The 72,089-nt window shown below is 37.4% G+C and overlaps 1 long non-coding RNA gene across 1 annotated transcript; it reads right to left on the bottom strand.

Annotated features, from left to right (window-relative positions):
• Positions 1-13,085: 13,085 nt before the first annotated feature.
• LOC139309519 (uncharacterized) lies at positions 13,086-56,243 on the bottom strand. The gene is made up of 3 exons (XR_011599868.1): positions 56,111-56,243; positions 18,248-18,439; positions 13,086-13,144 (listed from the first exon to the last, which is right to left on the bottom strand). It is a non-coding gene; the product is annotated as an uncharacterized lncRNA (long non-coding RNA).
• Positions 56,244-72,089: the final 15,846 nt, after the last annotated feature.

Below are 72,089 nucleotides of genomic sequence, written 5' to 3' on the forward strand. Positions count from 1 at the left end.
CTTGTTACATTGTAAATAAAGTTGTTACATGTATCGAGCTGGTCACGTCTTCTGTTCCTGCGCCTGATCTAACAGTAACAAAGAAATATCGGCTTAGTAAGACTCTTGGTTGTTTATGAAAAGATAAAAACAAAATCCAGACAACAATATAACTCAATGTTCTTTTTCTTTCCTTTTTAAAAAATTTTGTTCCCAGATTCAGTTATCAGGAGATATTTCACACATATGAAAGGTCACTTCTTCACTCTATCTGGGGACAAATTCAGACCTTTCTGGATAAAGAGACAAGGTAAAATTGAATAATTTTAATCTGAGACAATTTGGTTCAACAGTTTCACATACAAAGCTAGAAACTGGGAGACAGTGTGTTCTACTCTGTGCTTTAGCCATGAAACTAGCTGAGTGACTTGGACTTGTCACTCTATTTTAGCCCGTGAGCAATGGTGAACCACTTCCGAAAATCTTGCCAAGAAAACAGAATGGACTTTTCAAAGTAGTGTCAAAGGCACAAAAAAATAAAGTCAAGAACATTGACATAAAAGAATCAGAATGTCTATTTAAAGATTTTATTTTTATTTTTGTGTGTGCCCAGAATAACTAGAAATACAGCTGCTATTGTTAGAGAAACAATCACTGTAATTCTCACAATTCATTCCCACATATATCTAATCTGAAGACCTACTGAATTCAGAGGGAGCTATTAGTCCCATCCTCTCCTCTGTCTATTTTGATCATTCCAGGACTTAATCAGATATTTTCTACTACACCAGGTTGGGACAACAGAAGTGGCAAGTGGAATCATCTCCCTTTTGTGGTTCAGTCATTTCAGAAATGATAAAAAGTTAGAAGGGAAAGAAATGCACAGTGACATAAGAAAAGGAGTCAGTGGATTAATCAGAACAGGGCTGCTAATTAAACATCGAAAAAAGAAAACAATGATCAACTCCATCCTGAATCAAACAAAATGTTAAAAAGTTATAATATTTATGTAGCTACTTACAAGGCACATCTAAATTATATTAAAGTAACCAAAATATCTTTACAATCCCCAAGGCATGTCCCAAATTTTGAGCACCCTTAATATTTGGAAATTGACAGGTGAAAAATTTGACACGCCCTAATTTATAGCCATGTGTATAGGCTTGATTAAGGGAGGTGGTAAAAATCTACAATATAGTGGCAGTGGCATTACAATGCATGCCCATAGAAAATGGGTAGGTCTTTGATTGTAATGCAGAGCCTATCATCTTGCAGGTTTTGGCCCCTTCCAGTAAATGTCCTTGTGTGGTGGAATCTCCAGCTAGACTGGAGAGAGGTGTTAAGAGGGGGGCAAGGTTAGAATCTCTGTACTGCAAAAAGAAACACAAGCTTGACCACTCCCAAAAGTCTTATCTTACCATTTTCAAGTGAATTCAGTCAGTCTGGTAAGATTCTTGTAACAGAGGTGATTAGCAATAAAGCTTCTGTTTGAGTCTCTTTGCGACTGGTCCTGTTTGCTTTCACCTGACACTTTGTATGTTAAACCACACCATTACCAGTCCAAAGCAACATAGAAAGGCAATAATGTGAAAGGTCAAGTAGTTTTAATAGTAGGCTTTAGAATGTGAATACATTTTAAGGACACATGGAAACAGGCTAGCTCAGAATGTTTTATAATGAAAGATGGTCCAGAAATGAATAATCAGTTCCTTGTTAATTTTATAACTGGTCAAGATTCTACCTTCCTATTTCAAGACATGGAGAAGATTTTATCTATAGTTAGAAAAGAAATATGAAGATAAGAGGATAGATAAATGATTTAGATAAAAAGTTAAACGAGGGAGAGGATAAAAAAGAAATAGAAACCCAGATGACACCAGAGTAAATGAAAAAGGGGGATGGGAGGGGGGAAAAGAAAGAAGATAATAAGAATAAATGTACAATTACGATGATAATACTGATAGATATAATAAAACTGAAAAGAAATTGAAAGAAAGTATATACTATTAGCATATAGGAGTTGCTCGGATACCAAACAAGGAGAATATTCCACAGCAAAGAAGATAGAAAGGAGAGAGGAGGAGAGGGTAGGAAGACGAGAGGGAGGGAGGGAGAGGAATGGAAGAAAGGGAAAAGGAGAGGAAGGAAGGGTAGGGGACAGGAGTAGGAGAGAAGGTGAGTAGGGGAAAAGAAGAGAAGAGTGGGGGAAAGGAAGGGGAAGTAGGATGAGGTAGGAGAGGAGGAAGGAGAAAGTAGGAGAGGAGAGGAGGGAGGGAAGGGAATGAGGAGAAGAGGAAGAAGGTTTGTTGCAAAATGAGGGAAGAAAGGGTAGAAGAGCAACTCTGAATGTAATTAAAATGCTTTATTTTAATGCTTTCTTTAAGGAAAACATGTATATATAGGATTAATTATGTATAAGAAAATGTACACTTTATGTTATGTGTATAAGAAATAAAACTGAAAAACTTTTCAAAAAAAAAAAAAAAAGATTCTACCTTCCTGGCTAATCCAGGGAGAAAATTCACCCAGTTTTCCACAGAGACAATGAATAGCTCATCTTAGCAGACTCTGAAATTTCCTAGTGGTGGCTGGTTACAGAAAATTATTGATCACACAGCTTTTATGCCTTTTCTAACATTAAAAATAAAATAAAATGAAACCAAAAAAACTATTTCTGTACCAGAAAAGGCATTTCAAAGACCTATATAGCTCATTTTGTGTTTTTAGAGCCACAGTGTCTCGCTGGGGAGAAAATGTGGTAAAGCGGCAACCTCAAAACAGTAGAACAGGGTTGTGCTTTGTGTTCTGGCTGATACTAGAGCACCTTGGCCTCCATGCTGGAAGTCCTTAAGGCAACAAATCTTGGTTTAGTCTGCAACCTGGTGAGAGAGGGTATCTGTTACTTGCAGGCCCCTTGACTCCACAGGCAAAGGAGGAAAAACTTTGGCCTGGAGTGAAAAGCCAAAGAGCCTCTAAGATGGTTCTCCTCACATGCAATAGGATTTCTGCCATTACTCTGGAGCTGGCCAGGCAGAATTCTTGAAGGCAGTTTAAATGAAATTACATACAGCATGAGCTGCCTCACTGTTGGAAGCTGGGCCTCTTCTTTGACGATTGGCTGCAGCTGTGAAAAGTCTTACTTATCACAACTCAGCTTCACCAACATTTTACAAAAATAAAGGAGGCCTATCAGGATACGAAAGTGGCTATAGTTGAAGGAGTTACATGCTGGCTCACAGGTTATCAGCCTTTTAATGTAGCATTCATAATTTGGACTGGCAAAGTAATGGTTACCATCTCTCAGTATGAAATATATAATTTGAGGCTTTCCAGGTGTGAGGAGAACTGGGAAGGCAGGTCCCACACTTTTCACTGGAGCAGAATAATTTCTGGACCAAAAATTTGTGGAGGAGGGACTACTCAAAAGGAAGTCCTGTGGTGCAGTGGTTAAAGTGCAGTATTGCAGGCAAGCTCTGCCCACAGCCTGGAGTTCAATACTGACAGGGCTTGAGGTTGACTGAGCCTTTTATCCTTCCAAGGCCAGTAAAATGAAAACCCAGATTGTTTGGGGCAGTATGCAAATAATGCTGCATATTGTAAACCTCCCTGAGAGTGCTGTAAAGCACTATGGGGCAATATATAAATCTAAATACAATTGCTATTGTCCCAAAGATGCTTTTTCAAGAGGCAAGTGGACTTTCCGGTTTTTCTTTGAAGATGTTTCATTTTCAGCTTCTTGGATGAGAAGTGAAACATCTTCAAAGAAAAACAAGAAAGTCCAGTTGGCTCTTGAAAAAGCACCTTTGGGACAACCATGACTTGGATGACTGAGAATCTCCACAGATATTTAGCTATTGCTATTGCTATCTAAGGAGCAGAATGTCTACCAATCTAATGGTCCATTTGTTCTTCTCCTATAGATAGGATATCCCAAGTCTGCAACATTTAGAATATGGAATATATGTTCAGATTTCCTACCCAAAATTGAAACAGTTCATAAACATGTTCATCTTTTAAGGACCATCACTTTTCCTCTCCCAATGATCAATATGTATTAACCTTAAACATGTGCTAGGTGAGATTACATGTAACTGGGGTACCCTAGCTATGGCTGATTTAATTTATTCTTTAGAAGAAATAGAAATAGAATAACAGAGTTGGAAGGGACCTTGGAGGTCTTCTAGGCCAACCCCCTGCCCAGGCAGGAAACCCTATACCACTTCAGACAAATGGTTATCCAACATCTTCTTAAATATTTCCAGTGTTGAAGCATTCACAACTTCTGCAGGCAAGTTGTTCCACTTATTAATTATTCTAACTGTCAGGAAATTTCTCCTTAGTTTTAAGTTGCTTCTCTCCTTGATTAGTTTCCACCCATTGCTTCTTGTTCTACCCTCAGGTGCTTTGAAGAATAGTTTGACTCCCTCTTCTTTGTGGCAACCCCTGAGATATTGGAACACTGCTATCATGTTTCCTCTAGTCCTTCTTTTCCTTAAACTAGACATACCCAGTTCCTGCAACTGTTCTTCATATGTTTTAGCCTCCAGTCCCCTAATCATCTTTGTTGCTCTTCTCTGCACTCTTTCTAGAGTCTCCATATCTTTTTTACATCGTGGCAACCAAAACTGAATGCAATATTCCAAATGTGGCCTTACCAAGGCATTATAAAGTGGTATTAACTTCACGTGATCTTGATTCTATCCCTCTGTTTATGCAGCCCAGAACTGTGTTGGCTTTTTTGGCAGCTGCTACACACTGCTGGCTCATATTTAAATGGTTGTCCACTAGGACTCCAAGATCCCTCTCACAGTTACTACTATTGAGCAAGGTACCACATATACGGTACCTGTGCATTTTGTTTTTCTTTCCTAAATGTAGAACCTTGCTTTTTTCACTGTTGAATTTCATTTTGTTAATTCATTTTGATAATTCATTTTGTTCTGAATTATTGCTCCTTTTTGGAGGTCTTCACAGTATTTTGCTGTTAGTTTTATTAGTACTAAAACTGAAATTCCAAATCAGAGAAATATTCCATGTGAGTGATGGTTTAATTTTTCATTATCATCTTTGTCTCTATTTCTCAAATCTGTACTCTGCTATAACTAGTCGGTTAACGTTTACAGAGAATGCAAATAGGGAATGAAATCTGATTCAATTGCTCCGTTATACCGTGATGGGGGTTTAGGGATAGAAATGCCACAGACCCCTTCATATGTCTCTCCTGAAACTTCACTCACTAGAGTGGTTTTCTTTATGTGGGAATACGCAAGAGCCATCACTTTCTAGATGCTTCTTTTTGCACACAGAAAAGCAATCCTTCCTCCCTACGGACAGAAACAGCCCTAATTCAGATGATACAGTAAATAAATCAAAGACAGAGCCATCCAGGTTTGTTAGCTTTATCCACTGAAAAAAGAAATTAGCAGGCACTATCAGAGAACAATTACGATTGCAAAATCACGGTCACTGTGCCAAAAGATAACTACAGTTCAAGGCATTTGTTACTGAATTAGCAGCTTCAGCTATATTTCTACATTTCCTCCATAACCTCCAAACAAAGTAACCTCAGGTGATATTCAAAAACATGACCAAGCAAAAAGACAAAAAAAGGGTTGATGTGGAGTTGGTTTGCCTTGAACTTTCCTTCTCTCTGCATCAAGGGGTTTCCTGCAAGCCAGTGTCAAAGGAAACAGTTGCTTCTTCATTAATGAAGATGTACAGTAGTTCATCTCATCAGAAGCCAACCAATAACATTTAATTGAAAAATGTTATCCCCTCTCTGGAATGGGATGACTCAGTGCTGATAGCTTGGTGCAGCCAGCAGGGGGTGGCCTTCTTGCCACCATCTTGTTGCAGGACATCCAGTGGTGGGATTCAGCCTGTTCGCACCACTTTGGGAGAACCAGTTGTTAACTTTCTGAGCAGTTTGGCAAACTGGTTGTTGGAAGAAATCATTAGGGCAGAGAACCGGTTGTTAAATTACTTGAATCCCACCACTGAGGATATCTCAATACCGGAAATTCACTGCGGGGACATCTCACTGCTGGTGCCAGATGGACAGCCGGACAGGTGGGCAAGTGAGCAAGCTATCAGAGGGTGGCGGCGATGGATTGGCTCTAGCCTGAATGCCCAAGCAGCACTTCAGCTGCAGCAGTGTGCAGGTCTCTGTGCAGGGCTTCCCATTTTGTGGCTTTAAAAAAAATCTGCAGAGGGGATGAGCAGCAACCTGGATGGCCTCATTTACATTAATTAGGGCGTGTCAAATTTTTCAGCTTTCAATTTCCAAACATTAGGGGTGCTCAAAAGTTGTGACATGCCTTGGGGATTGTAAAGATATTTTGGTTACTTTAATATAATTTCGATGTGCTTGGTAAGTAGTTACATAAATATCATAACTTTTTAACATTTTGATTGTTTCATTTCACGAGGGACTGTTGGAAAACATGAAAGACCAGGTCAAGGATACAGAAAATTTCTGTGGTTGCTAAAATTTAACAGTTTGGCTCATACTCAGTTAAATCATTATCACCATAATGATTACCTAATAATGAAAGATCTCTGGATGGATTACGATATTACTTTAAACATTAAAAGTGCAAAGATCACCACCCTGCTGGTAAGGATACTGGAATAATGCTCTAATGAACAAAAAATATCATCATTCAGTTGTGAAATGGGAGGGTAAGAAAACCCATATTCTCTTTATATTATTGGTTGATTTATAATGAAAGGTTTTAATTCAAAATGAGTGGAAAATAGATAATTTGTTTTCTCCATTTCATTTTCTCTTCCTATTGAAATTTCAATTAGATCATATTTATTTTACAAACTAAAGTTCTCTGATCAACTGTTCAAAAATAACCTTAAAGCACTTTCTTTCTTTGAGAGATTATTATGAACTTTGTCACAGTTCCAAATTTATTTATTTATTTATTTATTATATTTCTATACCGCCTTTCTCCCGTAGGACTCAAGGCGGTGTACAGTCAAGAAAAATAAGACACACAAACATCATAAAATTGCTAATTAAAATTATTACTTAGTTTGGTCAATTAAATAAAACCCAGAATTAGATAACATTTCAAAAATCATTCACATGTTTGTATGTTTAGCCCTGCCTGTTGGAACATCAGGGTCTTGAGGGCTTGGCGGAAAGCATGGAGATCAGGGATATTCCGTATCTCCGGGGGCAGTTCATTCCAAAGGGTTGGAGCCCCCACAGAGAAGGCCCTCCCCCTGGGAGTCGCCAGTCGACATAATTTGACTGACGGTACCCTGAGTAGTCCCTCCCTGTGAGAACGAACTGGTCGGTGGGAGGCTATTGGTGGCAAAAGACGGTCTCGTAGGTATGAATGATCTCTCTGAAATAACATATTTCCCGCACACACAGATCCAGTTCTCTGATCTCTTTTTAAACACACAAATATGCTTAGGCAGAAACTACTCATTTTGGACTAGTCTTACAATGCAGCTACATTTGTATATCTAGGTAAGTAAAACTAAAATCAGAAACAGATGCTGAAATGATGAGAAATCCATGTATTATTTTTGTTATATTTTGAACAGAAAGCAATTCTTGTCTCCTATTCTGCTTTAGTAATAATTGCACCTGATCTGAAATCTGATTATTTGAATATTCACAAACATTTGTCTATACCATAGTTTCTTATAAACATGAAATAGCATACAGAAACTGGAAAACTTTACATTATTCTACAGCAGATATTGCTGAATAACATAAACCAGGATCTCCAGTTCCAATTTTCCAAAATAACCAATCCTGACTGAGGATGCTGAATTCAGTTAAGAGGCCCCAATGCAGCAATGGGGAACTTGCTCCTTGTCTCTCTCTACCCTGGTGATTTGCTTTTTTTAATGTCACTGAATGGTTGTGTGGACATCTTGTCATCCCTAAAAATATTTAACCTGAGCTAGAACTTCAGACAGATCAGAAGCTGATAGGGTTTGGGCTTTTCATACAAGCTTAGATATTTGTAGTGTGTGTGTCTGGTGAGCTGTATAACTAGATGCGAAAAAAAAATCTACAAAGTTCACATCACTTTTCAGCAAAATACTTGATTCTTCCTAAACCTTATATTGGTTGGCAAGCTACCCATGGTTTCAAAGGAAAGAGTACATTTGTAAATTTCTGTCTGTCTCCTTCTATTATTGCATTCTTAACAGATCTATCATTGACTGTACAATTACGTAAAATGACACTAAGGGGAGCGTTTGCATTTCTTCCCCTTTAGACATTAAGCAGAACAGACAAGAGGGGGATTCCTCAAGAATGTCAAAAGACGGTTGAGCAAGTTCTTGGCAAAAAGAATTTAGGCAGCTATAATTCCAGCTTGGGGAAAGAGTCTGTCAAGGTCAGAATAATCTATCCTTAGTTGTCAGGGAAAGAGCTAATCACGGTGCTGCCAAATCCCAACTCTAGAGCAAGGGGATGGATGAAGTAAAGTAAGCAGATAAAAGACTTGGTTGTTCTCCCAAGGTGCCTGTTGGAAATAATAGCACAAATTATGCAGAACTCTGTACTTCTGCCTTCTCATTTGCCTATACGTAGTTTAGGACATGTAAGAGATAAATCTGTTGGCATTAAATGTATACTTGTAGACCAACACTTTTTGATTACTTTTAGAGCCTGTACATTAATCACAGTTTTTGGTTTTCAAAGTATTATATAAATGGAACAGATTCTATGCTGTTTTATTTTTGCTATAATATAAGAAGTTGGGGAAGGAAGACTTGTGAGGAAGGTTGCAGGTCATTTACTTGATCCCCCTCCCCTTTAAGCAATGTATAAAGTGGGTCGAATAGATTAAAACATTTTACTATTGATGCTCATTGGTTCGAATAAATGCAAAATTTAAACATATTTTTAATCTATATTTTATTATATATTGTTTATATACTTCCCAATTCTGTTGTGTGGTTGTATCAGAGGTGGGTTTCAGCAGGTTCTGACCAGTTCTGGAGAACTGGTAGTGGAAATTTTGAGTAGTTCGGAGAACCAGTAGTAAAAATTCTGACTGGCCCCGCCCCCATCTATTCTCTGCCTCCCAAGTCCCAACTGATCGGGAGGAAATGGGGATTTTGCAGTATCCTTCCCCTGGAGTGGGGTGGGAATGGAGATTTTACAATATCTTTCCCCTGCCACACCTACCAAGCCAAGCCCACCAAGCCATGCCACACCCACAGAACTGGTAGTAAAAAATTTTGAAACCCACCACTGGTATAAGGTAAGGAACAATCACATCTTTAGGTCCTTGCTTGTTTCTATATATTCTATATTTGTTTTCTATATTCTATATATTCTATATAGATAGTAAGGCTTGGGCACATGGCAAATTTTAACTGAATTGCCCTTGAGTCCTTCACATTTGTTAAGGCATTTAAGGACCTGACTGCATTTGCTACTCATCTCCTGTTTAATTGGAATAGTGACAGATTACATTGCTAAATTTAACAATGCCAGTGTGTAACTAAATCAACATTTTCACAAAAACCAAATTTGTGCAATAGTTAAACACATGAATCATCACTGACTTTCATAAATGGAATGGAATGTCCACACATTGCCAATATGACAATATTCCATTTCAAAATGGAATGGCTAGTTTATTTCCAAGGCAATTAGAATGGTGCAGCCTTGCAATTGTCCTTTAATATTACTAGGCCTCTATGTAGTTTGAGGCCAAGTTTTCAGAAATGGAACCAGTTAAAGACCAGGGCTTGTTTTTGTTTTTTAAAATTGTGCTGCTATTTTTTGCTGAGGAAAATAGGACACGAATTATGCCAAGCAATATATCCAGCCCCCGCTGTCTTGAAGAATCCAGAGTGCTGGATTCAAGCATATTTGATAATTCATATGGCTGGCAATATAATTTGTTTCTGAAAGAGAAAGGTGACATTTTTTAGTACTGTTAAACTCTGCATTTCCTCAGCTTAGCCAGTTTTCAGGCAAAGCAATTATAGCCGCAGAATTCTCAGTATGACAATTTTCTCGGAGCACTGGCTAAGGGTCAGTTTCTAACTGGAAGCTTGAGCATAAACTAAATCAAATGAATTTTTCTTAAGATCCGTTCCTCAGAAAGGGCCACAATGAGGACTTGAAGAGCTGTGGTGGCTCAGTGGTTAGAAGGTAGTACTGCAAGCTACTTCTGCTGACTGCCGGCTGCCTGCAATTTGGCAATTCGAATTTCACCAGGCTCAAGGTTGACTCATCCTTCCATCCTTCCGAGGTTGGTAAAATGAGGACCCATATTATTGGGGCAATATCTTGACTCTGTAAACCACTTAGAGAATGCTGTAAAGCACTGTGAAGTGGTATATAAGTCTAAGTGCTAGTGCTGCATTGAAATTTTGTTCCATGATTTATGGAACAATTAAGCAGATTTCTTTGGGAAGTGGACCTTCCTTCACTGGAATTGTTCAAATAGAGGCTTACTGACCTTTGTCGTGGAGACTGTGGTAGAGGATTTCTGCAATCTCTTTTTATATTTCTATACTTCTAAAAATCCAAAATGGAAAAGAGTAAGATCATTATTCTGCTGACTATATATTACGGAAAAGTGGATTGGAAGAAGGTGAGCATGGATTTAAAATTGGTGGAAGAAATACCAACAACCTTGCTACACTGTTAAAGTATGTTTTCATGCAGCTCTATAGTGAAACCACATTTTGGAGTACATATTATGGTTCTTGTTTCTTAAAAAGAATATCACACAGCTAGAAAACATGCTAAAAAAGGCAACCCTAACAATCTGTGGGCTGAAATAGCCAACCATGGGGAGGAAAATCCAGCAATTGGGACCAGTGGTGGGATTCAAATAATTTAACAACCGGTTCTCTGCCCTAATGATTTCTTCCAACAACCAGTTCCCCAAACTGCTCAGAAAGGTAACAACCGATTTTCCCGAAGTGGTGCAAACTGGCTGAATCCCACCACTGATTGGGACCAGTGGTGGGTTTCAAAAATTTTTACTACCGGTTCTGTGGGTGTGGCTTGGTGGGCGGGGCTTGGTAGGCGGGGCAGGGGAAGGATACTGTAAAATCTCCATTCCCTCTCCACTCCAGGGGAAGGATACTGCAAAATCCCCATTTTCTCCGGATCAGCTGGGACTCGGGAGGCAGAGAATAGGTGGGGATGGGGCCAGTCAGTGGTGGTATTTACCGGTTCTCCAAACTACTCAAAATTTCTGCTACCGGTTCTCCAGAACTGCTCAGAACCTGCTGAAACCCACCTCTGATTGGGACCCTTTATTTTGGAGTAAAGTAAAGTAAAGTAAAGTAAAGTAAAGTAAAGTAAAGTAAAGTAAAGTAAAGTAAAGTAAAGTAAAGTAAAGTAAAGTAAAGTAAAGTAAAATGAAACATAGAAATTTTAAAACTTACGGTATATATGGTATATAGGCAATCCTCAATTTATGACCATAATTGAGCCCAAAATTAGGGCCATAAGTCATGTTGGTCATTAAGTGGATCACCAAATGACTGCACCTGGTCCATCAAACTTCAAACAGTCACTAAGCAACCAGTTGTAATTGAGGACTACCAGTACATGAAATTTCTCTCTCGTACACAGTGTTAGAACTTGATTCATTCTCTGCAACTAAATGCAGGAACATTCAAAACTGACAGAGAGAAATACATTTTTACCCAGTACATAATTAAATTGCAGGATTCCCTGCCATCAGTTGCACAATAGCAGCCAATTTAGAAGGGGACTTGATTGGTTCATGGAAGAGCAGGCTATCTACGGCCACTAATATTGGCAGTGATTTACTACCTCATGAATCATAGGCAGCATGCCTGAAACACGGCTGCTAGAAAGTATTGCATACCAAATATATCCCCTGGACCACTGTGTGACACAGATTGTTGGACAAAATAGGTTGAGGGTCTGATGCAGCAAGCCTCTTCTTATGTCCTTATGTAACGGCGCTAGTATTTGCTTTCCAGCCATCTTCCCTGAGGCAGGCAGAGTAATTTGAGAAAGCACAGTACTTGCTTGCTCTCAGTTTACACGTTTTCACCTAACTTGTGACTGGGTTTAAAATGATCCTATCACATTCTGGCAAAAGCAGTTCACCTAGTTCAGTAAGTGGATAGCAAAACATTCACTTCGATGATGCAGGACAGAAGGTTCCACTGGGGGAATTTGAGCAGGGCTAGAAGCCCAGAAGTCTTTGCAAATAAAAGGCCACTGAAGCTGTCAAAGGCATCTGGTAGAAGTCACAATGATCAAAATGGCATGGGCATGATGACATCATCATGCATACCATATCACTTATCTTTCCTCGTGCACCTTTCAGACTCTTAAAGCTGCTGCTCAGTTGAGCCTTTGCTCATGTCATGGGTTTTACAGCTGATTTTAGTGGGAAATCCCAATCATTGCAAAGAAAGCCAGTTTAGTTTAGGGGTTAAGGCACCAGACTACAAGGCAGGAGACTTTGAGTTCAAATCCCACTTTAGCCATGAAAGCCAGCTGGGTGACTTTTGGCCAATCACTCTCTCTAAGCTCAACCTACCTTACAGGGTTGCTGTTGTGGGGAAAGTAGGAGGAGTAAGGTATGTGGGATATACCACCCAGGCATATCACTAATACAGCAACTCTGGGTGGCATACCATATGTTGTTCAATGATTGTCGCCTTTTTAAAATTTCTATTTAGGTGCGTATGCATTTATACATATTTAATTCTAATTTCCTTTTATCCCAAATTTTGGCAACATTTCACTGTGCCTGGCTAAATATAGACATGATGAAAACTTCTGGGAAAGAAGAGAAGAACATGAATTTTCTCAGAGAGCTTTGAATTTGACAAGTCACAAAGTGCCCAGTTCAATAAATTAAGATCAATCCAGAAATACGCTGGCCAGGATCCAAAGTATGTTCATTGTTCCAGACATTCAACAACATTCATTTTCTTAGAACCTTTTCCCCACCATGTTTCTTTGCAACCCCCAAAAACATAACTCACGGAGATCAGAGGCGTATCTAGAGTGTCACTGGATGAAAGACAAACAAGTGTTACCTAGCTAAAGCTTTTCAGACCATTGGGATCCTGACCATTATTTCCAAATAATATAGGTAATACTCAACCTTGCTCAAACAAATCCGATTGTCCTCTCTTCACATCCAAATAGCCTTGGTATAATGGCCTGAAATGACATCAAGCAAACTGAAATTTAATGTTACGTATTCACAAGATCAGGCCAACATCATCAAATGAGTCCTTCACTTCTAATGCACTTTTGTGCTCTCTTCTTAGTTCAGATGCCCTATCATCTCCATCCAAGGAGGAGAAAGTTAAAACAGTTTAGTTTTCCTGACAGTTAGACCAATTAATCAGTGGGACAACTTGCCTCCAGAAGTTATGAATGTTCCAACACTGGAAGTTTTAAAGAAGAGATTGGATAACCATTTGTCTGAAATGATATAGGGTTTCCTGCTTAAGCAGGGGGTTGGACTAGAAGACCTCCAAGGTCCCTTCCAGTGCTTATTCTATTCTATAAAGAACACCTCCACTTTCTTTGTCCCTGCCCTGTGGCCAATGCGGTAGACTGGGCCCAAAGGGCACAACAAGTAGAATAACAGAATAACAGAGTTGGAAGGAATCTTGCAGGTCATCTAGTCCAACCCCTTGGCCAAGCAGGAGACCCTATACCATTTAGCAGCAGCCTGTGAGAAGGGGAAATGGATTCACCCAAGATGGACTTGCCTAATGAAGGAAACACTCTTCTGTCCCTAATTCCGCTTGAGTCATGCAAAGTGAAATGGACTAGTAACGAGAGCGACTTCCTTATCTTCCATGAGAGACTACAGCTGAAAGGATAGATCTTTCCACCTCATGCAGGCCTGTTAACGTCAGATGGATGACCATGGGGAAGACAAGTCCAGGGTTAAAGCACCATGTTTCATAGAAGGGGAGACTGAGCAATTGCCAATGCAATCACACATCTAACCTATTAATTAAAAGAATGTATGTCCTTTGCATGACCACTGACCAACCAGTTAAGAATATTAGCCAGTTGCTCCAGTCAGGTTTGATCCAGGGTTTATTTTATTGCAGAGAATAAACCTACACAGTCATGCTGTTCTTTTTTCAACTAGCAAACAGGTGTCTTGTTTCTTTCTGAGATCACAAAACATGTTATCCCTCAACACTGTCAAACTATTCACTAAGTCTGCATTACTATTACTATTACTATTACTATTCTCATTGTTTCTATCACCCATCTCCTCCCACTTATGACTGTATGACTGTAACTTGTTGCTGTATCCTTACTATGTATATTGATTGCTTCCTAGTATGATTCGATTGCTTATTTGTACCCTATGACTATCATTAAGTGTTGTACCTTATGATTCTTGATGAATGTATCTTTTCTTTTTATGTACACTGAGAGCATATGCACCAAAGACAAATTCCTTGTATCCAAACACACTTGTCCAATAAAGAATTCTATCCTATCCTATCCTATCCTATCCTATCCTATCCTATCCTATCCTATCCTATCCTATCCTATCCTACCCTACCCTACCCTACCCTACCCTACCCTACCCTACCCTACCCTACCCTACCCTACCCTATCCTATCCTATCCTATCCTATCCTATCCTATCCTATCCTATCTGAATTGATCTGTGGGGAATACACACAGAGTGACCAAAACTCAGGAGTATGACATATCAAGGGACTGCTTTCTGACCCATAAATTTTCCTGCTGCAGAGATTCAAAGGTTAAGGTAAAAGTTTCCTCTGTCTAGTAGGGATGGTGCTCAGCTCTGTTTCTTAGCCAAGGGAGTCAGCATGGTCTGAAGATATTTCCCTGATCATATGGCCAGCATGACTATATGCTGAGGCACACAGAATGCTGTTACCTTCCCAGCAAAGTGGTACCTATTTATCTACTCACATTTGTATGTTTTCGAACTGCTAGGTGGGCAGGCATTCTACTTGGATCTTAATTATTGTCAGAGGTGAAACTGATAGTGAGAAAGAAAAGAATCTTTCCAGCAATGGAGTTAAATCTGTAGTTCTCTATCCCTCCATATAAAATGTTTGTTTCACTGTGCTTTTGTTATATAAAAGGAAGGGGAAATAGGTGCTATGAAAGCTTGTGCTCTTGCATAGCCTTCAACAAACAATAATTTTAAAAAAGGGATAGAAGCAAGGTAGGAATAGAATCAATAGAAACTAAGGTAGCAAAAATAGGCAGTTTGTTTGATCCCTAATTTTAGGCGATATATTGTATGTACATTTGCCCAAAATTATTTTTAAACTTAAATTCCTCTGAAGATTCCACCCAGAAATGGAGTCCTCTGTCTCAAAAACCAATTCTTTGGGAATATCATTTATAAGTTTCCTTGAGTGGTGTTTCATTAACATTTGGTAGCAATGTGAAATTAATGCAAGAGCTCATTCTGTTATCTTTCTGACCCGCTGAGATTTCAAGTAAGCAAGTTTGCAAAAGCATCTGGGGACAATTTGTGCAATAGACTGGCACTGTGTGGCTATGCACATTACAGGATGAGGTAAGAAAATAAGAGAGGTGTTGCAAAGAAAGTCATAAGAATAAACTACCCAATGATGACCATGATCAAAACTGGGAGGCCAAAGGCTACCAGCCTCTAACTTTTTAAGTAAATATAATTTTTGAGTTTCTCCCTAATATCTCTAGAAAATGAACACCTTGTATATTCAATGGTATCTACACATCCCAACTGATTTTCATATACATTCATAAATAATCTAGTTGTGCAATACCAACCAATTATATTTAAATAAAAATAATGATAAACTAAAAAAACCCCAATTATTTCCATTTTAGTTTCTTTAAAAAAAACAAATGAAGATATGTATTTTAAACAGCATTTAAAAGTTGACTAATCATAATATCTGATTACTATTTTAGAATGAACTACTGTAATTAATTGCAATTTAATTGTTACACTATTTTTATAGTTCTAAATTCTAAGATTTGCCATAATGTGTCCCACTAGCTATAGTGTGTTTGGCAAGCTATAAAGTGTTCCAGAGACAGGTCACTGTCACTATATAAATTTATAAAGAGAATACTTACATTTATTTCTCTGCTCCAGCAAGATCCCTACCTAACGTAAATAGCTTACCTAGTGTGAGCAACACTCCACAGTGCTGTTCACATTGTTGTGAACAGATTGTAATAATAAATAACATACTACTTTGAAAAGAATAATTGTAAATATAATTCAGCATAGCATTTCTGCAACAGTAGCCCATCTGAGATTCATATCTCCATCAAAGGAAACTGATCACCTGCTGAACCAAGGTGGCACCATTGGCATGGTTGTTTTGTAAACTGAGTCACTGTAACCTTGTTTGATCGCAGCCTTCACTAGCTAGGAAACAAAAGTTCAGGAATACTCAGAGCTATTTGCTTAACCTTGTGCTTAAGGGAGAGCTGTTGAATGTGAGCACTATACATTTCGACATTCTAAGGTCATTTTGCTTCACTCTCATCTCCTTCTTTGTAATCATGTGACATGTTTTTAACTGTATCATGAAATTGCATTGATTGGTTCAGCTTGTCCTGCTTGGGCAAATAGAAGGTATGCACCAAGACAACACAAGACGTCTGCCCCACCTTATTAATTCCATAACATAATCTGTAATTACTAAACCTTTTATAGTAAGATTAGCTTGCACAACCCAGTTCTTTGTATTCTCTCCACAATCACCATAAACCATATGGCCAGGCCATGTGTATTTAAATATCTAAAACTCTCAACAGCAATATTGTGACGTTGGCTTCTCCAGATATCCATTCATTCGGTATGGACCCATGGAGAATGAAATACACAATCTGTACTAGTTCTAGGTGTATAGTTTTCTTTCTTCAGCCAGTCCCAATGCAGCAAAGCACCCCATTAAAGCAAACTGCCTCTAACCTTGTGCTCCTGGATTTTACCCAACTCAGCTCTCCTCTCATTCATTTTGCCAGTTACTCTTTCTCAGCCCAATCCACCTCTCAGGATTGTGAACTCATCCCCCACCGCCACTCCCAAACTCACAGGGGAAAAAAAATCAGAATCTCAGTCCATGCACATGGTATGACTCAGACCTGCCTAAATTGCAACTCCGGCCTAACCAGTGAGACTTTCAGCCATCAAACTGTTGCCAATCCCTTTTTAAAATAATTGCTGGAAATAAGATATTCGTTTGTTTGTTTGTTTGTTTGTTTGTTTGTTTGTTCGTTTGTTCGTTCCCTGCCCTGGTGAACATACTTAATATTATTTTTCTGCCTTTTCTCTCTCACAACAACCATCCTGTGAGGCGGATTGGGCTGAGAGAAAGTAACTGGCAAGATGAGTGACAGGAGAGCTGAGATGGATAAAATCCAGAAGCACCAGATTATAGGCAGTTTGCTTTAATAGAATGCTTTGCTGCAAAGATGTAAAACACAGCAGATAAAACACAGCAAACATTGTGGTGAAATTTGTAATCTGTCTTGAATTTTTGTCAAAGAGACTCCAATCTCTTGGCCTTTCAGCCTTGCGACATTTCAAACACATGTTGCCTTGCAGAAACACAGCTGTGCCCATTAGAAGGAGGGTGCTGCTTTTTGGAGGTTTGGCACAGGAATAAAATTGGCAAGGCAGGAACCAGCCACTTCCAAACCCAACAGAACCATTATGTCAACATGGAACAATGGCTTCCCAATCTCAAGGCCATAAGGAAAACGCTCGACTATCCATTGACTAGAAAAGGCAGGAGGAAAAGGCCTAGAATTTAAAACCTGAACAGAGGCATAGGTAGAATTGTACCTCTGTGTATTGCAGCATGCAGATCTTAGTTTTGGCTTTCCGTATTGAAAGGGGCATGTTATAGAATATTTTATGCATCTGTTTATCAGTGTTATGGATATATTTCATTTGTAACTCATTTTTCTTCTGGGAGCCAAGGTAGTATACATAATGTACTTTTAAGTTACCCATGTTTTACTGGCAGGACAATAACTGTCCTATGAAGTAGGTTGGTTTGGGAAAGGGGAACTGATCCCCAACCTCCCACTGAACTCTGTGGTTGAAATGAAATTACCCAGTCAGCTAGCATCACAATGACATCTCACGGTTTTACAGAACTAGCCTGAATATTCATAGGTACTTTTAAGATATTTTTCTTTTAATTTAATGACATCATATAGGGGGATCCTCAAGGTGTGATTAGAAAAAAGACAAGATGATTGTTGCAATTCTGTGTGTTTTCCATCTTGACTTTACCTGGCAGTATTTTTTGAAGATGTCTCTCTTGCTTCTATTTAGTTCATCTTTTTCTTACTCGCCTGGCTAGGCATCCAGACACAGATGTTTTAAGCAATTGTGCAGAATGTCTTGAAGTTTGACTCTACAAAATAAGCCTGCTGTTGTCACTAAGGAACTTTATGTCGGTTGCTCTCTTCCTCTGCATCAGACCTGGAGAGGAAGGGAAAATTTATATTTTGCTGATAAAGAAATAAAGGGAGACTAGTATAGATCTATATACTCAGTATATATATTGAGGGGTATAAGGAAGCACATTCCTTTCACACTGCAAGGAAAGCAGTAAAAGTAAAATAAGACCATGAAATGTTATTAGAAACACCTCTCATCTTTCAACACAGCTGCTTTTCTTCACAACAGCTGCCAGGTGACATTTAAAATGACAGCACAAATTTACCAACCCCTTTAAGGCTATAGCCGTGAAGGGTCTTTCCGGAGCATTCAGATGTATCTTACATGCTTGACTTCCTAATATGGTAAGCAAGGATTATCATTTCTGCATACAGTTTTCTGCTTTGACTCAAAAAGCAGAATCCTGCTCACATGTATTTGAAACAACAGGCTATGCCTTTCTACGCAAAATGACTCCAGATGTAAAATTTGACATTGCTTGGATGGTTGATCGATGAAGATTTTCAGATAATATCTGATTATAAAGTTTATAATTAAATATTTCTTTATGCTGTCATGAATGTTAAGTTGTATTCATGGAATATCTACTTCTTTCTCCTCTGAATATCCACAATGTCAATTCCATTTTCACAAACTTCTGGTAAGAAAAGTAACTTGAGTACAGTTTGCCATAGTCATTATCTACAGTGTACCATGTCTAATGCCTATATCCAGGGAGATCTCAAGTTATTCGTAAGAAATGTATTGTGCAAGAATCTCTTATAATTTAAACCTGCCTTTCCTCAAAGCTACCTACAGTCCTACATCTATCATCCCAAGAATATAATCCCCCACCTGCCCTCTGTAACATTATAATCCGGATTACCTATCATCCATTTAATATAGGGTTTCCTAATCTTGGCAACTTTAAGACATAGATTTAGCTGACTGGGGAATTCTGAGAGTTGAGGTCTTAGCTTCAAGGTTGGAAAACCCTGATTTAATGTCTAAGATGCCTAGAGAGAAGATAAGCATTCTTCTACCAAGAGTTTTGCCAAACTTTAGTCTTTTGGTGTTTCCAGTTAAGTAATGCTATTCTTAGACTAGCTTGCAATGTTACTTCGTCTTAGTGCAATTTTAAAAATATGAAGAACTAAGGACACATTTTTGGAACTGCATATCTTAAATTTACACTTTTGTTGTATTGTCCCATGTTGGATATAACTTGGCAATATATATGCCTCAAATCTAAGAAAAAGGTATTTGAAATAAAAATGTTACTTCTAGATTTTGTTGTTGTTGTTGTTGTTGTTGAAAAAAAACCCTGTATCTCTATTTGGGCTGATTGAATTGTTTTTTGGACAGAATTAGAGTGCAAAGATTGGTCAACTCCGTTTTTGAGGAAATGGTTTTACAAATCATTTCCATTCCAGTGCAATCTGGAATGTTGTTTAAAAGCATCATTGTGTATAGGAAGAATGTTTTTGGAAGATCCCAAATGAGGAAACATTTTTAGAAAAGATCACCTCTGTGGGTGGTCAATTTGTGGTAGGAGTGTCAAATTTAGAATGCCCTGGTGGTTGTGGCTTTCAGAAGTGGAACATGGTGCCATGTTGCATCTAAAAGAAAGATTTGACTTGTTCCCAAAATTGCTATGATTATCTGGGTAAGAAGAACAGCGACAACCAAGTCTGTTTATTCTTTATGAAAAACACAACCTATCCTTTAATTAAAAACATGGTTTTATATTATGTAATACTTGTCTATGGCTATATCTGATCAGTAGGAAACATTTCAGCTCATTTGTTACTTTAGGTACACCTATATAAACATTTCCTTAAATATGTACTGCTCTGAAAAAAGAAAGTATATCACTTAAGCTATATAGAGGAAGGATGAGGTATGTATGTAATAAATGTTCAGTAAAATAGACCTGAATTTAATTTGTAAATTTGTATCATGGAAACAAAAAGCAACACCTTTTAATTGTTAATTTTAAATTTGTTCTAAAACAATAGGGGTGTTTTAATCTGTATGGGCCAAATTATTTAATGTGCTTTTACATTGTTTTTTAAATTTTGTATTATGTGTGTTTTATCTTTTGGCTGTTCACCGCCCTGAGTCCTTCGGGAGTAGGGCGGTATAAAAATCCCAAATAAAGTAAAGAAAAGTAAAACACACTACACTGAATAAAGACCATAAGGATTTTGTAGTTATAGCAATCCAAAGCACAATGTTATCTTCTATAAAAAATAGTTTCTATTTTCCTGCTTCATTCTCCTGCTTCACTTACCTATGGAGAGTATCAATAATTATGTTTGTCACAGTGTACTCATTAATTTTGTGTACTTTTTTCCTTTTTCAAAAAAACCAAAACAAATGCATCCATGTTATTAGCCTACTTTTATCTCCTTAGCAAACTGCAGCTTGAAACAGTTATTTGTTTCCTGGGAAATATTTGTGCATTTGGGAACCCAGTGAGTCACATATCTCCATTAGGACTGGCAGCAAAAAACAAGCAAATATTTTTCTTTCATGCTGTTAAGTGCTTAATAAATCCTACAAGCACATGTTGTGCTAAAGCAGTGGCATATTAATAAACTTTATGAAAGATGAATACTCATTTACATTGTAAAGCAGCCTTCTCCAGCCTGGTGCTCTCCAGATGTTTTGGAACAACATTGCCACAGTCTCCAACAGGGAATAGCTTGGCCTTGAGGCAGCTGAGAGAGGGATGTGACTTGTAGTCCAAACTACTGAGGAAAGCTGCTTTAAAGCAAGAAAGGAAGACCATATTCCTTCCCTGGGAAACAGAGACTATCTTTTGCTATGGAGACTTCTTTAGGTTCAGAGTCTTGTTAGCACCCACCCCTCTCCTAGAAGAATGAAATATTTTAGGAAATATTAAAAAGGCAGAATATTATATTTCCCTGGATGAGAAATGGAGAAACATGTTTTTTTTTTGAGGCAGGAAGCAGACTCACTCTTAATAGCCCCCACCCTCCCCAATAGCCCATAGCAGATGTCAGCACTTAAGAGATAAAGAGATGGCTAGGTCTATTCATAAGCAAAAACCCTCACCCAAGATACAACAAAGGTAGGATTAGCTCTCAGCCACAATAGGAATTGCCCAAAGCCCCTTCATTGCATCATCCAGACCATCTACACCAAACTTGACTCAGACAAACATGATCCCACATGGCCCCATGGGAGTCTGACAACAGCCAGTAGGATACATGTCCATACATGCCCTTGCCACAGGAACAGGAAACTCAAGTTCAAAGCCCAAGAGAGGGTATAAATAATCCTCACTCTCCAGTCCATGTTGTCAGCTACCCACAATCACACCTACTTGGTGGTTCTGCTTCACCATTAAACTATCCTTCCAAGCACCCTCCATGTTTCCAGTGTCTTTCTCCCCACTTGGAACTGAACCCAGATGGACATTTCTTCCAACAGTCTCCATGTGAATGAAAATTAGATCTTTTTTAAAAAGCAGGTGGGCAATTTTCTATTACATCAGTGTGACTCAAACATCAGGCAGCAACAGTGGTGAAATGTAAAATTTGTTACTACCGGTTCTGTGGGCGTGGCTTGGTGGGGGGGGGGGTAATGTGACTGAGTGGGTTTGGGCAATTATTATTTTTAACTTTTAAAACCTCTTCGTCTGAAGAGGTTGTAAAAAAAAATGCTTTTAAAAGCCTCTGACGATCCCAGCTGAGCCGTGCGATCATCAGAGGCTTTTTTTAATTTTTAAAAGCATTTTTCGGTCCAAGAGGTTGTAGAAAAAATGCTTTTAAAAATTAAAAAAAAAGCCTCTGATGATCGCGCGGCTCAGCTGGGCATGGGGGGGGCAGGGATTTTTTCTACTGGTTCTCCGAACCACCCGCCCCCATCGCTACTGGATCGGGCAATCCGGTCCAAACCGGGAGCATTTCACCCCTGGGCAGCAATTAAGATAAGAAATTAGCTGCCCCATACCGGAAGCTGCCATGCATAAGCTACCCTACATAGAAAACTGCCTTTTGCTAAATTGCCTCCTTTTGCGGGCCTTGATTGTCAGAAACTGTCCAGAATGTTAAACAGAATTCCTCACCCTCCACCTCCCACAGAGATTAAATCTGAGCCCATCTGCATACCAACTGTGTGCAGAGAATGTTATAAGATTTTCTCCTGGCCAAGATAATGGTGGAGTCAGCCATGTGGGTGGAGTCAGCCTAGAACTTGAGTGTTACTTCATTGATAAGCTGCCATGTGGGAGCAGCTGGCCACAGATGCCTGCAGCTCTGACGGGAACCTCTTCTGTCCTCAACTGTGAGAAATCTGTTTTTTTTGGACACAAGAACGCTTTAGGGAGCTGAACCTAGGCGGATGCTCTAAGTTCTCTTCTTTGGCTCCTATGTCAGATATGGGGAAAGCAGATATGCTAGTCAGTTAGATTAATAATGATAAGCAATTGTTGTTGCTGGATTATGGAACATTATGCCCCCCGTGGTGAGATATACACCCACCTTTCTGACCTTATGTAAGGGACTAAAAATTATGCTTCTGCCAGTTGGCTTGCGGCCCCATCATGCTGGACGTGGCTGACAGATTAAGACAAGACCCCATCTTCCCTGTGTGCAACCTACTCCCTCTCTCCCCATCTTTTAATTGTAAATTATTGCTATTGTGATTATTTATTGCTTCAATATTTTATTGGCTTTTAATGTTTGTAAGCCGTCCAGAATTTCATCTTGGTGAGATGGGCGCCAAGCAAGTCTAATAAATAAAATAAACTGTTTATTTTTATTTTTATGGTATTCTAATGTACCATGCATTAAAAAAAGAAGCTTCCTTCAGGTTGAACAAAACAACCCATGATTTCATGAACACATATCTGTAGTTGTTTGTCAACAATACCAATACGTTGTTCTATTCTTTAATTTCTTAGCCTAGCCTACAGCCTGGATATTTCCAGGAGGTTTTTCAGCTAAGATCTCAAAACTCTTGATCCTGCTTAGCTTTTGAGCTCAGAGAGGCTAGCAAAATAATAATGTGAGATACAGGTAGAAAGGCAAGGCAAACATGGAAACAGTACATAAAGCAGCTCAAGCTATGCTTATTTAGACCAAAGTCTCAGGGCTTTAATCTATTATAAATCAATTTTTGTTACTGCAGATACTATTATCTGTTTGATTTTTATTCTGCCACACTCTCACATCCCTTTGCTGTTAGTGTCACAATAAAAATAATGACAACTAAAAATAAAAGAACATGTACTCCAAACTATCATAAAAAAATCAACATAGGAGAAAAAATTATAAGAACAATAAGAGGTATAGGAAATGTTATTAAAGACTCTTTGGAAAAGTTCCATTTTATATAAATTTAATAGTAATTTATAGTAATTTAATACTAAAAATAGTAATAGAAGGCTCTGCAATTGTTTCATAATTAAAATTAGTTTTGATTATGAAATTAAATGATTAGTTTTACTGTTTTTGTTTTTGCAGTTGTTATTGCTTTGTATGTCATTCTAAGCCCTTTTAGAAGGATGAGTGACATATTATCTTCATCATCATTTAATGGATCAATGATCACTAGGAAGCAAAGATCCCTGTTTGGTTTCTGGATGCTTTGAAAAGGGCAAGCACTTCCCCAAATATACAACCAATCAAAATATTTTTAAAGAAATGGTTGTGTTTTCCTATGTCAGAAGGTTTGTTTGTTTGAAAATTACAGAATGTACTTTTATAACTGTCTGAATTTTACACTTTTTTAAAAAAAAAAATCATGTTCTTAACACACACAGGGATTTAGAGAAAGGATGGAGTGATGAATCTGGTTTGCCACCAGACACTTGACTCAAAGCCAAATGGTGATCTCAGTTTCATTGGCTTATTGAAGCTACTGATTTTATACTAGTTTTATTGAAGTTAGAATGGAGATTCTGACATTCAGCATTTGGTTGCCCTGCACTATTTTTGTAGAAGAGTACAGACATTTGAAACTATGTCCCAGATGAACATAGTAAAAGTCTCTGTGTACATGAGGACTGGATGCTTGTAGTTCAGGATTTCAGGGAAGGTGACGTATATTTGGCCCATTGCCTCAGCATCTAATCCTAGCCTTGGCTGCAATGTGATTTTTAAAAAAACACCCAAGTGATTAATTTTATGAGTTGTAGTTGGTTGGCTTAATAATCAACTGGATTTACACAAATTTGCACACAGGTAAAAACAAGATTTCTGAAGCAAGATCTATGCTGTCTTCTTTAAAGGTATTCTCTCTGTGGGGAGAATGACTTTGAGCTCATTCTGTAGTTTCTTGTTTTCATTCTTTGTTCTTTTAAATTCTGTCTTGTACTGTAGGTAGAATTGTTTTTTATATACAGAATTCCCTTCCCTTCCCTTCCCTTCCCTTCCACCTTTCCCAACATTACAAAGTAGGATAATCTGAGCCTGTGCTATGAGTAAAAATTCTCCAAGTCTCCCATGAGGTTTTCAACTCTAAAACTGTAAGGACTATTCTGCAGAATTTATTCAATGCAGGGGTTGGGAATTTTCAATGTTCAATGTTCTAGTTGATTCAAACATTTTTCCTCTGTTTGCAGGGAACAATTGTTTAGTAACATCTGGAAGGAAAGTTATCTGTTCCAATTGAGTATTTTTTTTTTCATAAAGTAATTTTATAAATCTTCCACTGCCCATCTTTTCAAATTGTCCTTAAGGAGGGGTTTTTTCCAACCTTCTATTCATTAAGTAATTTATAAAATCTGCTCCCTGAATTAGTTCTGATGGTGAAAAACCTGCACACACCCTTCTATTGTACTTCATAGTGCTTTTGCTTATATAGTCCCCTCAGTGAACCATGATAAACTCTATTAATGTAAATCAGCCAGAGTCAAGAAACCTCAGAAGGCAGGAGTTTCCGCACTTAAGCTTTAAATAAGAAGAACTGCATAAGATCTACATATAATTTTACATTACTGCAATTGTGAATCCTGAGGCAATTATTGTTTCCACAGAGGAAACACATCAGAGTCATGAATGGATCCACCACAATGGTCACTGCTTGTATTTTGAAGCAGTTTTATTTTATATCTTGGTGGGGAAGTGCAAGATTTACTGAAGGAGTGTTTTATGGCACAGCTTTACATAATATGTGCACACAGGGAATCCAGGGTAGATTATAAATGCTTCTGTTTGTCTTTACACATAAATTACAGAGCTGTTGTAATTATTCCCAGGAAGCTAAATAAGGGCTGAGGAAACATAGGAACAAGGGTGCTATGCAGTTAATTGTAAGCACTGTCATGGACCTGTAGCAAATCTCCAGTGACCTTCATGAAACTCGTCAAAATGTATACTTGTAGACCAACACTTTTTGATTACTTTTAGTGCCTGTACATTAATCACGGTTTTTGGTTTTCAAAGTATTATATAAATGGAACAGATTCTATGCTGTTTTATTTTTGCTATAATATAAGAAGTTGAGGAAGGAAGACTTGTGAGGAAGGTTGCAGGTCATTTACTTGATTCCCCCCCCCCCCTTTAAGTAATGTATAAAGTGGGTCAAATAGATTAAAACATTTTACTATTGATGCTCATTGGTTCGAATAAATGCAAAATTTAAACATATTTTTAATCTATATTTTATTATATATTGTTTATATACTTCCCAATTCTGTTGTATGGTTGTATCAGAGGTGGGTTTCAGCAGGTTCTGATCAGTTCTGGAGAACCGGTAGCGGAAATTTTGAGTAGTTTGGAGAACCGGTAGTAAAAATTCTGATTGGCCCCGCCCCCATCTATTCTCTGCCTCCCATGCCCCAGCTGATCGGGAGGAAATAGGAATTTTACAGTATCCTTCCCCTGCCATGCCCACCAAGCCACACCCACAGAACCAGTAGTAAAATTTTTTGAAACCCACCACTGGATTGTATGGTTATTTTTATTAATATATGAGGTTCTCTGTATGGCCATATCATAACATAAGAGTGCAATTAACATAATTAGACTAACTAAAATGGGGTTGAGTACTTTGTGGCTCAGTGTCTTGTGGGAATCATGTTGTCAACTTGTATGCCAAGCAAGGAGTCTAAATGACTCCTTCCAGTCCTATAATATGGTTTATATATTTGTTTTGATAAAGCATGACATGCAACGATAGTATCTGGATTATCTCTGAGTATTGACCAGTCTTCCAACCAAAAATACTTGCTTTCCAACTCATGGAGGGCTAATGGAGAAAAAAGAAGCAGAGATAGCAAGCACTCTCGTTCTCATGATTCAGCTTCTCTGGAAAGTTTGACAAATTGCCCAAGGAGGGTTGAAGACCCAACCAGCAAAAGCAAAAAAAATAAAATAAAAATAGAATCAAAGCATATGAAGGAACAGGAATTCTTAGTAGACTCTTCATTCCTTGCTATTGATCAGACAAGGAAGGAGATGATCCGGTCCACCCAGGCAATTGGCATGCTGTACTACAGGAATGACTTGCAAGTTAATGTTCAAAAAAGTTCAGTGTGGTTAATTATAAAACAGCACTGCTAGCAATGGGATGTAGCTGAAAACAATTAACTCACAAACTAATAAATTCTAGATAATTTTGCATTCTTTTGACCTATTTTGCAGAGACTCTGTCCTAGGATTGATCAGTCTCTAAGGTTTTCTGGCTAGCAGGAGAGATTTAATGGTTGGGTTGAAACATCACATTAAACCATAACTTGATTCAAACCTGATTTATTAAACAACCCACAATGACTAAGTCCATGCAGAATACTGAACGGAAAGCAATGCAAGAACCTACCCCAATGCAGACCCTATAATCAAGCATACAGTATTGCTTCCAACCAAGTGTCTTATTCATCTTGAACTTCTCAGGAATTAGGATGGATATGGAGAGGTCTACCATATCTGGGGCACAAAAATCTAGATGTTCACTTGGTGGAAGAAAACACCTTCTCTTGTGAGAGCTGATTTTCATATTGATAAGATTACACTTTAAATGTTAAAGAGTAGATTCAGGAAAGATGTTCCTTACTCAAAGTTTCAAAAGTCTTTATAATGATGATAGATAGATGATAGATAGATAGACAGACAGACAGACAGACAGACAGACAGACAGACAGATACCTTATATTAAAAGAGTGTGAGAAAGAGAACATGGATATAACCCTAGATACACGTTTCACATCAAGACTGTTAGAATTCTCTAACAGGATGCAATTTGGGAATTGCTTTATGCAGTCTATAAAAGCAATATATCAGGAACAGACAGCTCAGATAATTATTAATGGCAGTTTGACAGAAACTTTTAAAATTGAAAAAGGCACGAGGCAGGGATGTCCCTTATCGCCATTATTATTTATATTAACTTTGGAGTTGCTGTTAAATAAAATACGTAATGCAGATGGGATAAAGGGAATCAAAGTTAGAGATTATGAATATAAGATACGGGCATTTGCAGATGATTTGGTTATGACCTTAACTCATCCAGTGGAATCAGCAAAGGTTTTGATTGATATAATAAAACAGTATGGTCAAGTATCTGGGTTTAAGATAAACATTGGAAAAACAAAGATGATAGTTAAAAATATGACAGCTAATCAAAAAGAGGAGTTACAAAGGGTAACGGGATGTGAAATAGTTAAAAAAGTCAAGTATTTAGGAGTTTATATTGCATCTTCTAATGGTAAATTGTATAAGTATAATTATGAATTGATATGGCATAAAATACAAGTTGAAATGGATAATTGGAAAAAACTACAATTGTCCTTGTTGGGTAGAATAGCAGTTATAAAAATGAATGTGTTGCCTAGGTTTTTGTTCCTCTTTCAAATGATACCAATACTAAAAAAGGATGCCAACCTGGAAGAGTGGCAGAAAGGTATTAATAAGTTCGTATGGCAAGGTAAGAAACCAAGGATAAAATTGAAAATAATGCAGGACATACGAGAAAGAGGAGGACTGAAAATGCCAAATTTAAAATTGTACTATGAAGCAGCTGTTTTATCAGCAATTAGTGATTGGATTAATTTAACAAATGGAAGGATATTGAATATTGAAGGGTATGATCTGGTCTATGGTTGGCATGCTTATTTAGTGTATGAAAAAAGGGTGGACAGAGCATTTAAGAGTCATATACTGAGAAATGCTTTATTGCGTGTCTGGAAGAAATATCAATATAAGTTAAATGAAAAAATACCTATATGGACAGCACCCAGGCACGCAATAGAGAATACAAGTATAGAATGTAGACAGGATGTAATTACGTATAAAGATATTCTCATTATGGAGGGAGGTATATTAAAATTAAAATCTGTGAATGCGTTGAAAGAGGAGAAAATAATTCAAACATGGTTTCAATATGTACAATTACAAGCCAGATGGAGAAAAGACCAGAAAACTGGTGTTATACAAAGTGATGAAAATTTAATTAAACAAATTAGAGATCAAAGCCCAATGCATATAAAAAGATTGTATAATATACTGATAGAGATGGACTCGGAAACAGAGCTAGTTAAGGACTGTATGATAAAATGGGCGCAGAATTTTGAACAGCCAATAATGATGGAAACGTGGGAGAAAATATGGGTAACAAATGTGAAATTTACCAAAGCGCAAAATTTAAGGGAGAACTTTTATAAAATGTTTTATAGATGGCATCTAGATCCAAAAAAGTTATCTCGTATGTATCCGAATGTACAACCAAAATGTTGGAGATGTAATTGTGAGGATGCTACTTATTTTCACATTTGGTGGACATGTAAAAAGGTTAAAGCGTTTTGGATTAAAATCTGGTGGATTTTACAAAATATTCTTAAAAAGAGGTTGAAATTTACACCACAGCTGTTTCTTTTGGGTATAGTTACGGACTGTACAGTTATAGAGACTAAATTGATTTTGAATTTAATAACTGCAGCAAGACTGTTGGTGGCACAATATTGGAAGAAGCAAGATTTACCTACAATCCAAGAGTGGACAATGAAAGTTATAAATCTAGCGGAAATGGCAAAAATCTCGGCGTACCTGAAGAATCATTCAAATGAAAGATATTTAAGAGATTGGAGAAGGTGGATAGATTATATTCAAAACAAATATCGGAATAAGAAATTGCAGATAGGTTATGAATGATTATATAGATATTTAGTGTGTTTTTAAGTAATAAAGCTAGGCGGGTAATTAGGGAATTGAAGAAACAAGAGATGTGAAATGTCATAATTGTTTAGATTAGGATTGATTATGATTGTTGAAGTTTATATCCTGTAATTTGTTCTGGGAAGGGGAGGGGGGGAGGGGGGAGGTTGAGGTAGGGAAGGGGGGGGGAATATGTAAACTTTTTGTAAAACTTTTCAATAAAAAAAAAAAAAAAAGACTGTTAGAATTCTCATTGGTGTCCTTGTGCTGTTACTGTATTCTTTTTTTAAAAAGAAAATGTACCAAACTAAGCAGAAAGAGATGTTTTGTGTGGATTGATCATTTTTTGTCTGGATTACATCCTGAGAAGCCTAATATCCCTACCTGTCTCTGAAGCCCAGAAATGAAAAGAAGCTAACTTGCTTCTGAAGAACACCTATTAGTATGAAATAGATAACTTGAACATGGCAAGAGCTCATAATAGTGAAGGCAATTAGAAAGACATCTTGTTGACATGAAGTGGATAATGCTGCACTGCATCTTTTCCAGTGTTCATTTTTCATAATAAATATTTTTATTTATGTTATTTATTTATTTTGTCAAACATGTATTAGATAACAGTCATAGGTATAGACATAGTTATTAATACATTAAATGGATACAAATAAAAGGGGACATTAGGACAGGGATGGTAAGCACATTGATGTGCTTATGCACGCCCCTTACAGACCTCTTAGGAATGGGGTGAGGTCACCTTTAAAGCGCTCCATGGCATAGGGCCTAGCTATCTTCAAGACCGCCTGCTGCTACCGACGACCTCCCATTGACCCGTGCGCTCCCACAGAGAGGGCCTCCTTGGGATGCCATCAGCCAAACAGTGCAGGCTGGTGACCCCCAGGAGGAGGGCCTTCTCTGTGGGGGCACCTACCCTCTGGAATCAGTTGCCCCCAGAGATAAGGAGAATCCAAGACCTCAGTGCCTTCCGCCGTGCCCTTAAAACTCATTTTTTCCAGCAAGCTGGGCTGGCTTAAGAAGAAATTTTTTAAATGTTTTAATTGGTAGTGATTTTTAATTTTGGGCCAAATTTATATATATTTTAATTGTTTTTTTAATATTTGTACTGCATGTTTTTAATTCTGGCTGTACACCGCCCTGAGTCCTCAGGGAGAAGGGCGGTATAGAAATTGGAAATAAAATAAAATAAAAATAAAAAACAGTAGATAGTCTAAGGTTAAAGTTATGGGGGTTTGAGGATATGAGTGATGTGGCTCAGATTTACCTGAAAGAGAATTCCTGCTGCCTTCCAATTTCACCATAAGGTAAACCATCTCAGGTAAAAGGAGCTCATTTGCTGAGATAGGTAAATTTAGTTGAACTTTAGACCTTACCATACATGCTATACTGTGATGCATCCCTATCTAATATAGAAGGCAGTAGAATTATTTCTGTGACAGCAAGTGTAGTATTCTGCTCCAAGGGCTCTTTATGTAATGAGTTTTCATTCATATGATTCATCTAGGCTTCCAGACTAGAAATTTATAATATGACACAGCCATTGGTGCAGCAAAATAAAACCTGTCCGCCTTGTAAATTTCTCACCACAGTGAGGGCTGGGTTGGTGATGCTATAAATGACTAAGAGTCCTGTGGGATCTTAGGTAAACAAACAAGAATGAACTGGATTTATGTACTTTGTGAGCTGCAGAGAATATTATCCTACTAAAGTAAGGATGAACATGATTTCAATTCCTGTAGTTGGGCATTTATTTATTTGTTCAATTGATACAATGCTTATCTCACATACATGACTCTGGGTAGCTCACACAATTAAAAACAAAAACCGTTTTGAACAAAGTTAAAATAAAAAAAACAATTAGAACAATCCATTAAAACAATTTAAAATTTAATTTTTGGAACAGTACAGTCCATACAATTGACAGCCTCCATATCACCAATGGATCCCCAGACCCACTGGTAAAACCATGTGTTACGAAATGCTTAAAAGGCCAACAGGTCAGTCCAACCTCAGGGGAATGATGTTCCAAAGGGCAGGTGCTGTGACAGAGAGAAAGGACTCTCCTCCTGGGACACATCAGAAGGCATTTCTTGGTAGACAGGACTCATAATATGCTTTCTTGCCAGACCTGATGATGGGATGGGTAGATGTAATGAGGGAATCATTGTCTCTCAGATAACCTGGCCCCATGCCATGTAGGGCTTTATAGGTTATTACCAGCATCTCAAACTGAACCTGGAAACACTTCCAGTTTGGCGTCCCGGTGATGCAGTTGGGGAAATAGTGGGGCTCTGATGAGCCCCGCAAAAACCCCGACTGGCAAACCGCCGCTGACATGTCTGCAGACTGATCCTGTCCTGAAGGGACAGGGGAAAGAGAGGGACCCCTTGGGTGGCCAAGAGGAACGGGCAAGTTCCTTGGGGCCAGAGGCAACCCTCTGAATCAGCGGCAGGGGACGGCAGTCATGGCGGCTGCCATGAAGCCGGGACAAATCAGGACAAGCAATGTGCAGGAGGAAGGAAGGAAGAAAAGACAATGCGCTTTGGAGCCGGGTGAGTGACACCAACCTAGGTGAGAAGCAATGTTTGAATAAGGATATTTACAAATAAGACCCCCAGCCTTAATTAGTGGCTGAAGATCTGTGGGGCTTGAAGATTTTGCAAAACAAAGAAAGGAGTTAAAGACCCTTTAAGAAAATTACCTTAACACTGATTGATTGGAATGGAAGGATTATTAACTAAATAGAGCTGGATACTTGAACCTTCTTGTTAAAACTGAAATGGTTTTGACTTTTGGAAAAGAGAAAAGCGATAACTAAGGATTAGGCTTTTTTAAAAGCCAGGCAAAGAGCTTAAACGGATTGCTATATAATTGTTTCAAAATGGCAATTGAAGCTGTGACTAAGTGAAAGTGGTGACTGTGGATTTGTTTATTGCTGAAAAGAGCTTCTTTGACTTGCCACATATTGTGGATTACTTTGAAAAGAACTAAGGATTTTTGAACTTTGGAAATTCCTACTCTGTCTTTCAATGACTTTACAAAGAAAGAAGAAACAGAATGGATTTAATAAACTCTTAACTAACTGGTGCAGTAACGAAAGGCTTGGCGCAGGAATGGAAGGGGAGAAGCTGATGGATTTTACTGGAATCAGATTTTACAACAGAATTAAAAAGGACATGCAGAGTTTTAAGCATGGAAATATTGACTTTGAATTGAAATACTAACAGACAGATAAGGAAATGAAGAAGTAAAATAGATAAAATCATAAGGCAATGTTTGAATGCTTACTTGTTTAAACAGTTTAATGCTTAAGTGAGTTTTAAATAAAAATAAGAGGTACTTATGGCATAATAGAGATAGAAAATAAAAAGAACAAAAGATAATTAAAATAGAAGTTGGAAAGTAAGGTGACTAAAAGTGATATTTTCATAAAAGCATAATTGGATGTAACGTATTTGTTTTAATTTGATAACAAAGTGGTGAAGGTTAATTATGATTAACTGTTAATGATCATAGATGATACAATAAGGTACACAGATGGAAGTAACAACTGAGAATGATTTTAATATATGTTGGAAATGATTAGTATTAAGAAATAGATGGGGATTCACCCTGGAAGAGTATAGCTGGTAATAGTAGATTAATAGATAAACATATTGAAAAAGAAAATTTCAAAATAAATTAGCAGATTAATAGTGGGAGCTGTGGAGGAGAATATGCTGAAAACTCAGTCAAAATAAGTAGTGCTGGAAATCAGCCAATAAGAGGTGGAGATTTGGAGGAGAATGCTGGAAATCAGCCACAATAAAGCATGCTGGAAATCAGCCAAAACAATGGAAAATGCTGGAAATCAGCCAAATAATAGTTGGAGTTTTGGAGGAGAATGTGCTGAAAATTCAGCCAAAATAAGTAATGCTGGAAATCAGCCAAATAATAGGTGGAGTAAGGGAGAAGAATGCTGGAAATCAGCCAAAATAAAGCATGCTGGAAATCAGCCAAAATAAGAGAAAATGCTGGAACAATAGTTGGAGTTATGGAAGAGAATATGCTGAAAACTCAGCCAAAATATGCGTTGCTGGAAATCAGCCAAACAATAGGTGGAGTGATGGAGGAAAATGCTGAAATTAGCTGAAATAAACTATGCTGGAAATTAGCAAAATAATAATTGGAGGTATAGAGGAGAATACATTGAAGAATAATTATTAATAAGGGGTAAAGAAGAAAATGTTGGGCGATAATTAAAATGAAATGGAAAATTATGAGATGTCTGTGTAAAAGTTTAAGATTAAAAGATTGGATGAAATGGGTCTAGAAACCGAGAAAAATAGAAAGAAATTTTGATTAATAAATTGAAATAAAAATTGAGTTATACACATTTGGAAATTAAGATTTGTGGTGATAAAATTGTAAGGTAAATATATAGATTAATAGATTAGATGGTTTTTGTGTTTAATGTTGATGTTAAAGGAGCAATGGAGAAAAATTTAGAAAGAGCGGTAATGAATTTTGATTTATAATTGAATTTATAATTGAATATAAAAATGAGCTTTGTTTTAATAGGAAATTAAGATGTATGATGATATAATAGAAAGATTTAATTTAAGAAGCTGGAATTTATGTTAAAAATATCTGTCTTTATTTGTAAAATCAGCCTACCTATTTGTGACTGGACCAAGACTTCATTCCTGGGAAAAATCTTTTTTATGTTTATGTTTGAAAAAATAAAATAATTTTACACACACACACAAAAAAAACCTGAACCTGGAAACAAACTGCTAACCAATCTTGGCAAGATTTCAGAAGTGCTTTGCCATTGCCTAGAGCTGAGGGAGAATGACTGGCCCAAGATCACCCAGCTGGCTTTTTGCCCAAGGTGTAGGAATGGAACTTGTGATCTTCCTGTATCTAGCTTTAACCAATACACCAAACTGGTTCTCCAAACTGGCATCTCACAAAGCAGAGGAGTAATGTTTGCTGATTGAAAAGCCCACATACGTACAAAAGTCTATGCTGCTCATTTTGCAAATCTCTGCTATTCTTTTGGCAAAGGAAAGGAATTGCGAAGCTTCTTCAAATTTTCTATTTAACCTATAGTCCCAGGGTTTTCAGATGGTTCCTCATCCAAGCCCTAAAATCAGGTTTGACCTGTCCTAGTTTCTCAGGTCATTCAATATATACATGCTGCTGTACTACTCATCATAGAAATTGACAAATATTGCATGCTTAATTACAATATTTTTGACCAGTGATTTGACCAGCTCAAACACTCAGTGAAAATGTTTTCAAGTTCTTTCATTTGAAGATGTGCATTTCACAGCACTCTGGAAGCACTTCTTCAACTCCCTCCCTATCCAAATGTTTCAAAATCTTGTGAATCACATTTTGAATAGCATTTTCTTTAAAAGCAAATGTGCTTCCAATCATTACTATCATGGAGATAGTAAAGATCTAAGATTTCCCTAACTGTGTATTCGTGATTGTATCTTTTCCTAGAACTAACTCAAATATTTCAAATTTCTGGGTAATAGTCCTAGAATATAATAAAGTAGCCACCATATTCTAATTTATTATTTATTTATTTAAAGGACTTGTATGCCCACTCATCTTATGAAATATGACCCTGGACTGCTCACAACAATTTTATAAAACCAAAAATCATTTAAAAAAACAATAAAACCCAAAAAGCAATACATGCAAAAACAAAAATCTAACTACTCTCTGTGATGCCTTTCAGCTCCAACCTTATCCTATACCAAAATCCAGCTCTTTACAGCCTTTACAGAAAGGTTAGGAAGAAGAGGCTTATGAGATGAGTATTTATAGGGCAGGGCTGCCAGAGAAATGTCATGCTTCCCCTAAGCCCCATGTAATGATAAAATTTAAAAGAAGGGACCTGTAACATGCTTGTTCTGTGAAATGGGCAGATACATTCAGGAAACATTGATAATATTCCTCACAGTGGCCCTGCAGGGGCTCCCCACCTATCATTAACTGATATTAATGTCCCAAAGGTGCTTTTCCAAAAGGCAACTGGACTATCTTGCTTTTTCCTTCTCATCCAAGAAGCTTCTTCAGTAATGACTGAAGGGTGAGGAATGGAAGGATTTCTATCCTTTTCAGTTATCTGGCCATTAATACTCTACAAATTGATTTTTAGCTCTCTGAGAGTTATAGAAACCCCTTGAGGGGTTATATGTATTCTCAGAGTCATCTGAATCAAAGTGCAAATAGGTGTGGAATCTTCTTCGGACTTGTATTGTAGACTGGAGATAAGTGGTGTTGTATCCCTCCCCCTCTGTTGAGAGAGGGCTATTCAATTTTATCACAGATGGTTTCTTTGACCCCTCTTTCAGACCAGTTTTCTCTGTCCAGAATATGTATTTTGCTGTCTTCAAAAGAGTGGTCTTTGATTCATTCAATGCTTTGTTTATTAAAATCAAGGTAAAGTAATACAACTGATCGTTTACTTTTAGTGCCAACTGCTTTATGGGGCTCAATCTTCAACCAGCCCAGCTTTACTTTAATGAGATTATCAGAATTTCTTTTCCTAGTGAGGGTACTTATAGATTTCCAGCAGTTACAAAACTTTGGTGATGATACTGGTAGTACAAGCAGAGCAAGTGTTTTCCACTGGTTGTGTGCTTAGTCAAGCTTCATTAGCATTTTCAGTAGAGTACTACCTTGATTCTAATCAAAGTCATATTCTGCCAGATTACAAGGCCTCTGAATGGGAGTCTCAGAAAGATTATTTCTGTCCTTAAATATCTCCTATCTTCAAACTACCTGTGACTCCTGTAGAATTGCAAATTCAGAAATATAAACAATGATGAACTGAAAAAGAAAATTCACATGTTGCATTACTTCCCCTTTGATGCTTGGTTATATGGGGAAAATGTGTAAAAAAAACGTACTCATCTAACACTGGTCAACATTATCTCTATTCCAATTTTCAATCTCTTAATGACATTGTTTAGGAAGTCACCACCCATACTTGACAGATGTGTACCAGTTGGTTTAGGTAAAGCCCAACATTTGGAGAAGTACAGAAATAAAGCATTTCTGATGTGGATACTCCCTTCCCCCCAAGAATAATAAAGACTACTATGGAATGTTAATTGACTACGGTTTTGAAAATAGGTGAAATAGAAAATAAATAGAATAGAATGGTTGGACAGCAGCAATTACTATATTGCAATTGTAATTGCAATACATATTTGTGAATTGTGATAATTATCTGTGAAAGCACTTTTTAGCAAGGAATAAAGCCACATGTTGATCTCTCCAACTGGGCTGATTTCTGATGTAGGACTGGAAACTGCTGGTTGTTGCTAAGATACAACTTCTACCATTGTTTTTTATTGGTTTTACTGAATGGAGCCACTCAGAGTTATGATTCAGAAATATCCACAGGACTTTAGCTTTCCCACCTTGATCTTAGAGATAATGCACTGAATACTAGTTAGTCACAAGGGAGTCCAAAAATTAACGCTACATATTCAGACTCTGGAGCCAATGCTTAAATATTACTTGAAAGATCTCTTGGATATGGCAATTGGTCAGGAGAGCCAATTGCACAATTGTCAAAAAAATATTCATATATGATGATAAGATAAAATGAAATTGCATACAAGGTGATATAGCCCATTTCTCAGGAAGAGATAGATGCCTGTTCTAAAAGTATGTATATCCATAATATGAGCAGGAAGAACTAATAGGCTCCTTCTTCCTCATTCTGCAAACTGCAGGAAGCTAACCAACAAGAGAAACAAGTATATACTATAGCCCAGCATGCTTTTGACAGAGTTTTTCATTGGCTTTGTATACGAGACATGCATTTGCTAGACATTGTGGCCAGTCCTATCCTCTCATTGTATCTATTTACCACAAAATAGCCAATGTTAGCACCATCTCTGAGGATCCACCCATTTATTTTCTGGACTGAAGTAATTACCATCCAGGGTAACATATGATGTTTGGGGGGGGCGGGGTGTCCCTAACTGTAACTTTCTTCTCCTAGGAACAGCTCCACTTTTTAATAAGATTCCTTGATGTTTAGTTTTTTGTTCTACTGTAATTTGACAAATGAATCTGGGAACAACGTTCTGCAAGCTCTCCCACATTTCCATAGCTATTCTAGGCCACAGGCACAATTTCCAAGAACATTGACAAATCCCACAGATAAAATACTCTCACGTCTAGAGGCAATTTCTCTCTCTCTCTCTCTCTCTCTCTCTTTCACTGTCCATTCCTGTCTCTATTTGATAAACGGCTTGATGTGAGTTTCCAATTGGAACCATATGACGTTCTGGAGGCATCCCTTGCATAACCAACAGCTGATGTGGTTGGTTATGGCTTGTCTTCTGAAAATTATTTTATTTTTAATACAGAGAGTAAATTAGAAAAGGAATCCAGTGATCTCCAAATCAGTTGAAATCTTGCAAAATGGTCTGTGGCAGGTGGAGTCCAGTTCATTTTCCTACTTTGCTCATGATTTAACTCTGGAGTTCTGTGTGTTTGCTTTGTAGGATGTTCTTTTTTTGCATATATGATGTAGATGACTTATATGTAAAAATGTTTTCCAGCACACACATCCCTAAACCCAAACATTTTACCTCAAGGGCTGTTATTGTATGGAAAAATGAGAGGAAGGAAACCATGGACACAGCATTGAACTCAAGAACAATAAGCGGGTAATAAATCAAGCAAAGAGATCAAATATTTTTCCTAACAGAGATCTACTAATTAAATACCACCCTAGTGGGTGTAAAGAGTAAGGAAGATGATCTTGAGGAAGATATGCAACTTCTGATGCTCGGGAGCCAGAGAATGAGACATACTTTAAGTGCACAACAGACAGATAATATTCAGAAGTAACTCCGGTACACCTCCCTATTTCATTGAACTACAACAAGGAGGAGAATGTACAATACAATCAGACTTACAACATTCTGTTATTATAGTCAGTTTCAGTAAAAGAAGTTTTAGCCTTCTTCACAAGCTACTGTCAACTTCCTCCAAATAAAGCAAAACAAATCTTGATGGCCTTGCTGAAACCAGAGCTCCTGCAGAGACTCAAATCCTTTGCATGTAGTGTTGCTATTATACTTTTGAGTCATGGTTTCAGACAGTTTGGAAGGAAGGTCACAAGTTCTGTGGCAAACAGGTTGCTGAACATCCATTGTTTCCAGGCATGGGGATCAGAATGTTGGTTAGAGCCCACAATGTGGTTGTGTTGATGGTTGTTTGTTATTTATCTTGGCTGCTGGTTATGCATTTATTTTGTGTTCCTTGTTTTTAATTGCCCATTGCCTAGAGCTGTGATGGTGCACGTGCCAGAGGTGGCACACAGCGCCCTCTCTGATGGCACGAAAAGCTTCACCCCAGTTCAGGTCCACTGCACATGTGCACATGCCTTTCAGCGGCCAGTTGATCTTAGGGTCTGTGCTGCACATGCGCAGGGGGTGGGGCATATGTGGTGGGGCGCATGCATGGGGCAGGGCACATGGAGGGGTGCACATGGGTGGGGCGCATCTGGGGGCGTTCATACATTGCATTTTGGGGGTTCGGCCGCACACACATACATTCAAACACGCTTGCGTGCTTTGGGCACTCGGTCCAGAAAAGGTTAGCCATCACTGGCCTAGAGTCACTTTGGTGAAAGGTTGGCCATATAAATAGGATAAAAATAATGCTTCCTACAGAGGTATCAGTGATAAATCTGTGCTGATATAAGATACCATTTTATGCCAAATCAAGCAATTGACCTACTGGTTATAATATGCCAAGTTGCACAACTTTTTTCTAGCCAAGGACCATAATTGGTCTTTAAATACCAGGCAAAGAATTGCACTGCAAAAAGGAGTGAGGGAAACTATGAAGAAAAAATATAATTTAATTGATAGTAAAATTTAAATAACATGACATTCTGTTTTCACTTCATTCCCTTTAAAATAATCCAACTTGCAAATGATGTTTCCATGTCTGGGGAAGCTTCATCCAAAGCTTTGGAGGCCCAGGGCCACAGCCTGTTCAGTTTTTCTAAATACTAATTGGCAGCATTCATACTAGAATCCCTCAACATTGAGCTAAAGATTCCAGAAAGTCATTCTGAAAGGAAATGTTCTGCCAATACCTCTTCCCCATCAGAAATGTTATGACTTATCTCCAGCTTCTGGGTGTCACCATGACTCATTTTGTTGACAAGTAATTCAATGTACCTTATGTTGCTTTATTATGCAACTCTCTTGGAAAGGAATTATCGGGGAAAGTAGCTGGAAGCAACTTAAGGTAATTATGAGATGCCCAGCACAAATCTGAAATGTAATGAGATAGTTGGACTGGAAAAATTTTTATCCTGGGTAAATGTCTAAATTGGATGCCAGTAGCATTTAAGCAAAAGCCATGTGGCACTTCCAGGGCTTTTGTGCAAAACCACACTGTAAAAGCTTAACCTGATAAAGAAACATATTGCTCTTGGGTCAACTAAGACGCTTGGATCAACAGTAGGATAAAAATTTCCAAGTAATAAAATAAGATTTGGCTCCTTCTTCTTCTCTTCTGCCCAGGAAGGGTCTATGAGCCAAAGCAAAGGGAGAGGAAATATGTATTCCCTAAAACAAAGAAAAGGAGACCTTTTTCATACTTTGTCTCAAAAATAATGAGCATCAGTTCTATTACTGTATATCAAAAGCAGTTTTCATAATAATTAAACAGAATTAATTAATGTGAATTCAAGCAAATAACGTTCTTCTCCATGAAAGTCTATACCACAATATTTTTAATGGTCTTTGAGATGTAGCAGGAACCTTTTTCTTTAGAGCAGTGGTGTCAAACTCACGGCGTCACGTTGTCATCACATGACGTATCATGATTTTTTTTCCCTTCACTCAAATGGGTGTGAGGATGGCCAGTGTGTGAGGCATCCAGCCTGCAGGCCACTAGTTTGACACCCCTGCTTTAGAGAATAGCCAGAAATCATCATCCTTATAATAGTATAGGAAAACCAAATAATATATTTGTTTAGATTCATTTTATCCTACCTAAAAGAACATGTTAAGTTCGGGGGTGAAATGCTACTGGTTCAGACCAATTCACCTGAACTGGTAGTAATAAAAGTAAGTAAAAAAATGCTACCGGTTTGGATGAACCGGTATTTCTGACGATCAGCTGTGCCACGCGATTTATATTCCCTAGAAAGCAGGATTTCCACAGCTAATCTAAATCGCGTGGCACAGCTGTTCCCTCCCTTCACTGTTCTACTTACCTTGGAAAAGGTTCTTATGCCTACTTTTTCAGCGCTGTGCGGTAGCGCCTGCAGTGCGCATGAGTGCAAAGTGCACATTTCATGCTCACCATGCATGCTCATGCAGCGAACTGGTAGCAGACTTCAGAGCATTTCACCACTAGTTAAGTTGTTACATTTTTATAACTAATTAAATAAGTAAACATATTGGTGAATAAAGTTATGAAATATTCTGCTTGGATTTATGTCAGATCAAAGAAATTGCTATTCTATATTATAATTCCTGGAAACATTTTTCAAAGTGTAGATTAATTTGGGGGTTGAAAATGAGACCACTTCAGAAGACTGGATGTTTTCCCATTGAATTACATCTACTCAGTTATTTTGGTGGCGATTATTTCCATGTAAAGAGTAAAGCCACCAAAGAAGTAATTACTAATGTTATTACTGCATTCTACGCTTATTTCTCAGAAATACATCTTCAGCAGTGGTGGGTTCCTCCCGGTTCGGTCTGGTTCGGCCAAGCCGGTAGCAGTGACGATATGACATCACCGAACCGGTTCTCCCCCCCCCCGCCCTCCCACCCATCCCACCCACCCATGTTATTCTTACCTTTTATTTGGTCCCACCCCCAATCTATTGCTGCCTCCTGAGTCCCAGCTGATGACTAGAGGGAAAAAAACTGTTTAAACTCTTGCCGCAGGGCTTCAAAGGGCCGTCCTACAGCTGATCAGTGTTAAAAGCAAACAAATGAGTCAGGTCGTAAGTGTGAGGACCTTCCAGAAATGACTCTGACCAGCTAGTCACGCCCACCTAGTCACATGACCTCCAAGCCACACCCACAAAATAAGCCACGCCCACAGAACCGGTAGTAAAAAAATTTAGAACCCACCCCTGATCTTCAGGTATCAATAGAGTTGTTGCCTTGATCAGAAGCTGAATCATTTGCTACTTGGCTTTATTTGACTATTCCCAATCAGTGTTGATTTCCACTGTTGAGCGAGAGGAATTCTAATTTTTATTATTGTCTATTCAATATTTAAAATTCCTCTCGCTCAACAATGGAAATCAACATTGATTGGGAACAGTCAAGGCCTGATTCAGAGATTCAAAAGCCAGGCACAAATATACTTAAAAAACCCCAAATCAAATGTTGGATCAGAATTTGAAATTTGTACACTTTTACTAAGGTTTGCTAGCTTCATTTCTTTAGTATGTTATAGGAGCTCTAATTAGGACAAAAGTCATTTCACATATAATTTTTTTCTCTGGAATATATTTTTTTAGATGCCCATGTTCTTTTTTCAATTATGTACAGATTTAGAAATTACTAGGAAATTTGGAAACTAAAATGGAAATGGATCCTCCACATTTCAGTGAACACACAACCATAAACAAATAGTGCAACATTGGAAGATATCCATTCTCATCAATTATACAACATTCTGAAGATATTACTCCCTTCTATATACGAATAAGTTTTTTTAACATATCATCAAGAATTCCAATAGGGAATTTTGAGTACATATGCTAGTTTGTAAGTTTCATTTCATTTTTTTTCTTCTTTAAATGTATCAGATGACATGAATGTAATATTGAGATACAGCCTTTTAAAAAATAATTCTAAAGTTTATATTTAATAGGAATGTTAAACTGGATGTTTCTTCTTCTTCTTCCTCAGTTATAAACAATATTTTTAAAAAATGATAGCCTTTCTCACTATCATTTAACAAAATGGTAGGATAAAGTCCACATACAAAAATACATTGTGAATTTGTATGAAGGGATAGGTAGCTGCTAAGTTCACTGAGACTAAATGAGAATCAGTGTCACGATCCATGCTTTCCAGACAAAACGTGAATGAAAAGCAGAGTTAGACGAGGAAAGGGCAGGGAGACAAGAAAATATGCATGTTTATTTATACTAACTTTTAAAAAAAGAGATAATTTTGTACCATAAAGACTCTTAGTTTTCTCCAAAACCACTAAATGCCATCACTAGAAGTTCCACTAGGAGCAACAACCACAATGTACTATCTCAAGACAGCATTCTTCTACAGAAACCATTACATTTTCTCTGTCCCAAGGCTGCATTGCACACCAAGCAATCCTATCATTTGATGCTCTCCACTTACAAAGACTCCATTGAGTTAGACTAAAGGTAATTTTTGGAACATTTTGCACTGTAGAGTTCATTTCCAACATTCATGACATTTGTCAATGTTATATGGTTTTTATACTTAGCATCCCACACAGTATGGGCTGCCAGCCCAATGGCCATGCCATGCATATTTTTGTATTGATTCACTATTCATTTGGGGTATATGGAGAGTGGAGCAAGAAGGATTTGCTAAACTGGGTACACCAAAATAATAATTTAAAAAGAGTTTGTTTAGATGTAAAAGTCTGGTTTAAGTCAGTTCAACTTGGCACAGACATTTTGGGATGAGCTGTTTACACAATGAAGCAATGTTTGCTCTCAAGATCAAATGAGCTATCTCCCTTTGCCAACTCCACCTGTATGCATCTGAATCTAAGTAGCTCTTATTTCTTTGTAATGCATTTGCTGAGTACTTGCTCAATACTTAATATGGTTTAATAATACCTCAGCTCACTTGGACCTTCTCTACTGTGTTTGCACAAGCTAAGTATTGTTTTTAAAAAAGTAATTAAACAGTGGGTGTTTCCTGATTCAGCCCCAATGAAGAATGTTCTTTCCTGATTATTCTCCTTGCATAGTCCAATCAATAATAACGTGTGAAGCAGATCTTGATTGAAAAGCTGGACATGAGAATGGATTCCTAAAGTCTGAGCTATAAAACATTAAGACTAGTATTTTAAATTGGGTACATTGACAGCCCAATATGCAAAAAGCAGTGACATTTAATATGGCAAATGTATTTGTTACAGCAAGATTCAGACTGTACATAATCTGTCATATTTTACAGCATAGGTGAATTTGTGTCAATCTTTAGTTTAAATACAAGTTTAATACAAGCCGAGGTGGCGCAGTGGTTAGAGTGCAGTACTGCAGGCTACTTCATCTGACTGCTAGCTGCAGTTCAGCAGATCGAATCTCACCAGCTCAAGGTTGACTCAGCCTTCCATCCTTCCGAGGTTGGTAAAATGAGGACCCAGATTGTTGGGGGCAATAGGCTGATTCCGTAAACTGCTTAGAGAGGGCTGTGAATCACTATGAAGCGGTATATAAGTCTAAGTGCTATTGCTATTGCTATTAAGGACGTAAACAAATTCTTTTGGAATAAACAGTAAAAGCATAATTAGAACTTTAATTTTGGAAAGATACCAATGGACTAAGGTTCCAGATGGATTTGAAATAAGGTTTTGGAATTAATCATAAGAATATTTCTGTAGGACTTAAATTCTCTTAAAAAGCATGAGAGGATGAGACTTTAAAAGCTTGACATTAGAACCAGAAGGAACTAAATATTACAATTAAAGGAGAACATTTAAATTTGACTTACAATTACAGAATTAAGCAAAATGTTTTAATAATGGATTCAGAAATTAATTTTAAGATTGTCTGCCTCTATCAATAAACTGTGTTTAAAAGGTGTTATGGAAGAAGAACAAGTTATATTTGACAAGACTGAAATTGATATGGAATAGGATTTTAAAATGACAGGCTACAAGGATGATATGGAAAAAGATACCATAGTGGATGTACAAAAGAAACTGTTAATGTTTTAATGAGTAAAAGGCAGAGGTGAGTTTCAGCAGGTTCTGACCAATTCTGGAAAACCGGTAGTGGAAATTTTAAGTAGTTCAGAGAACCGGTAAATACCACCTCTGACTGGCCCCGACCCTATCTATTCTCTGCCTCCTGAGTCCCAGCTGATCGGGAGGAAATGGGGATTTTGCAGTAACCTTCCCATGGATTGGGGAGGGAATGGAGATTTTACAGTATCCTTTCCCTGCCATGCCCACCAAGCCATGCCATGCCCACCAAGCCACGCCCACAGAACTGGTAGTAAAAAAATTTGAATCCCACCACTGGTAAAAGGGATATATAAATAACAAACCAAGAGTCCCAAAGGTGCTTTTTCAGGAGGCAACTGGATTTTCTGAAACTCTGAAGAAGCTTCTTGGATGAGAAGCGAAACGCCTTCAAAGAAAAAACAGAAAGTCCAGTTGCCTCTTGAAAAAGGCAACTGGATTGTCTCTTTGGGACAATCATGACCTGGATGACTGAGAATCTCCATAGACATTCAACAAACTGAGAGTATGACCTAGATAGTTTTGCTATATTGTATTTACACTTGCTAAAACTTTGAAGAAACTTGTAAAGGTTGCATTTGGAAATGGGAAAATATTTTACACTGAATATATACTCCATAATATTGATTATTTTTTTATTTTTTATTTTTTTATTTTTTATTTTTATTTTATTTTATTTTTTATATGCCACCCTTCTCCGGAGACTCAGGGTGGTTTACAATGCATTAAGCAATAGCCTTCATACTTTTGTATATTTTATACAAAGTCAGTTTATTGCCCCCACAAACCGAGTCCTCACAAACCGGGATTAGAGCCCTACTTTTTTAATAGATCTATTGTAACAGACTAGGCATGTTGAATTAGCACCTCCATATTTGTCCAGCTCTTTGACTATCTGTGAAAACTTTGAAAAGAAGAAAAGCAAGCAAACAAACTAGCCAAAGATGATGCAAATATTTAGTCAAAAACAAAAAAACAACCCCCTCCCCCCAAAAACGGGAAAACTATTATTCAGTTCTGGACTTCTTATAATTATGCAACCTTATATAATTGGACCTTACTTTCATAAAAACAGGAATTATTTTGCCTCCCAAAATAGTCAAGCAAAATATAAAAGCAATTACTCTCCTATTTTTGTTCCAAGAGTTATTTATTAGGAGGTGGACTGCGTCTAAAATGGAGGTTCCGCATTGCTACCATGACTATTGGCCACTAATACATTTATTTTCCCACAAATTTGTATAACTCTTTCTAAAAAATGATCTGTGGCAGTGCAGTTGACTATTTCATAGCACAATACTATTTGTCCCAGTAAATTTTACATTCATTTTCATTGCATATTGCGAAATAGGGCATTTTTTTTTACTTCTATCCTGCATCTATACCAATCAATAAGTGCAACAATAAAAATAAAAGATATTTAAAATACCTGCTCTTTCTTTCTCCTTTCAACAATACTTTCTAAATTTAAAATCTCTGAATCTTAGGTTAAAATTGTTCCAATCATCACACAAATGTTGGTTTTTCAGATATCGATGGATATCAGTAAAACCAATTATTACACGATAATTCTTATTGTTGTGTCAAGTGTACTGCCTAATCTAATCTCTTAGTAGGTCTTTATTTACATTTCTAAAGTATTATTTGTTTGTTTGTTTGTTTGTTTGTTTGTTTGTTTGCTTATTTATTTATTTATCCCCGCCTTTATTACTTTATAAGCAGCTAATGTACCTAATACTCCTTCCTTCTCCTACGCCCTATGAGGTGGATTGAGCTGAGAGAGAGAGAGTGACTGACCCAAAGTCACCCATCCAACTTTCATCCCCTAAAGCGGAATTAGAACTCACAAGCGTCCTGGCTACTAGCGTGGTGCCTTAAGCACTAGATCAAATTGGCTTATTATATTTATAAGTATTTAATTCAATAATTTCTGTGACATGCCCACATTGTTAATGGGCACTGCAAGAAAAAAAATTCCAGAAAAAATCCGTGGAACACACTGGAACATTAGTTTCAGATGCTGAGAGGATGTTCTCTTACAATTCCACCCCCACTCCTCAACCTCCCAGCTTTCCACGTGCCTCATTCTTTTGCTCTGCTTCACGACTGATGTCTACGTTTTGCTCCATAATCGTTTTTTTCTCCCTATTCTGCAGGCAGATGCATGATAAATGTCTAACATCTCAGCTATTTCCTTCTCTTCTGCCTCCAGTTCTCTTTTTTTTTTCATTTTTTAACACAAAACATAATTTCTTCCAGCAGTGATCCACAATGGCACTGTGTACAACTTTGCATAAAATTTATGTTTAAGGACCTAAGAGAATCCATCTCTGGCAAATAATATTTGTTTTTACTACATCCCCTCTTCTTTTTTTCCCCCCCCTTTTAGCTTCCTATATAAGATACACAGAGAGGCACTATGTTTTTGTGGTGAAGTGACAGAAAAGAATGTCAAAGATGAAGGGAACTGTGGAAATTTTTATTTTATTTTTTTGTAAAATGTCCTTTTAATGAAGGACATATATGTGTAGTATATGTAAGGACCAAGAATGGCCCATGCAAAGATCATATTTTATTGTTTTAAATAAGCAGAGTTTTCCGGCAAGAACAATACGTTTATTATAGACTACATTCTAGGAAGGATAGTAACAAACTAGGGCATTTACAGAAGATGACAACTAAGAAGATAATGAAGAAAAAATAAAATAAATTGAAAAAAAAGATAATTGAAGAAAAAAGGGAATGTGGCATAGTTGGAGACATTAGATATGTTTTAGCTTTGGGAAGACAAGATTGTGAGGAAATAGCTGTCTTGAGGATCTGATGTGATTCCCCAGAGTTGTTTCACAAGACAGGCCAAAAAAATTGAAAGATTTAAATTACAAGGAACTTTTTCCTGGAACACCAGGAAAGAGGGGTTCAATTGATTGCCTCAGGAAGTGGTGGGCTCTCCTTCATTGGTAGTATTTAAATGGGGGCTGAATAGGCATCTGATGGAGATGCTGTAGTAGAGGTTTCCTGCCCTTCCAGGGGATTGGACAAGATGACCTCTAGCTCAAATCTTTCATTCTCTGTTCTTAGGATGTCATGATTTAAGAACTACTAATGCCAAGCAGAAGCATAAATCTTCTGCAGTCTTTCTGCCAGTTCTAATTCAACTTCAACAAAGGATGATCTGCTTTAGCAACCCTTGCAAGATGTGTTCTTGGGTACATTGAGTTATGAGGGGTTGTGTGTGTGTGTGTGTGTGTGTGTGTGTGTGTGTGTGTGTGTGCGTGTGACTAATGTGACTTTCTTTATATAATATCTCCAGCGCTGTTCCATTTCCTTTCTTAAATCCCCATAGTAGTCCTCATAAGGACATCCTTCCACTGGGCTTTGTCAACAGTATTGCTACTACACATTAATTATAACTGCTTAGAGATTATAGAGTTGTGATGGCTCAGTGGTTAGAGTGCAGTACTGCAGGCTACTTCTGCTGACTGCCAGCTGCCTGCAATTTGGCAGTTCAAATCTCACCAGGCTCAAGGTTGACCCAGCTTTCCATCCTTCCAAGGTGGGTAAAATGAGGACCCAGATTGTTGGGGACAGTATGCAGACTCTGTAAACCACTTAGAGAGGGCTGTAAAGCATTGTGAAGCGGTATATAAATCTAAGTGCTATTACTATTGCTACAGGGGAATTCCACCCTTGTAAAATTATCATAGAATTTCTCATTTTTCCTAAAGAGTTTGAAATAAACTCTCCAGTGATTTGTGGCCAGCTTTACCAATGATATTAGATACTGCAATCTTTTCATTCTTCCTCATCTCTTATAGCCCTGAAAGGCCAGTGAATAAAAGGCTTCAAAAACTACATCTGGAGTTTCCCTTCCTCATGAGCAGTTGGTTTCACAGTAGAAGATGGATTAATACCTGCCTTTTGTTTAAACATGTTCCTTTGGATACATATGTTGTACAACTTTAAAGCGTTTGAATCACATCACTTCATTAATGATGCCATCAGCTTATTTCATACCGCAAGTATAAAACAATTATCTAAAGGGGTAACTTCTCTGTGAGGACATTAGTTTTATAGTAGCTAATATATTTATTTAAAACTGCAATAATTTCAACAGCTGTGATAATAAAATGCAGAGTACAAGTCAATATACTTTTTGTGTACAATTTGGAACTTAATCCTTTGTCATTATGATTGACACCCATTTATTTCACAACGTAAAAAGATGTGTGTAAATGAAAGAGTTTTATTGCAAGTTTCCATTAATGTAACACAGAAATGGCAAATAAATACTTGGTCCATACAGTGTTTGGCTCCATTCAAAACCATCATGCCAATTTAATTGTGCAACTATGTTGAAAGCTTTCTTGCAACGGCCTAAACTCCTTTGCATGCATAGAGCTTGCTTCAGCTTCAGGCTCACCATGCCAAAGCTGATCTTTGCTAGCCAAATCTCTGGGGAATGTAATTATCAAAAGTCTGGAGTGAATTCACACACTGAGCTCAGTCAACAGGTGTTTTGTGTGATTGTAGTTTATAGTCTGGCTACCATATATGAGATTCAAAGCTCTGAACAATCACTAGATGGCAGAAAAGAGATAAAGAAAACTAACCTCTAGAATGCTGTGTGAATCCAAGCACTATTGTTGGTAAAATCAAGTTGATGACTTGATATGTTGGGTCAACCCAGATCATTCTAGTTTACTCAGCAAACTATCCTTGAACTATGTAAAGAATGGTTTACAGGTCTGTACAAATCCAGATATGCAGATTCCTCAAAGAAAACGAGTAATCAGATCAAGCTCAATTGTAAGCAGTTACGAGTCAGGGAAAATGCTGTCCTGCTAGGTAGAAATCTCCAAAGCAAATACTTTGCCATATTCCCTTCAAAGGCTATTGATTATTTTTTGAAGTCTGGAAAATATGCAGCTGGTGAACTTGGTGTCATGATAAAGTAATACACAGACTCATATATAAAAACTTGTTCTTTGTGCATATAAGTAAACAAATGTTTTAATCAGCACATGTTGGTTTATTTATTGATTGATTGGTTAATTTGATTTGCTTTGATTTCTAGGGCCACCCATCTCAGCAAATGAGTCTGAGTCTCTCTCTCTCTCTCTCTCTCCTGTCTGTTCCTTTTTTTTCTTTTTTTTTAATTTGATTTATATGCTGCCCTTCTCCAGAAACTCAGGGCGGCTTACAATGCGCTAAGCAATAGCCTTCATTCTTTTGTATATTTATACAAAGTCAGCTTATTGCCCCCACAACTGGGTCCTCAATTTACCTACCTTAGAAAGGATGGAAGGCTGAGTCAACCTTGAGCCTGGCAAGATTTGAACCTGCAGTAATTGCAGGCAGCTGGTCTTAATAACAGGGTGCTTTAGACCACTGTACTACCAAGGCTCTTTCTTGTTCTGCCTCTACCTCTGCCTCTCTAAACTATTGTAAGACATTAATCTCTCCCTGTTTCCAGTTGTCCATGGTATAGGAGTCTGATCTAAATAACAGTGATGGGGAAATTGATTTTCTCCAAGCATCTTTAAATGGAGAAACAAGTATTAAATAAATCGACAAGGGTTTTATGTTTCTACTGTAAATTTTTCTATGTATCTGTGACAAAACCTAAGAAAATATAATAGTCACCTTCATGGGCATTCATGATAGGAGGAAGAAAATGACAACATACTCAAATACACAATGCTATCATGCAAATACAACATGCACTATGTATACAAGTTGTAATATTTGCAATGTTATTTTGGTATTATGATGGTTTGCTGAAGATGCCAATGGGCATGAGATATTATGATTGTCATATGATGTGTCATGAAAGTCCCTGTTCTCTAATAAAACTGCAGAGCCTTTTAGATCTGGAGGAGCACATACTCTGTTGTTTCTGGGTCTAGAGTCACAGTGGCATTGCTTCTCAAGGTAGAGAATTTGCCTTCCAAGAACAGCTGAGGGGGGGGGGCATAACACCAGGCCAGAGTGAACACCCTCATATTTATACTTAGCAGAATTACTAAATATCTTTCAGAACCAGCTCCTTACCTAATGTATGGTCACTAGTCATCCCTATCTTCAAAAAGGGTGACCCCAGCCTAGTTGATAATTACAGACCAATCTCACTATGTTGTGTCACCTGCAAAGTCATGGAACCATTCATAAACCAATCCATTACCCTCTACTTAGAGACTAACAACCTGCTCTCTAACAAGCATTTTGGTTTTAGAAAAAAATTGTCCTGCAATCTGCAACTCTTACACTGCAAAAACATATGGACTTCAAAACTCGACCAGGGTAAATCAATAGACACAATTTATATAGACTTCTGTAAAGCCTTCAGTTCAGTGGTACATGACAAACTACTTCTAAAACTAAAATCTTATATCATTTCTGGATTCCTGCATAAGTGGATAGCTGCATTCCTATCAAACAGTCAACAAGTAGTCAAAATAGGGAACGCCTTATCTAACCCTGCACCTGTTAACAGCAGTGTCCCCCAAGGTAGCGTTTTAGGACCCACACTCTTTATACTTTACATAAATGACCTTTGTGATCATATTGTTGCATTCTCTTTCCTGATGATGTAAAACTATTCAACACCACTGACAATGCTGCTACCCTACAAAAAGACCTTGACTATGTGTCAGAATGGTCAAATAATTGGCACCTTCAAATCTCAACCAACAAATGCTCCATTTTACAGATTGGCAAAAAAAATCAGAACACAAAATACAACCTGGATGGATACGACCTAACAAACAATCCTCATTCTGTCAAAGACCTTGGAGTATTCATCTCAAATGATCTAAGTGCCAGAGCTCACTGTAACAGCATTGCTAAAAAAGCATTAAGAGTTGTTAATATAATCTTGCGTAGCTTCTTCTCCGATAATATTGAACTGCAAACTAGGGCATACAAAACTTTTGCCAGACCAATTCTTGAATACAACTCATCTGTCTGGAACCCATACTGCATATCAGACATTAATACAATCGAATGAGTCCAGAGATATTTCACGGGAAGAATCCTCCATTCCTCTGCTCGCAACAAAATACCTTATGCCACCAGACTTGAAATTTTGGGCTTAGACAACTTAGAACTATGCCGTCTTAGGAATGACCTATGCATAGTACATAAAATCATCTGCTACAATGTCCTACCTGTCAATGAATACTTCGGCTTCAACCAAAACAATACAAGAGCACACAATAGATACAAACTCATGGTAAACTGATCCAAACTTGATTGCAGAAAATACGATTTCAGTAACAGAGTTGTCCACACCTGGAATGCACTACCTGATTCTGTGGTTTCTTCCCCAAACTCCCCAAACTTTAACCTTAGACTGTCTACTGTAGACCACACCCTGTTCCTAAGAGGTCTGTAAGGGGCGTGCATAAGTGTACCAGCGTGCCTACCGTCCCTGTCCTAATGTTTCCTTTTATTTGTATGCATTTCATGTATTTATAATTATGTTTACACTTATATCTGTTATCAAATACAGGCTTGACGAAATAAATAAAATTTAAAAAATAAATAAAAATAAAATATGGCTAAGTACTTCAAGATTAGTTAAATATATCATGGGAGAAGCAGAGTACCTGTTAGATTCACTGGCAATAAAGATTTATTTACCAATTGGCCAGGTCCAATTGGTGCTCAGTGGCTGCTAAACACTATTTAATAAGAGCTTTGGCCTGGTCATATCCAATGTTGAATAAAAAAAACCGGAGAGAAGCCCCAGGATGAGATTTTAGTTGTCACTGTCTTCTTCCATGAGGAATTAAAGTCATCCTCATAGTTAGTGGGATGAGGCCATGGGGAAAAGAGGATAGTTTAAGCCAATAGTTGTATTATAGTAATACATCATACTGGGAGGAGGGAAACATATTAGAAGCCAAGTACCACTATAATGCTCTACAGGGTCTTATAAAAAAGCCAAATTATGCACTTGCAGAAGGTCACGTTTTTCTAGACAAAGAACATATTGAAAGGTACACAAATGAGGCACACCAAAGTACCACATTCAACTGGCATGGTTTTAAAGTGCCTAACTATTTACAGCTGACAGGCCTCCAGTGGTAGCATCATCCACTATGAATTTCATGAAACTGTCTCTCTAATATGCTTCCTAGAAGTCTCACCCCTTCTGTCTGCCTCAGCCAACTGACTTGTTTTTAATCTCCCTTTAATCGCTGAGAAAATATATGTCCAGAACAACTCCACTTTCAGGATAAACATATCCTTCTTTTCTGTTTCTATGAAGGGAGCCATGAGGACTCATCAGAGGAAAAGTGCAAACAATACTTCAATTCATAATTTATGCACACTGTGAAACACAGCTTCAATTCATCTGAAAAATTCCCCAGCGTAAAAAGGAAATTATTAGGAAATACTAATTTAAAGTTTAGATCATGGGTTTCAATAATATAATGAGGAACAAGTTATAACGATTCCAAAGAAATGTTTTGAGTTGAAAGAGTTTTGCCATTCATTTGCCAATCATTGTCATTCATTCATTTATCCTGAACAGTTGTGGGACAGTGTTTTATATCTGTGGGTTGAACTGACAGAACATAAGTGCTACATATCAGCTCTGTTGCATTTAGGAAAAGATATTATTAAACAAACACCCTTCTCTTTTCATAACCTCACTGAACCTAGCAGAAATTTTAAAAAGTTTTTTTTTTCACACTCTGAAGATGCTTAGGAAGTTCATTAGACCTTGAACCAATGTGGGCACATCCTTCCTTTCTATTTCTTAAAATAGGCTAGCCTTCTCAGGCTTTTGTGAAAACCTGGAGGAAAGATGTCAAAGTGTTAGGAACTGTTTTATACAGTCAACTCCCTAAAGAGGTTGGAACTCAAAAAAAATAAGTTTTTTTTAAAAAAATAGTAGAGATGTGCTGTGTTCACACTTGCTTGAGATCTGAAGTATTTCTGAATAATTTTTGAAGTGTGTACAGCTCAATTTATCTTTATAAGGGTTATGATCATTGAAGATATCATCACAGTTTATCTCCAAATCATCAGGTTATATCTCAAAGGTTGTCTAAACATCTATCGCTTTCTGTTGAAATTGCTGTGCCTTTTACCCTCATAATGGTCTACTTAGAAAATTGATAATAATCTACCTCATGCTTAGAAATATCATCCCATTTTGTCAACAAATAAACAAAAAGATTTAGCTGCTTATGCTTTGTTCAGCCACAAAAAAACTGAGGTCCATTTTCACAAATTTGTTGCAGATCCATACAGGAAGTTGGATCAGATCATTTCCAGAATGAGCCAGATTAGGCTGGGCAATGACTGAATCTCTGGATCACACCCTGAATTGTACTTGGCTATTGTGCAATCTTAATCATCCATTAATACATAACAATACACCAGGAGTGAAATCTACTTACCTTCCCAACCAGCTTGGAAGTGCACGCACTGCGCCCGCATCATGTGCGCACACAGACCCTCTGCACATGCGCAGAGAGTAAAAAACAGGTTACTTCCTGATTACTTCCTGGAAGTAACAATGACCAGGTGGGTGGGCGGAGCCTTGCTACCATTGCTACCGGTTCTCCGAACCACCAGCCGCCATTGCTACCGAATGGTCCAAACTAGGAGCATTTCACCCCTGCAATACACACATAAAATTAGAAACATACAAAGGTGCTTTCAACAGGCCAGATGATTGTACTATCTACTCCTTACTGACTGACAAGAATTGTCCAGAACTTCAGAAGATAACATTTTTCCAGTTATATCTGGAAATGCCAGGAAATGAATCTGAAGTCTTTTGCCGACAAAGAACATGTTGTAGCTTCAAGCTCAAAACACTTCAATAAAACTGAAAGAGTTTCTACTACATTAAGACAAAGACACATGATTGATCCTAATGGATATTCATTTATTTTTAGCCCACCTTTATTATTTTTATAAATAACCCAAGGTGGCAAACATACCGAATATTCCTTCTCCCTCTCATTTTTGCCATAACGACAACCCTTAAAGTGGGTTGAGCTGAGAGAGAGAGGAACTGGCTGAGGCCATCCAGTTGGCTTTCATGCCTAAGGCAGGACTAGAACTTACAGTCTCATGGTTTGTAGCCTGGTGCCTTCACCATTAGATCAAACTGGCTCTATAAATAATATCCTTATTCAAGACTATCACCAAACTATGCAGAAGCTTCTGCTTAAATCTTTCCTAGTTACAAATAAACAGATTTCCCAGATAGGTCTGCCATTATATATGTTCACAATATGCCTTTAAAGGCAAACACATTACTAGTACATTTCAAATTAGAAAAACAGGAGATGAAGACTCTGAACCTGGAAGTATATTACCGGTACATTAAAAACATGGTTTGCAGAGCACATGAGTAAATTCTGTAGCCATCAGTTGTGCAAAATCTGTCCATACCTCAAGCTGGGGCAACCTATCTGATGATCAATAGATTCAATGCACCTTTGTTTCATAGTTTCTTTCTAGGAAGAGTTGAATTGAGCACCAGCAATTTTTTAGAGTAGAATCCACCAACCTCAGTTGTTGTAGGAGTAATCTTTGAAGAAAAAGAACTATATGGTTACGCAAATGATCATAAAGAATGTTCTATCATAAAGAATGTAATCTGGAAAACCATAGACATGAGACAAATATTGAAGGAAACCAATGATGAGTTCAGAGCTAGATTTATCACAAAATCAGAAAATAGTGTCTTCCATTAAAGAACAGAGGACAAATTGATCTCAATCACTTAGAATTCTCTGTTCTCATTTAGTGGAAGAGTTGGACAAGAATGAATTCTTGGACAACTGGAAAGGTGAGTCTTTTATCACACTGCTTAAAAGCCTTTTATAGCTCTCAACATATTGTTCCTTCTCTCTATTCACTGGGATCCTTCCTTAGATGTCGTCTTAAACAAATTTTTAAAATGTGATTTAAATATCTCTCTAGACAATGTGTGCAATGTGTGCCTTGCACAACAGAGGAAAAAACATTTCCCAAAAGACAAAACTTTCCCTTCGGTTTTAAGATCATCAAATTTCATAACATTCTGGGAATTCCTAGCCATAGTAAAATAGATTCTTCTAAGAAGGTTTGTGTGTTTTGTTTTTCACCAAAGTATCAGTGGGAACCATATTCCTCAGCAGCAATATGAAGTGTTTAATTTGGAGATAAATTACTATCATACAGAAAACCTGTTTTTACTTAAGGCACGAGGGAATGGAAGCCAGCCAAAAAGAAGTTGTAATATTCTCTGTGTTTGTTTGTGTAGTGGTGGTGGTGATATTTTGGTAATGTAGAAAGAAACAAACTAATTGCTTTATTTGTATAGTTACTGCTAGTTGCTTTAGGAAAATATAACAATTCAGTGTTATTGGAAGTTGCAACTTTAATTCTATGCAAAGTCTAAAGTATCACAAGCAGTGCTGGACTGCTGCCAGTTCAGACCGGTTTGGGTGAACCGGTAGTTCTGATGATCACCTGGGCCCGCTCACCCACCCCTGCCCTATCCTGTCCTGTATTTCCTTCTTTCTGGCTCAGCTGATTCACGTGGCACAGCTGATTTCCGTGCCTCAGCTGTTCTACTTACCAGGACTGCCTTAGAAAGTAAGCAGCTGAGCTTCAAATTGCTGTATTTTGAACGCGGTGCGCAAGCTCAAAATTCACTGAACTGGTTGTTAAAACGGTTTCAGCTCACCACTGATCACAAGACAGTCAATTCAGTGTAGTGGATAAAACATCAGGCTAGAAATTGGGAGACCATGAGTTCTAGTCCCAACTTAGACACAAATTTAACCAGGTGAGCCAGTCACTCTTTCACAGCCCTAGAAAAGAGGCAAAAGAAAATTATTTTTGAAAAACCTTGCCTAGAAAACTGCAAAGGATTTGTTTATGTAGTCACCAAGAGTCAAAGACCAAGTCTTTGGAACAAAAACAAAACAAAAGTACCATTACAAAGATCTAATCCATGTCAGATATTTGCTGGTTGTGAGTAATCCTGTCTGAACACCTCCTGTAAAGACAAGCTCTCCACTTTTAGTCCTGTTGAAGATCCAAATGCAATAGCACTTACTCTTCAGCAATTCATGCCATACTGATCAGAAAGGAGCAAGTACAGAATTTATCTTCTTATCACTTGAGCAGCTTTTTATCTAAGGCTACATCTGCACTGAATTTCGCCCCATCATCAGAATTGGCTGGCGACTGTTACCAAGGGTAAAAATGGATTATGTCATTCTCTACCAATCCTGCCCTCAAAGCAGCAGCTGCACATCTAAATGAGTGTTTTTAGCCTGAAATTGTCTTAAGTGCTGAGCCCTATTTGGATTTGGGCATATTAATCAAATATAGGATACCTTCAGCTGTTCAGTGGCTGTGAAAACAGTAGGGACACCTCTCTCAGATTTCCCTTGATGTATGCTAGGGTTATGTTCCATACATTTGCAAAAAAATGAGAACGAACTAATGAGAAAAAGGGGCCTTTTATGGGAGGATAAATTCTGCAACCCAAATACATCGATCAATATATTTATGCATTTTGAGAGTTTTAGTCTTAAACATGTTTTCTTCCTGGGGTCTTGTGCTCCATAATGAATAATGAAAAAGAAACACCTCTTTTGTACAGCTGCATTTCTAGCATGGTTATCTTGGCAGACAAACTAAGAAAACACAACCTTCTGTGAATGTTGCCCATTCAAAGTTAAGCAAAAGAAACAAATAGCAGCACACATTCCTGCCCACAGGAAGGTCATTGACAGGCAGAGGTGGGCCATATCATTCTAATAATTCATGTTTACTTTGCAATTAACTATTATTCTAAGATCATTTTCATAAGTATCATTACCAAGCCAACTATTTCCATCTTATATTTTTTGTGTTTGTGCGCTTTCAAAATAGTGTTCATGTTGGGCAACAACCGATGTTTTCTAGGCAGGGCTTTAAAGTGTTTTTGTTTTTTTTTTAAAAAAATTTGATTTATATGCCGCCCTTCTCCGGAGACTCAGGGCGGCTTCCAATGCGTTAAGCAATAGCCTTCATACTTTTGTATATTTATACAAAGCCAGCTTATTGCCCCCACAAACTGGGTCCTCATTTAACCTACCTTAGAAAGGATGGAAGGCTGAGTCAACCTTGAGCCTGGTAAGATTCAAACCTGCAGAAATTGCAGGCAGTTGTGTTAATAACAGGGTGCATTAAACCACTGTACTACCAAGGGTTTGCCATTGCTTTCTCTCTAGGGCTGAGAAAGAAAGACTGACTCAAGGTTACCCAGCCAATTTTGTCCCTAAGGCAGGAGTAGAACTCCTGATTCCAGTCTGGTGCCTTAGCCACCACAAAACGGGCTTTTCTATCTGATACTAGTGCATGTGAATGAGTACTGCAGGCTACTTCTGCTGACTGCCAGGTGCCAGCAGTTTGGCAGTTCAAGTCTCATCAGCTCAAGGTTGACTCAGCCTTCCATCCTTTTGAGGTTGGTACAATGAAAACCCAGATTGTTGGGGGCAATATGTTGACTCTATAAATAACTTGAAGAGGGCTGTAAAGCACTATGAAGTGGTATATAAGTCTAAGTGCTATTGCTATGTAATTTTTATTTCCTAAGTGAAGATTTTTGCATTTTTCTGACTTAAATTTAATTCTACTACTTTAAACTATAAGGATTTGAATTTTATTTTCTTCTTTTAGGACAGGAGTGTTAAACCTGCGGCCAGCGGCCTGGATGCATCACGTGCTGGCTCCGCCCCCGCCCGGTTTAGCGAAAGGGAAAAAAGTCCCAATGCATCACGTGATGCTGCCATGACGATGCGAGTTTGACACCCCTGTTTTAGGGTATCGGTTATTATCACCAAATTTTGTGTCATCTGTAATGTTGATCAACATTTTCTTCCCCCTTTTCAGCAAGTGAATGATAAAAAAAATAAAAGAGTACCATAACTCAACCAGCAGCCTTTTGCTTGGTATGTCAGTCCAGTTTTCTTGCAAATTATTAACAAGACTGAGTCACTGAGTATGACTTTTAAGACATGTATGTAATTGTCATGATATTCAATCCACTCTTAATGAGTTTACAAACCAGGATTTCAAGAGTCACCTTTGTCAATGTGAAATGCTTTGGTGAAAGTAGTGTATACTACATCTTTAGCATTCCCACAATCTAATAAGGCAGTTAGAAAAAAACAGATACATGTAAGGCTGGCAAAAGTTGCTGCATTTGCTTTTTGCAATAGCATTGTCCCAAGGTCCGTGCAGCCCCAACCCTGCTGTTCTTTGAAGGCCTGGCTCTTCTACTATATCCTGGATTGTAGGATTTTGTAAAATCACTTGTAGAATATGATTTTTTTTTGTATTGCCTGGACAATTGCTTGCTATTTGTTTATTTTTTAAATTTGTATTTTAATTTTAATTTCTTTAGCATACTGCCTTCAGTTTTTTGACAATCAAAACAGCATTACAAATCAAAGAAATAAATACTCTCCATTCTAATTTCTGGCCATTGCCACATTATTTTTAAGGAAGTTATACTATTTTATTATTTGCTCTAGAATCTTCCTAGGATTCAAGCGGTCTATAATTTAGCCATTTTTTTTCTCTTCCAATTGCGTGGCAGTTTACTAATTTTCCAGGGTTTCTTAAAGGTTTGGCCAGATCATCAGTTACTCTGTTCAGTGCCCAAGGATGCAATCATTCTGTTTTTTGGTATTTCAATCATTTAAGAATAACTAGTATTTTGGGGGTCATATTTCTATTATGTTTCAGTCTTACTTCTTTATTCTGCCGTTCACAATTGCCAGATGGAACACATTCTTTTACGTGTAATTTTAAAAAAAAAATAAATTTAAAAATCTGTTTGCATCTTGTAATCTTCACTTAGCAGATGGCATGCAGATTTTTTCCCCCTTTCTTTTATTTTGAATCTGTCAAAATAACTCCTTTGGGTTATTCTCAGCATCCTTTCCAAACATCAGATTATTCTGAACATTAGCTTTCTTGATAGCCTTTCCACAATTTCAGCTATCTGCTGGTATTCCAAGCGCTGATTAAAATATGTTTTAACATGCAAAACAATGAAACCACATAAAAGTACAACCAAAGACAAACTGCAAAGGGAACAATCCAATTTATAGAAATCTCACTCAAGCAATGAAATCCCTTCATTATTGGTGCCCATGTAGAAAAGGCAGAAAGAGGCCTCCCCTTTTTTTGTTTTTACCATTAATCAATGGTAGCTCAACATCAGGAGGAATTTGGTAGCATCTTTTCAGGCAAACAAATTTCGTTAAAAGCATAAGCTTTTTTTGTGAGCTGTAACTGTAGCCCACAGAAGCTTAAGTCCTTTAATAATATCTGTTCTCTGAAAAGATGCTATCCCAAACATATGTTTCCCCCAAAATAAGACCCAACCTGAAAATAAGTCCTAGCATGATTTTTCAGGATGCTTGGAATATAACCCCTACCTCCAGATTAAGCCCCAGTTAAGATTGTCAGCCATATGGATGCATTTAGTACCGTATTTTCCCCAAAATAAGACCTAACCAGAAAATAAGCCCTAATGTATCTTTTGGAGCAAAAATTAATACAAGACCAAGTCTTTTTTTTCCAGGGAAACACAGTACTAGTCCTCTTCCTCCTTTTCCCATTTTTGAGCTTACTTTGTTATGGGAGGTGGCAAAGATTGTAGGGGTTAGCGCTGTGATTTTTGTGTCCCCTCTTTCAGTCATTCTGAAGTTCCCTGCCTGCCTGCCCATCCCAATTTAAAAATGTACACAGGAGGAATTCTTTCCTGCTTGCCTTATCATAGGATTTCATTGAAAAATAGGGAACCAGGGAGATGGAAGGCCAGTGAGGGAAGCTTGAATAATGAAAGAAAGGACATTTCTTGGCTACCTTGTGACTAAATAAGTGCAAGGACACAACGTTCTGCCCAGGAGTATTTCATCAAAATACCATTCATTTAATTTGAAAGCAAATCCTCTTTCTAACTTTCCAGTTCTAAATGAGAACTGGAAGAGGATCATGCAGGAGAATTTTTCCAAAAAACTCTAACCAAGGCCCAGAAGTCATTATACAGATTGTTTCTTGCTGATATGACCAAACAAGACTATAAGGTATCTAACAAAATCATTGAAACAAATAATGACATTAATTGTGAATCCGTCCTTTGTATTTCACAGACAGAGCTTTGGGCAATGTTCAGTGAGTTTCCTAAATTTTAAATCATGCTAAGCTGAAGCAAAGCTTCAATGTTGTTGTGGACTTTTAGTTTACCACTGGAATTTGGAACTTCTTATCTAATATCTACATGAAAAAGCTTCTTTAATGAGTTCTTTTATATAGTATTGTTGTCATGTTTGTCTCATTTAGCTCAGCTTAATGTCTGTAGAAGAACAAGTTTCAGGATACTATAACAAGCCCATAGTCACAAGTGGCCCATGTTTTACATTCTAGGACCCATCTGAAGAATATGTCTACTTTTTGGTCTGCTTTTACAGAAGATAGAAAAACTGCAGCAGATTTGGAATTAGAATTTGGGGAAAGGAAACTGAGTTGTGTAAAATTCATGAATCAAAAATTACTCAGCACCATGAAACTCATAACTCAAAAATAGATCACCAGAATTTAATGTTTCTAATATTATTCTTGTAATGACTAATTTTCCCTAAATGCACACCATGCTGAGATAAACTGTTCCATAATACAAATCATGATGTGGGTTGGTGACCTCTATCCATCTTGGCTAATAAATTTTACATTTTCCTCTTTATTTTTCCATTCAAACTTTGTCCTACATGGAACTATACATGTAATATTATTATGCCTGATGTACAAATTAATTCAGGACTCTTTTTAAAAATAAGATCAATTGATCCATCCCATGAACAGGGGAAAACAAACTAAAATATAGTTCAGTATTTGCATTTATCATAGGGATCAGTATTTTACATTCAAGTCATCAAAAGCAATCAATTAAAATATAATGTCAATAATTATTTCAATATCTCAGCTCTCCTGCTCTCCTTCCTTTGTATTCTCTTCTTCTTGAGTCTTCATACAATTAGCTCTTGCTAATGAATCACATGCTAAATACCTAGTATTTTTTATTCTTTTTTATTGGTTCATTTATTGGTTTATTACTTATTTGATTTCCTGCCAGGAGAAAAAGGCAGTGTAAATAGTATTTCATTGTAGCTGGAGATATAATTTAATTATACAATGGAAGATTAGACTTTCACATATATCCCTTGGCCATGTTGTAATTCAAAAAGTGTAAGATTGCCATAGCTCACCTGTGAAATAAAATGGAAAAGCAGATACTTTCATCAGATTCAGGAAAAACAGAAGAAGAAAGTCTCTGTCTGCTGATAGTGGAAAGGCATGAACTACAGAGGCCTTTGTGTTAATTGCATATCCAACTGTTCAAAGCCCAATTGAATCTACAATTGACCATATGCTTTTCTCTTGAATCATTAAGTTTTCTTTAACGAATGGTTGGAATAGAGGATGCAACTTCAAGATACAGTTATGGAAAGAATAAAATAAAATTCATTTGATTTATCTGCCACTTCAGTTTTTCTAGGCTCTAAGTAATCAACCCTTTGTTCCCATCATATCATTATCTTTGATCCATCGTAACTCGGCATAATCTAAACCAACTAATTTCAATTTTTTTGTCCATCATATAAATTGGATTTCAAGTCCCATAATCTCTAATAGCATGAGATTGTGACCAGACATTATGGGAACTGAAATTGTTATACTTGGAAATATCTTGTTTTCAGGAGAAACCCAACCATGCTTGAAGATGCAGATAACATTTTTTTTGTATCATTTTCTTATGACTTTTACCTTGACATATATATGGAATAAGGAGGATCTGTGTCTTCAAAAGACAATAGAATCTTTTCAGTAACCCAATTCATCATGACTACTATTTTTAAGTCAGATCAAAACCTCCAATCATGTGTGTGTGTGTGTTGTGTGTGTGTGTTGTCTCTTGTTTGGTTTTCTTCTTCAATTGTCAACTGGGAAGAATGGATTCTGGAAACATATAAAGCTGCTTTATGACAAGTCATATTATTATTCCATCTCTAGTCTAACAGCTTCATGTTAGTGATACAGTTCTTAAATGGCATACTCAGTCTCTGAACTGTAACTCATCAAAAAAAAAAAAAGACTTGTCCATATAGTGATCAAAACATGTTTTGTACTATTATTATAATAAAAACTACATTTCCACTATTGCTTATACAAGCATATCCCAGCTTTGTTTGCAGTAAACAGGGCTGTCTATGAATTCTGGGAGTTGTTTTTCCAACAAATCTGGAGACCATGAAGTTGGGAAATCTTGTCTTAGAACAACTTTTAATGTACTAATTCTTAACTACAACAATCCATCTATATTTCTAACCCACTTCCCAATGAGCAAAACATACAACCCAGGTCACATAAGTTAGTCACTTGTATCACTTGTATCGGCTATAAATATGCACCACTGGAATTTTAAATCTCTCAATTAACATGCACGTAAAGCAATGTCTGGTTTGGTCCTAAATCTTCTTGGCCACCAACATAAATTAAGCAACCAAACAAACATGATATGCCTATAATTTTTCAGCCTCCCAGGTGACAGTCCAGAATTGAGAAATTCTATTTGTCCATTTGGGAGGGGAGAGTGTCACATTTCCATTATCAGTTGAAAGTTCTGCACAGTCTTTACAGCACTGTTTTCCTTTGGGGGAAATAATACTGTAGGCTTATAGTCTTTGCAATGCTTTTTTTTAAATTTATGATTTTATGACTGGAGGAGGCTTCAGGAGGCCCAGGAGAAAGATTGCTAACAAACAGCATTATATGGAATCTAGCATCTGCCTTTTGACTAACTAACTTTTTCCATCCCACTATAAACCTTCCTTCCTACCTGCTCTGATCAACAAATAGTTCTGTTGTTTTATATAATGCTATAGGTTGTACTGACCGTTGGGTATATGATGTATGAAGCCACTATTATGGCTCATTGTGAGTTGGATCCGTTTGATTTGTTCAATGAACCATTAAAAAAAAAACCCAGATTAAGATCATGTGTGAATTTAACTAGCTTGGACACAATAGTTTCAGTTCTTTATCTAATCAAAGCTATAGTGATACAGGAGAAAATATATAGTTAGGTCAGAGTGTTAGTGAGAGGTCATGAACTACTATGTTGCTTTGAGTGGTTTGGTCTCATGGCTACTGAATTCATTGTTGTGTGTTTTTTTTTTCTTTTAACTATGCTTTGCATTGTTTTTACCCACCCTAATAGCAATAGCACTTAGACTGATATACTGTTCCATAGTGCTTTTCAGCATTCTCTGAGCAGTTTATAGAGTCAGCATATTGCCCCCAACAATCTATTTTACTGATCTCAGAAGAATGGAAGTCTGAGTCAACCTTGAGCCCTGTTAGGATCAAACTCCAAGCTGTGGGCAGAGTTAGCCTGCAGTACTGCATTCTAGTCACTGCACCACCAAGGTTCTAAACCAGGGCTGTCAAACTCGCGCCCCACAGGCTGGATATGTCATGCGCTGGCCACACTCACGCCCAGTTTATCAAGGGGGGAAGTCCCGATATGTCATGTGACACCGCCGTGATGACGTTTGACACCCCTGCTTTAAGCCACCTAGAGTTAATATGTGAAATAGGTCACTATACAAATCAAATGTAGGAATAAATAAAGCCTTTATTGTAACTAACCAGAATAACATAAAAGAAAAGTCAAGTATTTCCATTCTCAGAAATCTTTCGAAAAACTGGGGTTGGAAGGAAGGAAGTCCAAAAACTTAGCTTAAATGTGACAGCAATGGCATCTGCAGTTTAAACAAACACACAATGAACTTGTTTACAGTTTAATTAGTATTCCTGCTGTTCCCCATCCATAATCAGCAATGAAATTTTTGGTTTATATTTTGTACAGAGCAAAATCTTGGGTTGGGGGCTTCTTTTATATTGTGTTTTTATTGTTTATTTTATTATGGGCTGTCCAGACATGTATAGTAACTTTAAATTGCCCACAATTAAAATAATAGGAGAGGCACAAATCAATTTGTACCAGGTGCAAATAAGTAGCACTAATTCAATATTGTTGATTTAACCACGATCCTCTTCAAAGCAGTTTTCAGAATGATTAACAATTATTCTCCCTGACAAGCAAATGGAGGCAATTAGTTAAAGAATTTTTCATGGGCAATATTTTCTTATAAAACAGTCTACCTCATCTTGATGCTCTCTACACATGCTACAACCTCTTGCCAAACTATTCTGATGGGAGGTAATAGAGACTATAATCTAACACATCTGGAAAGCACCATTCAGAGAAAAGCTGTGCTATAGACAGAATGGATCTCTTTGAGCCTGCATTGACTTTCTCAAGGAGAGAATCCAAATAATTAAAATAAATTGAAATCACAAAAGGAAAAAAAAATCAATAAATCACAGTTCTAGGATTTCTTGTAGAGTTTGTCTTCTGATCTGAAGATGACATAATTACTTCATGGTCATATATCACTGATCCTTTCCCCCTCTCCTCTTGGGTAACAAACCAATCTCACAAAAATAAACAAAATCAAACTTTATTTTTTTTAAAGAAAGACATAGTATTTTAAAAATGTAACTTGAGATATCCAGAATGGAACTATTCACTAGCAAAAGATATTAATTATGCAGCTGTTAAGATTAGGCACTGCCTAAATTTGATAAATTAATAAAGTTATGAGAAAATGGCAGCTTGATTAAAAAGTAAAGTTCACAAAAGAAAATTTAGAAAATTTAAAGCAAAAAAAAAAATGTAATGCTCCCAACAGACCACAAGATATCTCCAATTGGCTACGAATAGCTTATTGAGAATCTATTGAGAGAAATTCCAGAGACGTTTCTCAGTTTATTTTATTACAGATAATAAAATTTGATATGTAAAACTTAATATCCTGATGCTCAATCCGACAAATGAAAAGAGCAGATGCATTCCTAAGTGGTACAGGGAAGTAAAAGACTGGAGTTTCAAACACAAGTGCAATGAAACAGAGATTGCTTGGCAACATGATGAATCTCATTCCACCTTGTTTGAAAACACCCAGACATTTTCTTTTCCCAGTAAAAGAGAGGAGCTGAGGTATTTCTTTTTGTGTAGACGATGATGATGTTATCCATTCAGTTGTGTCCGACTCTTGTTAGTACTATGAGCCAGTTCTCACCACATCTTCTGATCTTGTACTACTTCTTTGTTTGTGCAGATAATACAGAACATCTGTCCCTCATCACAATAAAGACTGGGAATGTCTCAGATGACATGCTGGAAGACTGAAAGTGGGAACCCATAACTTGCAACGACAGATACTAAACTATTTTGGGACGTGGTGGTTAAAAAAAAACAAAAACAAAAATGATGGCAAAGAGCTCCAAAAATATGCTCAACCAATTTTTTGTTGTTCAGTTGCTAAGTTGTATCCAACTCTTCCCCCATGGACTACAACATACCCGGTCCCCCTATCCTTCACTGTCTTCTGGAGTTTGGCCAAATTCATGTTCATTTTGACAATGACACCTATTTAACCACCTCATCTTCTGCTGTCTCCTTCTTTTGCTTTCAATCTTTCCCAACTTCAGGGTCCTTTCCAATGAGTCCTCTCTTCTCATTAGGTAGCCAAGTTTCCAATGAATCCTGTCTTCTCATTAGGTAGCCAAAATATTGGAGCTTCAATTTCAGTATCTGATGCTCAACCAATTAGCAAATGAAATACATTTAAATAAATGAACACAAGAACTCAAATACACTGATGGTGTCCAAATTGTCTCTAACAGAAAAAAAAAAGGGGGGGGGTATAATGGACAGGTCAACCAACTGTCAAATCAGTAAGGCTGGTAAATGATGGTAAATTATACTTAAAGCCAGAAGGGTGTAGAAATAATCCTAGAGTTCTAAAATTACCTAACCGCAAAGCTGGTTAGAAGTCATAAGTCATACCTACTAGCAAGATGTATCATTAGTTGTTGCACATGAGTGATAATTTTCAGTTTTTGCAGTTGAATATATGCCATTGCACGGTTGCTCTGTTTATCTGGCAACCCCACAGAAGATGGACAGGAACCCACAAGAAATAGGAGAACTAAATAAAATTGTCCTGGTACTTTTTGAGCACCCAAAACTATCCATCTGGGAGGCAATTCAATGCAGTCTTTCTTTCTGATTCATCTGTTGTTTTCCTTTAATATTATGAAAAGATCTATTCTGAATTCTCAGAAATAATTCTTCTGGCCCTGAAATTTTATCCGAAATTTTCTTTTACAGAAGTAACAGTTATACCGATGTTTTCTTTTTCCAAGACAAGAACTATAATTTATATGCATGAGTAATTATTTTTAATCACTAAAGCTTGCAAACATCTGTAACTACCCAAGGGGAACATAGATTACTGGTTAACATCATGTGGGTTGGAATTTGCTCTCCCATCTCTGCCCCCCATTGAGCCCCAGCTGGCTATAATTCTGGGGAATTTCCAAAAAGGATTTATATTTCTTTTTTGTTATGCTGCTCCAACCTTAGCAATCAATGTTCCAAATACATTCAGCTGCTTAAGATACTAGTTTCAGGCCTTGGCATTCGCCAAGCTTTTCTGGTTCCTTCTGCCATTGTATACCCTTCCCTTCATCTGTTCCATCAGGGAAATAAATATAACTCTCAAAATTCCAGTAAGGTTAAATAAGCAGCAGTGTGTTGATTGGAGGGGGGGGGGGGGGAAACGAGACTATTTGTCCCTAAACAGTGGCTGCTGAATCACATACATTCCTTTTTGGTTTTCTACTTCCAAAAGCTTTAAGAAAGAAAGCCTTGTGTACAGTACAAATAAAAACAATTATTTTGGAAAGTTAAATAAACTATAGGCTATTATTTACACAAGGGTAGGCCCAAATAATCAGAGAAGACTCTGATCATGGTCATCTGAGGACATAAAGCAAGGCCTTCTCAATCTTAGGCTAATCTCTTAACCTTGAAGATGATTAGATGAAATGCTACCTTGGCATAATATTCACATCTATAGGAGGGATTATTGAGATGAGAAGGAGAATACTGGCTTCCCTATAGGAGGAAGAAACCATTTTACATAAAGAATATTGTGTATCACATGATTCTGAATTGTTTCTTAATGTTTCACTTTGCTCATATATTGCTTTATTTTATTTATTTGGCTTTGGTGGGTTTTTTGGTACTGTTTATGTTTTAATTATAAGCCACCTAGAACCACAAATGGGTAGCTAAATAAACTGAATAAACAAATAAACATTCTATTCAACACAATTTCCCTTTTATTTTATTTTTTTCCAAGGTTTATTGGGTTTTTATTTTTAAACATGTATCAACATCAATACATGAACAGTGTGGCCTCTGGGTATGGTTCATATTAATACAAATAACAACAGTTAATTATTACATTAATCAAATTTATATAATCCTATTATTAATGTACTTCATTATTTTAAAGTAGTTCCATTCTAATGTCAATGATCTTGAACATACATAATAATACCATATTTCAACCTCTCAACTTTCCATCTAATTATTACTTATTTTCAATTTATATCAAAATTATAACTACTAATATTCCCCCTAATTCTTATTTCTACCTCTATTCTGGATTCTAGTCAGGTCACTCTTACTAATCCTAATGTTAAAACACATATTTATGTTAATACATATCCCTTCACATAAAGGTGTAACTTCTTATTTCTACCTCTATTTCTAGTTTTTAATCAGGCCATCATTATATTAGAAAAAAGAAGAAAGAAAGAAAGAAAAAGGAGAAAAATAGCTCTATTCTATCCATCATCCCTTGCCCATTTTACTACTTCAATTCTTATTCATTTTTTGGCTTTCCTCCCATACTCCTCTCTTGGATCTTTGTCTCTATCAATATCTGTATCTTCATTATTCCATCTAAATATTTCTCCTATCTCTATTTTCCTAAGATGCCATATCTCCAGAGTATCCACCCATACTCCTATCTCCCTTTCAAAAACATCTTCCAGATTATCCAATTCCAATTCCATTTTTATATCTCTCAAAAAATTTTTCTCATCCTCTTGTTTTATTTGGTGATTTGTCTATTCTATCTTTTCCTCCATTCTTTCCACTGCCTCCTCTCTTTCCTGGACTCTTTGATCTTCATTCATTGGCGGTTGTATCATATTTTCTACTTTGTCACTTATGCCTTGGATTAAATCTTTTATCTCTCTTTGGTTCTTTGTCATGTATTCCTGATGCTTTGAAACATCCATGCCATTTCTCTTGAAATCTCACTCATTCACCCTGAAAAGACATCTGGTTTTAGTTTAATAAGTCCACTTTTAGTCAGGGCCACAAACAATATATTCAGTTCTAGTTTTTCTCATCAAAGAGTTCAATAATCATAGCTCTTTACATCTCAAGGTTATTAATTGATTCCATTTAAATAGTCCAGACAGTTTCCACACAACAAAAGTCACTTTACTTTACTTAAAAGTCTTCCTTATCACATTAGTAAAGTAATTAATTATAGGACAGTTAGTATCACCACAATCCTTCAAAAAGATGTTGCTTATTACTTCTATCAAAATCTTCCTAGATTTGTAGGGGTGTAGTATATTCCATTCACCAGTAGATGACAGTATCAACAGAGGTTTCAGCATTGTTTCAAACATGATAAATTAAAATCCAAAATTAATTCAGTTTATAGAGACAAAATTAAATATTCGAATCAATTCAGGTACATAGTTCCAGCATATTTTAATGCCGTTCCATAACACCTACCCAGTTTAGAATCCAATTTTCTTTGATTATAAGATAGCTTTTCTCCCCTCAGTTCCTTTCATTCGGGTCTAGGATTTTTCTCTCTATAGTTATTTGCCTCTTTAAAAAGGTCATTCTAAGAGTCTTTTTTCTCCTCTGGATTTCCTTCTTTTTTCCTTTAAGTTTAGGGACTAAATGCAAAAAAAGAGGGATCTTCTCACCCATCTCCAATCACTGTTCATTAACTCTGCTCCAGCACCAGTCTTAGGTGTTCCTCGGCTGTCCCAGCTTCATGGCAGCCATGTTTAGGCTGCTTCTTCTTGTTGTGGCAGAGAGGGAAAGAAGAACCCCAAATCAGGCAGGAGAGTTGCAACTCTCCGTGACCACACAGGGCACTCCTCTTTGCTTTGCCTCCCCTACATGGAGGCTTTGGCTCCTCTTGGAGCCCACCAACAGGGAAGATTCAGCATGGGAGTGCAGAGACCCGCTTCTCATATCCGATCTCGCCGCAAGGTCAACCGGAAACTCCCGATTTCCCTTTTATTTTAACAGTCATAAATTACATATAGTTTTTGTAAGGAAGTGGAGGACATCTAAAGCAAAGAAAGAGTAGAGAGGTGGCCTTGTGCAATTACTCATTGTTGGATCAAGGTATGATTTTGTTTATAGGCTAATCTGAAATTATACCTGTGGCTTTTATATTATAATGCACTGTTTCCCACTTTTTTTTTGCCCAATTTGTTTCATGAAGCACCACTTCAGCAGAGAAATAGGAGCATGCAGAGAATATTGGATAATATATAACATTTATTTTGGTGGAATTTAACAAAGATTAAAAATTCATAAGAATTGTAAGAATTACTGCTATTGTGTCATTAAAATAATCTATAATTAATCAACTGATGTTCAACAAATGTCAGTTCATTCCAAAGTCCAATGCTTTTGGAAGACAAGAGGAAGAACTAGTCTTGCCCAATTATGTGTTTGTTTACATAACTGACTTGGCCACCTACAGTAGCTCATATAATGACTGTAAGCAACTCACAACACTCACTAAAAACAAAATCACCCTCACTTCATTGCTGTTCAACAAAGATAAAAACAAAACCACCCTCATGTCATTTCCACTCTAGTAAAGGGGAATGAGATAATACAGAGACTGAGCCTTTTAATTACAGAATCTCCTTGTGCAACTTGTCACAGGTTAAATACATCTGTTTTATAAAAGCTTTTCAGCTTGGAACATTCTGTGCTACAAAAACACCTAGGCTGACTTCACTCTTTCACACAAACTGATTTGGCAAAGCTTTTGAATTATTGATATGAGCCTGGTACGTTGGAGTGTGGCCATGAACCAGATGTGTAGAGTCAGATGTTGCTTGTGAGCTTTTCCCAGATGATGATACCCTCTAGATGCATTGTACTACAGTTTGCAGAATTTCTAGAAAACACAGCCCTTGTTACAGAATAATAGAGTTGGAAGGGACCTTGGAGGCCTTCTACTCCAACCCCCTGCTCAAGCAGGAGACCCTATACCATTTCAGACAAGTGGCTGTCTGGTCTCTTCTTAAAAGCCTCCAGTGATGAAGCACCCACAACTTCCAAAGGCAAATTGTTCCACTTGTTAATTGTTCTTGTTGTTGGGAAATTTCTGTTTAGTTCTAGGTTGCTTCTCTCCTTGATTAGTTTCCATCCATGCAGTAAGTGTTTAAGAACTCATTGTGCTTAATACAACTATTTTGTTTATTTTCCCATAATCCATAAAAAAGAGGGGGGGGGCTAAAGTTTTAGTCCTGCTCCTTCAACACTTGGGAAATAATTTTTCTTTTAAGTCCAGCTTCTGGCTAAAAATAAGTTATTCAGCTTGATTTAGGGAAGTTTAACAAAGCTACAAAAATTCCTTTACTAACCAATGCCCTTTGGTTAACCTATGGCAGTGATGGCTAACCTTTTTGCTATCACGGGCCATAATTCTATGTGCCCCACCCCCCCCATGCATGAATGTGCGACCCCCCTCCTGCACTCCCCCCGCTTGTATGGGCCCATTTTTCGCTCTCCCCAGGCTCAGGAGCCTTTCTAGGAGGCTGGGGAGGGCAAAAATGACCTCCCCCCCGGAGGCCCTCTGAAGGCTGGAAATTGCCCGTTTGCCAACTTGCAGTCCCACCGTGGGGATGGGGAAGGCCATTTCTGCCCTCCCCAGGCTCCTAGAAAGGCTCCTGAGACTGGGGAGAGTGAAAAATGGGCCTCCCCCCCCCAGAGGCCTTCCAGAGGCCAGAAACAGCCTTCTTCCTGAGTTCTGGTGGGCCCAGAAGGCCCAAAAATCAGCTGGCAGGAGCTGAGCTCACGTGCCCACTGATATGGCTCCGCGTGCCACCTGTGGCACGCGTGCCATAGGTTCGCCATCACGGGCCTATGGTGTGGTGCGAACCCAAATAAAATGGAATATAATTGTGGAGTCCACTGTTTTTAGATTAACATTTCTATATAGCATCCAGAGGTTTCTTTTCTATTTTTTTTCTCACTGATGCAAATCTTTGTTGTTGTTGTTGTTGTTGTTGTTGTTGTTGTTGTTGTTGTTAGTATTATATAGCTCACAGAGATGTTAGGAAATAGATTCCATTCAAAACGAAACGAAACTATACCTAAATTGGATTCGGTGCTATTCCATTTCCAAATTTCATTAACACTCCAATAAATATACAATGGCTCAATCTGGTAAGAATCTTTTCACTTAACTGGTGGAAATCTAATCATTCCCCCCAGTTTCTTAATTTAG

The sequence above is a fragment of the Pituophis catenifer genome, unplaced genomic scaffold (genome assembly GCF_029215685.1).
Source record: "Pituophis catenifer annectens isolate HBS135680 unplaced genomic scaffold, rPitCat1.0.hap2 SCAF_2, whole genome shotgun sequence".
NCBI classification, from domain to species: domain Eukaryota; kingdom Metazoa; phylum Chordata; class Lepidosauria; order Squamata; family Colubridae; genus Pituophis; species Pituophis catenifer.